A 72,089-nucleotide genomic window follows, 5' to 3' on the forward strand; every position below is an offset into this window, starting at 1 on the left:
CACTTATGCAAAACATTCTACATTTTTTTAGGAAATTTTGAATTTCTTTTATTTTGATTTACATTTGTTTGTGAACACTTTGTTACTCTTTTTTTCTTTTGTTTAATTTTTTGTTTCATAATTTTTTTTGTGTATGTTTTCTTCCTTACATTTTTTTCGACATCCCTGTCAAGTTTATTAGCAAACAAAAAAAAAAATGTAAGTCATCCTCAATATACTCCATTTTCTTTTAATTCACATTAGAGGTTTATTTTTAGAATTGAATTTAAAGTCAGAGCTTTATTTTGATGGAGAAAACATATTCTCTATTTTGAGAATAACGTGATGTGATAATAGTGAGGAAAATGGAAGGGAAACTAAATTGAGAAAAATAGGGAATAAGGAGATATGGAGGAAAGGTTGAAAATATTCTAAAAAATATAATACTCTTTTAGCCTACATTATTTTTCTAAACCCATATGAGAGGATTTTATTTTCTGATTGTTGATGAAATTGGGGAAATGAGTTAAATTTGAGAAAATTAGAAGAGGGAGATATGAGGAGAATACTAATGAGATATTATGTAAAAGTTGACTTCCTCATTTTAATTTCAACTCAATTTTAAAAGTCATATCTTCAAATCACATTGTGATTCATATTTTATATTTATTTTTATTATTAGTTTTATTTATTTTTTTTTTGTATTTTTTTTTATCACATCATAAAGTTGTGACTATAACTAATATAAGATAAGTTAAATCTCTCTCTTGAATTAATAAATAAGATAGAATAAACTATTATGTCTTGAAAATAAGAAAATTCATTTAAAAATAATAACAATAAAAAAAAATAGGTTTTTTCATGACATATTGAAATTGAAAATTTTGAGATTTGAGGCGCAAAAAGTGTTTATAAATGAAGTGTCTATTTTACTATTTTAAATGTAACACGAAATTGTAATGGTTGGTAAATATATATATATATAATAACAAGATTTTGTTCTTTTTAAAAAAACAATTATTATTCTTTTTATAATTTTATAGAACAAACAAAATTTGAAATTAAAAAAAAAAAAAAAAAAAAAAAAAAAAAAAACCTCAGTCATTCTTAAATTTAATAAAATCAATAAATAAACCATTTTTTCAAAATATAAAATATTTACATAAATATTAAAATTAAAATTTTGAGATTTGTGTTGAAGAAAGGCTTAATATTTTACTTTAAAATTATAAATGATGTATCTATTTTAATATTTTAAATATAAAAATTTGTTATATTTTATTAATAATAACAAGATCGTGTTCTTAAAAACGATTTTTTTCATAATTTATAAAACCGACAAAATCTTTGAAACCTACGAGAATTAACTGCCTCAACTATTCTTATATTTAATAATATAGATAAATAAAACTATTTTTTTCCCAAAAAAAAGAGATTTTAGTGAACATTTTGAAAAGGTTTAAAGAAACAAAACTTATACGAAAATAACGAGGACAAACTTCTTTATTTTAAATAAAAAAAATATAAATGTAGGATTTCATAATCTTTGAGAAAAAAAAAAGTTTTGAATCATTTTTTTTAATAATTTAAATGTAACCTATAATATATTTTATGAAAACAAGGTTTAAATATATGCTTTAGGACATAAATATTGTTAAAACAAAAACTAACCCTCTTTAATTACTTTGAATTAAAACTATAAGATTTCACACACATATATATATATAACATTACATATTCTTTTGGTGCATGAGAGTGACTATAATGACAAACATGTGATAACTTGAAATAAAAATTACTGCATTATATTAAAATATATGTTGAAGTATGAATACAATTTTTATTTTAATACAACCAAGAAGAATTTTTTGAAATTAATGATAATATCAAAACATTAAAATAAAAATTCTTACATTATTATTGTTGTTGTTGACAAAAACAAACAAGAAACAACAAATTAGGAAAAACAATGACCAACTTTTAGAAGGAAATCCACCCGTGATGAATGATCTTCTAGACAAATTGATATTAGTCGATGTTTGCGGGTATATGTTAGCAAGTTCGTGCATAATGGAATTGCAATTGTGCTTAAAAGAAAAACTTTGAATTGTCCCTATACGATGTAAATCACACAAATAATCCGCGAAATACTAAATCTACAACTCATAAGTAATTAAAATTGCTATATTATTTAACTTTTAAATATTATAGTAATTAAAATTTAAAACAAATATATGTATTATTTATAAAAAAATTATTTTAATTGACAAAATTACTAAAAATATTTACAAATAATAACAAAATATTACTGTCAATATGTGATAGACCGCGATAAATGATAAACTAATCTATAAATATTTTTATTTGTTTTTTTTTATATTTAAAAACAGTAGATTATTTATTTATTACATGCTAAAAAAAACTAATATATTTTCAAAATTCTAATTAAATATTAAAAGGCAGAGCACATTTCCTTTTTCTATCACCAGCTCCCTGAGTACATCCCCTTGATTTATTTTTCTTGCAGACTCTTAGTGAAGATTCTTCTCCAGTCTCCACTGTATACAGACGCATGCATATGCTAATGATAGAATCCAGAAAAACATACCACTTTTTTAACTCCCTCCTTCCCCATTTCTGATTTCTCCACAGAAAAAACGATGCCGGAAAATGGTGGGTTGGCTAATGGCCTCGTCAATTTCTCAGTCGAATGCGTTTCAAAATTTTCCATTTCATTTCTATTTTATCGTCCCTAACTTCCCATCTAATCATTTCTATAAAAAATTCCCCTGATTTTAGATTCCCTTCAGGACTTCCTTGCCGCTGCTGTTGATGCCGCCAAGAAAGCCGGTCAGGTCTGATCTTTGTTCTTGTTTACGATCCTCTACTCATTTCGCTTTCAAATCCATTCCACCAGGTTTCTTTTTCTAAATACTGATTTGGGTTTTTCTCTGATTTTAATTTTGGGTTCCTTTCTTGTAGTTGATCCGTGAGAAATTTTACCAGACCAAACATGTTGAACACAAAGGAGAGGTACCCTTTATTATATCCATTATCTCAGGGTCAAATTTCAATGCCCTTTGTTTTGTTTTTGGATTATACTGAGTTTTGTATTGGAATGGAGGTGGATTTGGTCACTGAAACTGACAAAGCTTGTGAAGATCTTGTGTTTAGTCATCTCAAGCAGCATTTCTCATCGCATAAGGTTAGTTTTAGTCAGTTTCTTCATGGGAAAATCTGTTATTTGGATTGGTCTGTGATCTTTTTTGGTTCAATCGTTCATCGTTTTAGTTCATTGGAGAAGAAACTACTGCTGCTTATGGTGCTGTGGAGCTGACTGATGAGCCCACATGGATAGTTGATCCCATTGATGGAACTACTAACTTTGTTCATGGGTGCTAGTTTATCTATATGCTCTGTGGTTATCCAATCTCATTTATTGTTTATAAAATCTCAATAACTTTTCAAATTTTTGTCAGATTTCCCTTTGTTTGTGTCTCAATTGGTTTAACTATTGGCAAAGTTCCAACAGTTGGTGTTGTATTCAATCCAATCATTGATGAGGTGAGGAAATCTTGGCTCCACCACTTCCAACTCTCACATATTAATTCTAACTATGACTGTTAGAACTATATAGCTTGGATTCTGCTTTATAATGTCTGAAATTTCACACTTAATTTGCCTTTGTACTTTTAATACTCACTAACATATCAGCTTTTTATGAGCGGAATTCATTTATAGTTTGATTCAGTCTTCTCCTTATCATGTGTAGCTTTTTACTGGTATTCGTGGACAAGGTGCTTATCTCAATGGAAAAGCCATTAAAGGTGAGTTTTTATGATCTTTCAAATTCAACCTTTCAAGTCAAGAACCAGGCATGGTTAGCTTGGTTACATCAATTATCTTAAAGTTTTGCATTTCCTTTTTCTTAAATGAATTTCTACATTCTGCAGTATCCTCCCAAGATGAACTAATCAAATCTCTTCTGGCTAGTGAGGTAAAATTCAGCACTCAAATCAAGATGTTATGCCACACTTCAAATTAAACAGGGTGAAAAAACCAATCTTAATTGTTGAATGCTGGATGAGCAGACTGGAACGTCACGCGACAAATTGACAATCGATGATATTACTGGCAGAATTAACAGGCTTCTCTTTAAGGTGCACTTAAAGTTGTTTTTTAAGCTCATTCAAAAGTTGACATCTTGATTCAAAATGGTTTTGGTTATTATCATCCATCTCTATCTATTATACCTGCAGGTGAGATCTCTTAGGATAAGTGGATCGTGTGCGTTAAATCTCTGTGACGTTGCGTGTGGAAGAGTCGATTTATTCTATATAAATTGCTATGGAGGTCCTTGGGACGCAGCTGCTGGCGCTGTAATCGTAACGGAAGCTGGAGGATTAGTCTATGACCCGTAAGTAATCACAGGGAGTTTCTTTTTATGCCATCTCTTGTATTCTTCAACATTAATCAAAGAGTAGAGAAACTTGTTTGTTTGTTTTGGGTTTTACTGACTGGTTTTTGCTTCAGATCTGGTAGAGAATTTGATATCACAGCTACGAGACTTGCTGCTTCTAATCCACTTCTCAAGGAGGCATTTGTTGAAGCTTTGGCACATCCTTGATGAGAAAGTGCCCGTATTGACAACAATAGGTTCGTATTACACTATTTCAAGACAATCAACATGTTAAACTTAATGTTATGATTGTTAGCTTATCTCCTAAATTGTTGTAGGATTAAAATTCAATCCTAGAGTTCAACTTGAAAGTGCTTTCAATAGTGATGGAGGAATTCAAACCGCAGATTAACATATCTATATTTCAATTGAGCTATGCTCTTTTTGCCGTGTTTTTGAAACTATTATTTTTTAATTTCACAGCCTTCATTCTGTTTCTTTTTTAGATTCTTGTTTGATTGACTTACAAACCATCTCTATCATAGTGTGTAGAAGAAACCGCCATGTTTGATTTTCCGAGTCTTACAAAACTGAGATTAATAATGTTTTTTCATAAGAGTAAGGATACCGATTGACATCAAAGATGCTTTATATTTCAATGTCAACAATGGCATATACTTGAATAAAATATCATCAAATGTTTAACCTTTTCATATTCTTAACATTATCGACAAACTATGAACTAATTTATTTTTTATTGAACTTCCTATTATGAATAATATTACTATTATTATTTGTATGCATTTAGGGAGAATTACATGTTTGTAAAGATTTTTGTACCATCAAGACGTAAAAGGTTGGAATCTTCTACTCTATGATAATAGTAAAATATTACTTATTTGTCCCTATTAATCATTTAACAAGCTGGACTCATAGAGCAAGGAACAAAAGCTATGATAAATGTAGTACTTTATTCAATCAAGCTCCCTTCCTAGCAATGATAATAATTTAAAAGTGATTACTGGTATATGATACAACATTAAATTTGTCTTCCTTCGTTAATTTGGGTAAAAACAAACAAAAACAAAATGCATACTCGGATAAAATGCTATGAACTTTTTTGAATGATGAATAAATAAGGTTCTGTTTAGTAATCATTTTGTTTTTTGTTTTTGGTTTTTGAAGATCAAGTCTATTTATTCTCCATTTTTACAATGGATATATCTTTCTTAAGTATCATGGTTCAATTTTTAACTGAATTTCAAAAACAAAAAAAGTTTTTAAAGTCCTGTTTGGTAATCATTTTGATTAAAATTCCATCTAGTTACCAAACGGGCCCTAAAAGTTACTTTTTTGTTAGTTTTTAAAATTTGGCTTGTCTTTTAAACCCTTGGTAAAATGTAGATAATAAAGAAAGAATTTGGTGGTGGAAGTAGTATGTATAGACTTAGTTTTAAAAAAAAAAACTAAAAATCAAAAATTAAAAATCAAATGATTACCAAACAGGCATAAATATTATTATAGTTTTTCATAAAAATTACATGATTGTAAAGATGAGAGTTTACATAAGAAGCCTATCTTTGGCCATATATTTTTATAAATGTCTTTAAATTTATTTTTTTTTTTCAAAAAGGTCTTTTAGTAATATTTTTTGGACAATTTTATCCTTTTTATATATTTATATTCCTTTTATATGTATTTTTTTTCCTATTTTGGAAACTACCTTAATGATGGAAAGAGAAAATACATTTATTATAAAGAGAAAATGTATCTAATATAGTTTTTCTCATTTATCAATTGGTGAGATAAAATGCATTTATTTTAATTTATTTTCTATTTTTCAATTTGAAAAAAATGCATTTAACGAAATTTTATTTTCTATTTACGTCGATTTTCACATATCAATTGATTGGTTTTTTTTTTATGAATTAATGGTTATTTTAAATACAATATATGAAATATATACCGTTTATAAATTAGAGATTGACTCAAGGTTGGACATAAATTACAATATAAATCAATATATGATACTATAGTATATAAATCTTCATAAATTTCATTTACACCACAATATATATATCATAATACAATCAGTCTAAAAAAACACTTGTTTATATCAAATTAATGAATATATATACAATAGTATGTCAAATTTCCTACAAAAGCTAAAAAAAATACATATATATCGCAGTTTATATAAAAAATAGGAAAAAAAAATAAAATTCATATGGGGGTTAATACATAACATTTCATTTTCATTCTTCTTCAGCCATGACTGCCATGGATCTCTCTCTCTGTCGTCGTCTACCGGATTTGTTCGTCTCGCTGTGCCAAGGAGAAAAAAGAGGGTGGGTGAAGGAGAAAAAAGAGGGAAGAGGAAGAAATGAGCGTGAACTATGGGGAGAGAATATATGAAATATACTATTGGGGAGAGAGTGTGTATGAGAAGAGAGAAATTAAAATATATATATATAACGCAGATGAGGGCTAAATTGTAAATAATCATTGATGTTAATGAAATAAGGGAGTCCAATAGATTTTTTTTTTTTTTTTTTGTGTAAAAAATGGAATATTTAAGATATTAACGAATTCTTTAGGCATTTGACGTAGAAATCCCCGTAAAGATTAGTATGGAATGAGTCTGCAAAGGGGAAATGGGCTTGGAGAATACAAGAGCCCATTGGGCTTGGTTAAATGGGCTGAGGTTAATCCAAGTCTACCGGAACGGAAGAAAGGTAAGTAGCTACCGCCCAAGGTTACTGCCACCCGCTTTTCAAATTTTTAATCAATTTGAAAACCAATATTTGCATTAAAATTAATTCAATGCTAAATTTTTCAAAGCTACGACTAATTCACTTTGTCTCCCTCCCTAGAAATTGGAGGTCGATCTCCCACACTAGAGTTGTTGTATTAAAAAAAAAATTACAAAATAAATTATAAATCATGCATTAAAAGAAATGGACCCTTTGATTATCAATCTAACATTACTTGGTTAAGCCACTTGTATTTTTTTTAGGCTAAACCATATTAAATATAATTTAACATTAAAATGAGTTAAAAAAATATCCATAAATTTTTATTTTTACTTTTGAACTTTAACTTTGTAATAATATAACACTTTGGTTGTGGGAACCCATCCTAAAGTTATAGGTGTTTTGTATAACTTAGCCTACTTTTTAAGAATTTTTTTTAAAAGAAGAGTTTAATTTTTTTTTAAAAAAATAACCATAAGAAACTATGTTAAAATATTTATAGAGAAACTTAAAATTACATTCCTTGACATACATGGGTGATGGATGTGATAAATTTTGGTAAATGTAGGGGGCTAGGAAGAGGTAGGTGAGTTGGAGGTGGACCCAAATGTCACACCTAAAAGAATTATTGTGGGTTCTTTCATAAAGAGTATGAGGATACACCATTTATTATCAAAGAAAAATATGTAGCAACTCCTTAGCACATTCATTGATCAATGGCTTTAAATTAAAATACCTCAGCCTTCTTTTTTCTTTACAATATAAAAGATAATCATATCATTGAACACAGTTCAAGAAAAATTATTTTAAATAAAAAAAAACTATTGGAAATATTTTCAAATATAACAAAATGTCACAATCTATCCGTAATAGATATTGATAGACATCTATCAATATCGATACATGAGAGTAGTCTATCACTGATATAAAGTGATATTTTTCTATATTTTTAAATATTTTAGTTATTTTTTTATATTTAAGAAGAGTTAGATTACTAAAATTAAGCTAAAAATTAAAATGAAAATGAAGTATAAATATGTGGGTGGGCAATTAAAATGGATGGGAATACTGAAAATTAATGTTGAAGGGGAAATGTAAAATATATATATATATATATATATATAATGAAGAAAAAAAAGAGAGAAAGAAAGTGAGGTTGACTTTTTTGGAAAATAATTAAATGGTGGTAGAAAGGAGGGGTTCAACAACTAAATATTAAATGAGAAAGTGAAAGTTTATAATTTTATGGGAATAAAAATAATTAGGTTAAAGAAGAAGAGGAAAAAGCAGAGCCAAACATCACTTACCCACCGACTCATTTACCATTAAAACAAAAGAAAATAAAATGTGATTATTTTATAATTTGTGGTTGTGGTTAGTGAACTCCCTTAATCTTAGTATTGATTTTAAGTGCCATTAGATTTTTTTTCAACGCAAAAAATAAAAAGAAAAAACAAAGTTCTTTTTCATATCTTGTCTTTTGTTTATTTTATTTTTAAAAGAGAATCGCTTTTTCTTTTCGAAATTGCCTTTTTCTTTTCGAAATTGTCACTTATCTTCTTTCAGTCAAAAAGGAACCAAAATGTTTTGTTAATGATCGTTTTTCTTACGACATTTGATCAAGAAAAGGAAAATTATTAATTTATACGTCATATCAATTAAAACAATAAACTAATAATTGTATAAATTTAAACCATCAACTTTTTTTGGTATATCGTTTTGTATGGTCCTTTTTTTCACTTTTTCGTTTAAAAAACAATCGTGCAAAATTTATAATTTATATCAGTTAATTTTTCAGTTTTTATAAGTGAATCAATTTAAATTTTTAAGGAGGATAACATTAAAAATCATACACATATTAATACTCACACATGTGTAGATTTCTATAAATATGATCGTAGAAAATAAATTATTAGAATTGATGCATGAACAAATTTTAAAAAAAAAATTGTAATTGAACATCTAAATCGATTTACATGATATAATTACAAGTCACATACAATCTTTTTTTTTTTTTTTGTAAACAAAACATAATAAAATGAGTAAATCGATGCACTTCTATGAAAGTTAATAATTAAATTTAAATTTTTAATTTTTTAACAACAAACTGTACTTTTATTTTTTTTAATATATATATATATATATATGGCTTTTCGTTGCTTAATGTTGTTATTATTATTATTAATTTGAATAATGCTTAATGTTATTGGAGATCCAATTGCATGGTTCTTAATGCGGGTAATGTAAAAATTAGAGAATACTCTTTTTTTAGTTTTAAGTTTGGACAATATAAGTTTTTTTTTCCTATTTCCCTTTTTCCAGTCTAGATTAAAAAATGATTCAAATGTTGTTGAATCTTTATGTTTATATTCATGCTGATTTTTTAATGCATAAGAATCTTATTAAAACGAATTAAAAGAAAACATAATTGTATTTCATATTTTTAGTAACAGATTTAGAAATTAGATTATAATTTAAACAATTAATTTAAATATGTTTGATAATATATTTATAAACCATTAAATTGGTTATAGTTAGCCACTAAATAATGGATGGGTATAAACTATTATTAATTGATTTATGAGCATGATTTGTGTCAACTTTTCTATATAATTATTATTTTATAATATTATATAATTATAATACATTACGTGATACATATTTTTATTAAAAAAAAAAAGTTAATTGAGTTTATAACTTGACATGTCATATTTCTAAACAGTTTAACATTATTCAATATAATTCTACATTTTAAAATTCAAAATTCAAAATCTAGATAGCTGAAAATATAAAATGTTACTTTTAGCATTAACATTATTTGGATCACATAATTTGAAAATAGTTTTTAGAAACAGAATCTAAATCCTCTATGTCATTAGATGTGAAAGGATAAAATATAATTCGGTTGCGAATCAAAAGATGTCCTAATTTTGTATTAAAAAAAAAGTATCTATATTATATTTCATATGTCTTGTGACATAGGGAAAAAAAAGAAGAAGAATGTATTGATATGGTAGAAGATACAAAATTGATAATTAAGTTGATGATGGGAGGGGCAGGGTTTTTGTTGGATTTTGAGAGCTAGAGGGGGGCATTAGGCTGGGAGGGGAACAACAACCAACCAATTGCCCTTTTTTCTAATTACAAGTAAGGGAGGCTGAAATCCCAAATACAGAGTGCTAGTGGGTTTGGCTGATTAGGGATAGGGAAATTTCTTTTGACAAAATCAAACTTTTGGACTTTACTTCCAACTCCATCTCATTATTTATTATTATTATTATTTTAATTGAACACTATGATGATTTGAGCTATGTTAATTAAAAGTTTTTCATTTGGATCATTGTAGTGGTTTGATATCGAAAAAAATACATTTGAGTCTTTATGTGATAACAACAATAAATTTGTAATTCATAAAAGAACATGATCTACTAGATAGAAAGATTTGCACACTGATATTATGCTTGCCATATAGCCTTCCAATGACTACGTCAGAAAGTATCACCGTGTAGCAAGTAGAGTGTTTGGGTTTTAGAATAGATTTACCTCTTTTAAAGTCACGATGATGTATTTATAGTGAATTAAGAATTCCGAGTCATCTCGAGTCAAACCTAAATTAATCTCGAACCAAATCGGTCCAAGTATGCATTTAACATATCCCGTTCATCAATTTTGAAGACTCGACCTCGGCCTCATCCTTGGTTGAAACCAAAATCAATGAGGTTGGTTTGGGTTTCTAACCCAAATTATCCTCTTCTTGAGGCCCAAGTAGGTCGTAATATGCTTTAAGGACTTGGTCCAAATTCTACTCTACTCACGCCTTAATTAGGTCTTAAAGAGTGGTTTTTTGGTTCGAATTTCGTCTTTTTTTTATTGGATAATTTGCAAACTTCATAAAGTCGTTTAATGTCATTTAGTCCAAAAACATCCATAACAATAATTTTATCAAATTTTATCGATGTAATTGGATATAAATTACTTATATATCATTACAAAATATTGTCATATTTTAATATCCTATCATTCTATCGCTATATCCGAAGCCAATCTATACTACATAGTTTGATAAATTTTTTTTAAAAAGAATGAGTAGTCATGCATACTTAATTTCGTTAAGATATTTTAATTTAGTTAACTTATACCCTTATCATTTAGCCTATATGTATTGTCAAAAGTATTTAAAAGAAATTAAAAATGTCAATTACAAATAAAATAAAATATAATATAATACTAACTAATTAAAATCGATGTTCTGGTTTGTTCTTAGTGAAAAGATGAATGAGTCTAAGCGGCAAAACATTAGGTTAGAAAAAATGTGAATGGACTTTAAATGGATTCAATTTTTATTTCAAGTGTCTAAGATTTAAGAATGATTCTTTTAATAAATATTCACATTAATTTTTATTGTTAACATTAAACAAAGATCAAAACGAGCATAATTCAATTGATATATAAATATATTAATAACTCAAAGTCTATGGTTCGAAATTCGAATCCCCTATCCACATTGTAAAAAAAATATTAAATCAAATTTTACTAATTATTTATCACTATTAAGATTATCTTCAAAAATAATAAAGTAAGCATTAGCAAAAATAGACTAACTTGAAATTCAACTCAAAAGTAAAAAGTAAAAATGTAATATTATGAAACTTAGAGATGATCCAAATGAAATATAAATTTGAAATTCATTAATAAAATAAAATGTTAAATAAAATAATATTTAATATTTAGAGATGGGATATTTTTTTAATAAGAAAATAGATTAATAAAATGAGGTTATAATTTTAAGAACTACTTCACCAGGACCATCAAAGATATGTAGAAAAAAAGAAGTTTCAAAGTGACATTAAACAAACCTAAGACTTTTGGAAGCATCCATTTGATTCGAATATATTTATGTTTTGCCTAACCAACCATATGGTCAATTGAAATGTTAAAAAGTAAGCAAACAAAATAATTGAACACTTTAACCAACATTGAAATGTCTTGGAATTTCCCAAACCCATAAAATATTTACACCTTAGTATTGTCACGTATGCACATGCTTGATTATTTAAATATTATACATATTTTATATTTGCCCAAATTCGTGTCTAATCATTGTGGGTAGTGGACTACAAAACTTAGTATTCTAGATTTTACACTCAACTTTATATTCAAACCAAAAAAAATAAAATGTCTTTTTAGAAATGAAATCACCAACCTATATGGGCGTCATAATTGAATCCGTGTGGTGTAAATTCAAATTTGATAATTAAGACTTTTACCTAAACTCCCACACTACTTTATAGTTCCTAATAAGCATTTTTTTAAATATCAAGAGTGTTCATATTAACCTTTTTAGCAATTATTATAGTCTAGAAGCATTGTCGAAAAATTCTAGAGTGTTTGGCAGTAAAATGAAATAATTAGATTGGTTAATAATCATTTTTTCAATAATCAGTCAAGAGAAAAAAAATAATCTGAAATGATTCAATTTTCCAACTCTTTTACCTTAAAGCTAATTTGGCTGACATAAAGTATAAATCGTCGACCAAGAGGATCAAAAGTGAATATGATAGACTGAAAAATCAAGCCGATCAACTGAATCGAAGTCGGTCGGTTGATATCAGTTTGGAAAAATTTCAAAAAAAAAAAGTTAAAAGAGATCAATAGACTTTATTCCTCGACGGTCTAGGTCAGTTTGAATATTTACTAAATCGATCATAGTTGGTTCGACGACGATTTGATAAAAAACTAACTCCAATCGACCGATGCTCATCTCTAAAGAAGACACAGGTTCAAATCTCTTGCGTATATATGTTGAGCTAAAAAATAAACAAATAAATAAATAACTATTCTAAAACCTTAATCATGCTATAATTACAAATTTGCCCTCAAAGTTAAAGCTTACAATCTCTTATTGTTCCTTTCTTTTTATGATAATCTGGCATTTGTAAATTAATTTACACAACCAAACAAAATTGTGATAAAAATCAATTTTAGAAGAATATGTAACCATTGATGATTTTTTTTAAAAAAAAAAAAAAATTGTATATTTTTAAAAATTATTTAAACTAATAGGTATGTCAAATTCATCGTAAAATAAAAAAAGCATTAAATTAATATTATACTATTTAAGTTAGATGCGGATTTTGATTTTTTGTACTATTTAATATTATACTATTTGAGTTAGATGCTCTAAATTAACCCTTGTCTAGGATTGTGTTTGTAACTATATATTATAATTTATACAAGTTAGATGTGGATTTTGTGTTTAAGTTGAGATTCTCTTGTAAGATTAGGACTTGTCTTATTTTTCTAGTGATGATATAACAATCTTTATTTTCTTACAAGGGTACAAGTAAATGTTTAGGAAATGAATTTTTTTGTCCCTAATTGTAATTTCACATTTTTTTTCTGATAAAAACAACACAATTGCCCAAGAGATTTATTATTACATTATTTTTTTTGCTTTTCTTTCTTTCTCAACATTAATGTGCCCAACAACCAATGATTGAAAAGCCACAACCCAAATGTTGTATATTGGCCATGTTTCAAGATTTATATGGAAAAAAACAAAATATATTTTTCAACTTTTAGTACATAATATTTATCATTATTACACTATAATTCGAATTTGCATCTACATTTTATTTAATAGAAGCAATTTAGAAAGAGGAGCCATAAATAAAGTACTAAATTAAGAGGAGCACTCAAAAAATTGTCACTTTCTAATCAAATTTTCCTTTTCTAAATTAATATATATACATTTAAATACATCTACCCATTTTCTATGCAAGGTCTAACAATAAATTTGTCACATATAACCAAAAAAATTTTTTGAAATACGCTACATTCAAGTATTACTCTTCTAAATTTTTCAACTCAAAATATTCTTCTCAAAATATATATATATATATATTAATGTGCATTAAATTGTATGATTGTATGGCTCTACCGTTATTTTAGAGTTGGAGAGATGGGCATTTAATTCAAGAACCCTACACGACTATTCACATACACTTTGATTGACTGAGTGAAAAACATTTTTTCTCACTTTGAAAAATACAAATAGAGTTGAACAAACTATTTTTTAAAATAGAAAACAGTTATCATTTATATTGAAGAGAAAATTACATTTTTAGTCCTCGAATTTTCAGAAATAATGTATATTTGGTCTCTGTAGTTTCAATTTGGTTATTTTAGTCTCTCATTCTTAAGAAAATAGATTTAAAATTAGATGACTCTTTATGTTTTCTACCAATTAAGTAATTTTTAAAAATTATTTTAAACACATATTTAAGTTTTTGGAACTCTTACATTCGAGGCAATAAATCTTTTATCTATTGATACGTTGTATCCACTAAACTATTTAGAATTAGTTTATATTTTATTTTTTAAAAATATTTTCTTTTATGAAATATTGATCAAATCATTACCATTACAATATAAAATATGAATGTTCAAATTAAATTTAAAACTGTGGTTTTTAAAAAGGTTTTGAATTAATAGCACAATTATTTGTAGTTTTGATGTTTATTATTTTAAATATTTAAGTTTTTTTCATATATATTATGTTTTAGGTCGATCATTGATAATTAATTTAAATAATATATTTTAAAATAACTCATAATAAAAGTGATAAAACGATTACATTCTTAAGATAACTTGATTGGTCAAAAGATTATATATTTCTTTTTAAATTTTAGTCTCGTAGAATTCAATAAAGTAAAATAATATTTTGCTTAGTCTTAAACTAAGCTTTCATATATAGAATAAGTAAGTTAATATTTTTAAAAGATGAAAAACGGATAACTAAAAATTAAAGATCAAGTCATAATAGATTTAGAATATAATATAATAACAATAATGTTGGTTTATTATGATATTTACTAAATACTATCTAATTTTTTTTATGGTCCACAAAGTTATTTCAATTATATTAACTTTCAAGCTCTAAAAAATTATAAAGTCCTTCAATTAACTTTTCTTTCTCTTTAGTAGACATTTGACCTAATTAATTATTCACAAGTAGAATGCTCAAAATTTTCTCCTTTGCAAGATTTTAATATAAAAATATATTTGAAACCATACATATATCATCCAATCCATTTCATATTGTCTAAAATTCAAAATTTTATGGAAGTGAGTTTTTATATTTAAATTCAATGCAATGATAATTGTTGGAGATTATGTATCTTGTGAAATCAAATGAATTTTATTAAAGTGAGTTATTATATTCAAATACAATGCGATAAAATAAAACAAATGAATTTTATTTGATTGTGTTATTATAATATACAATTCAATAAGATAAAACAAAATTTAAAATAGTGAAAGTTAAGGTAAAAGAAATATTGTGAATATCGTGTAACTTATGAAATCAAATTAATTTTGTTGAGGTGGGTATTCAAATCTAAATACATTGCAATAAAATTTTAAAAAAGAAAAGAAAAGAAAAGAAAAGAAAAGAAAAAAAAGAAAAAATTGAGTAAAAAACAAGTCAATGGATCCCACAATCTATGAAATCAAGGGAGAGAAGTAATGGTACCTTATTTGATTATTTAGCAGTTTTATTTGTTTCATTCCCTCCCTCTCCCCACATGGTGGTTTTTCTTTTCAATTTTCATGCAAAATAAGAAAGGCAAGAAAAATTGAATGAGTCACTAAAATTTAGAATAAATAAATTTAAATAAATCGTATACACTTAACCCAATTATAATCGAAATATATACAATAAATAAATTGCCCCCAATTTGAATCAATCATTCCAATGGAGTCAATATAGGCAGACACCAATCATCAAACACCTTTGAAATTAAAATCTCATCCCTCCATGTAAATAAACTCCTAGCTAAATCAAATTCCTCAATAACTCAAAATCAAGAGACAAACAAACACATTTCAATACAACATTCAAATAAAATTACATCTTGTGAATATCCATTATCTATATGTATTGAGGAGATATTTCTATTATTCCGCATTTGGATTTTTCCATATAAATAAACTTCTAAATCAAATCCCTCGAAAATCTAAAAACAAATAAATAAATTTTACACCTGTTACGAAAATCCATTATCCACATAGATAATTGAGAAGATTTTTTTCGTCGTTTCACATTTGAGTTTTTTTTTTATATAAATAAATTTCTAAATCAAAACTTTTCAAAATCTAAAAACAAACGAATAAATTTTAATATAATATCCAAAAGAGCAAAATAATATAATAATGGTTTGGAATCACTCTACCAAATATTTATTATTCACGTGCAAAATGCTCACGCTAAGAAGATTTCTTCTATTATTCATCATTTAAGCGTTTGGATTGACAATCTATATTTATTCAACTTTTTCAAAGTGGTCTATTGACCTTATTCCTCTTGGATTTCTTCAATTTATTAATGAAGTAAAGATGGTCGAAGAGAGAGTTGAATGCCCGTGACCAAAGCTTGGACGCCAAATGGAAGAAGTTATAGATTTGTGCCTATTTGTATCTCTTGGATAAAAGGTTTCGTTTGAGTTGTGCTGTTTTGTAAATGAGGTGTCTTTCTATAGAAGATTTAATTGGAAAAGTCACTTCTACTATTTTTCAAACGGACACCTACACTAAAAAAGTCACAACCATTCGACAATATAGAAATTTATGAAAAATATAAGGATAAAAGGGATAGGTAAAGATTCTCCCTACATAGTCATTTTTAATATATATATATATATATATACACACACGTTAATGAAAACATATTTTTTAATTATAAAATTTTTAGTATATTTTGTTTGTAAGGGACAAGTTTCAAAATATTCTTTTTAATCCCAAATATTTACTACAAAATGTTTTATTTTGTGCCATCTAGAATTTACCAACTCAATTTCTGAAAAAAGAAAAAAAGTTCCACAAATTCAATGCTTACCTTATTTTGCTATGTTCTTATGCGAGCACTAATGACTAATACATATATCTTGTCGTTTGAGAAATTTATACACAAGAATTAGAGTACAGAAAGAAATATTACAGAAAGGAAAGAACTAAAGTTAAGCCGTAATATTGACCAAATTACATAGTTGAGGCTTAAATTAAGGTAACATATCTAAAATCATATTGTTCATTTGTTAAACAATTTGACACAAATTCAAGATAAAAGAAATAAAATATGTCGGTTTTTAGTATAAAAAAAATTAAAATAAATATTTTAAAATTTCAAGGAAAAAAACATTTTTTTTAAAAAAAAAGAAATTGAAAGTAAAAAATAATAATAATAATTATAATAATAAGGTTTAAATTAGATTTTGACCTTAAACTTTGGATCTTATTTTATTTTAGTATCTAAACTTTTAAAAATGACCGTTCTAGTCCTTAAACTTTTAAAAGTTGTTTAATTTGGTCCCTATTATTAAGATTTTTTAAAACTATTTGATGAAATTGCATACATCTAGCATGTGGTGAACAAAATGAAAGTGAAGTAAAATGCTTACAACCAACTCGTAAAAATACCAAACAATCAAAATCTCGAATATAAAATTACTTTTGAGTTCTTCTATAAAAAATCATTTTGCCATCTAATTCAAAATCAAAATCCTATATTTTTAGTGTGACTAACTTATTTGGTAGCCTAGTCATATAAAAATTCAAGTCATCTCATCATTTTGTTTGAAAGTTAATAGAATTTTAATAGTAAAGATTAAAGTAAGTATATTCTAAAAGTTAGGATTTGACACTTAACATTTTTAAAAGTTTAGAAACCAAAACAGAATTGAACCAAAATAAGATTTAAACTTAATAATTAATGATGATGATGGTTGCTATTGAGAGGTTGAAAATCTGATATGGAAATCTGTTGGATGTATACGATCCGATAATAGGAGCAAACAAAATCTCAATCCAGTGAATTAAATGTTGATTAATTAGAATAAAGTGTCTTTTAATCACAGTGCAATTAGGGTGATTGACAGCTAAGCATGTTTGGCCGATACCATACGAAACCATATAAATTAAACCACTTAATTTCAATAATTAATTCCACAATGTTGTGTGGTTGGTGCTTCTATCTTTTTTTTTTCTTTTTTAATTTTTAATGAGTACTTTCTATTTTTCTTTTGCTAATATGAAACGGAAACAATTTATATTTAATGTCCCCATTGATTATATCATCATCGTGGAAGCGTCTTTATTAAGAAATCGACATTACCAACCAATTTTTTTTTAAGTTGTTTTTATTTATATCTTCTTTTCTTAACGTCATGAAAATTAATATATTAATTTCTTTTGTTTGTGCATTTTCTTAGGCAAACAATCCTCCACCTAATCTCTACTTTCCAATGATGGTGGTGAGATCTTTGTTGATTATTGGTACGATGATATTGAATCATAGTATAATCGACATAAAATAAGAACATAAATAATAAGATAAAACAATAAAAATATTTAGTAAAAAAATAACGGTCTAAGTATGAATGTAGAAGAGAGAGTTGGTCCAAGTCAAAACCTAAATCGATGTGTTTAATCGAAATCGGACTCAACCAAATAACTAATGGGACATATCTTGTGTATGTCCCACCCCAAAGCATCACCCTAAGACTAAAATAGATCGACCTTGACCATATACGAAATAGGCTACACCCCTCAATCCAATGAGATGAAAATTATCCCAAAGCAACTCTGAAACTCTATTGAGACAATTTAAGTCAATCACTCCTATAAAATACATCATTAAAGTTTTAGGTAAAGTAAACTTCTATAAAATACATCATTATTGACTTAGGTAAAATAAGATTATTTTTCACTCACAAATTCTTAGCTTGTTGCACTTATTCACTTTTTGACTTAAGCATTAGAACTTGTGTGAAAAACATCATATCGATGTGCATGTATTTCTATTTTGTAGAATATTTTAGTTCTCTTTCTTGTCAAATAAATTTATCGTTTATCATCACGTGAAGGTTATATACATTTTATTCCGTTCAAATTTTGGCATGAATGATAATTACTATTTAAATAATTTTTTGTGTTGTTTGTGGTAAGTTGAAATTAATTTAATCGAGGATGGTGCCTTTTGTTGGGAAACCGGACCGGCCTTCCCTCATTTCACCTTTCTATCTTATTTTATCGATATTTAATATTTATAATATTTTATTTAATTTTAATTTTATAAATAACTTTGTCAACGAGATAAAAAGTATGTTATGAAATATATGATGTGACACAAAATGTGCATTTATTATATCGTATAGAGCGGATATACCTATTTAATAATTTAATATCTCCACCATATGTAATAAATTAATAACTCGTTCTAACATGCCACGTGTATGACTTGAAATTCTCATATTTTATCAAATCATTATTTGAACAAGATAAATTAAATTAAAAATAGAGAAATGAGAGGCAGAGCTAAAACAAACGTATTAAAAATAGGAGATTTCATAAATAGTAGCATAATATTGTGCATTTTCAAATACGTGTTTAATAATATATCTATTAAGAAAAGAAAATTGTATCATTCACAGATTTTAATAAAAGTTTTCAAATTATTATTTTACAATATTATATAATATATGACGTGTTATGTTGTGTATATTTACACTCAAATTAATGAAATTAGTCTATGGCATGATATAATATGTATTTGTATCAAATGTTTTTTTCCCTCTCTTTTTTGTGTAATTTTATATTTCAGTTTTCAAATTTAAACTATGAATACACTAAAAAAAATATCTTCATAGCTTCAACTATAGAAATTACATATTTTTTTTAAAAAAATCCACCAAGTTCACATTGATTGGTTCCTTTTGATTCAGCATAAATAGCATCAATTAAAAAAAAAAAAAAAAAAAAAAAAAGGAAATTGCCCACTTAGGCCCTTAAACTTAAAAAATATATATATATATATATATATATATATATAAATTTTTGTTCGTGGATATGGAAAATGAAATTATATTCCATATTATCTAAGATTTTTCAATTGAATAATTTGGTTGACATTGAACCGGATTGATACATTAAACAAAATTTTATAAAGTTTAATTGAATGAAACAAATCTAGATAATGTAGTATATGATTATTTTATACCAGTGGCCTTAAATTAATCGATTGAATTAAATACGTTTGATATAACATTACTGATTTATTTGGCCAATATGCATGCATGTTGTTTAATTCAAGAGACTCGTGTTTATTTATTATTTTTATTGTCTGACAGTTTTGTTTATTTTGTAAATATCCACGTGTGTCCCTAAAACTTGAGTTGTATTAAACTAATACTTATATCTATTTAAATTAGATAAAAATTTTAATTTGAATCAACTAAACTGAACCTTCACTATGTCTATCTTTGATAATCATACATGCATTAATTCTTAAATATGTTCAAACTTATCTTAATGTTGATTTTGTAAAATAGATTGTTAAAATAAAAATATAAATGATTCGAAATTCTAAATATGATTATAAATTAATTAATTTATAAAAAAAAATAGAAGTTTAATTAATAAATTTATAAAAATTTTCATATGATTATTGATTCAAACTTTATGTCGTCACACTAATTTTTTTTTTTAAAAGAAATCATAAAGCATAAAAAAGGATTGGAACTCAGAAGCTTCGTGAAAATCAAGACATAGCTTTAATTTTTAATGCTTATAAGAGTGTCTTTACTCTTTAAATCCAAATAAAGAAAAAGATGTTTTTTAATATACAAAATGTGTACGAATAATTTGTTTTTTTTACTTGCAAGTTCTTAAAATTATCTTTGGATTTCGGGAATCTTTGTAAATATTGTTTTTTTTTAAATACATAAAAAGAAAAATCACACGAATAATGAATATAGTGTGGACTGTGGAGAGCGTACACCTCGAGAACAGTATTTATTTTTAAAGCATAGTTGTATTAAATAGTTATAACTAATAATTATAAAGAAAAATACACCTCAGCAACACGCTATTTGATTAAAGTACAACTTTATTAGTTCCCCTCAAAAGAAAAAAAAAAACTTTAATAATTTCATATTTGTTTCTCTACATGTACACGTACGACTTCATTAATTTCATGCTTTGATTTACATTTCTTTTTTTTTTTTTTCCCTTTTAAATTCTGTTTATAATTTCTATTACCTTGACCAGTTAATCTAGGTTGAAATTTACCCTAATTTTTATATATACGTAACGAAAATATATATAAATCTTTTTAAAGATGATCACATGTTAATTTTAATTAGACTAGTGGATGTATACTTGATTTGAATTCCAATATTAAGTCAATATAATGTAGAAACTCCGATATGCTGACAAAAAATGGATATCATATATATAAAACCATTTGAATTTTGACGTTTCTCTCACGTATGATTTTAATTGTTACTCAACTCTCATCATTTTGTTATGATATTAATTTCATCTCCTCTACTTTATTCACATGCGCAAGATCTTCGTATACATTCAATTCCAACATTTATTCATAGAAAAAGATTAATAAGATAGATTAATAAGATATTGTAACTTTAGAGATGGAGATTACACAAATGGTTCATCTATAAAATTATTTATAATACGAAAGCAAGTGAATTTGAAGTTACTCAACCTCCACCTGCCCACAAAACTAGTCGAATTGATATGCTTCCCGGATGTTGAATCCTAATAGGGGAGAGAAAGTCGAAATAGTCTAGTAAGACCATAAATACATTGAAAATTAAATTTATTATTCACTAGAAAAACAAACCTAAGCCTCACATATCAACTTTCTAACTTAAATTTCAGGCGTGCATTACTAAAATCACACAGTGTGCATAACTTTCTACTTAATGGGTTATATTGTTTTTTTTTAATACAAATCTATCGTTGTTGGACATACGTCATAATTCAACTTTTAGCATCAATATATATATATATAAACATATTAGTCACTCTTTTATTAAATTTTATAAATCTATTCTAATATCTCTCCGGTCACATCTATACAACTTTTTACCTTAAGTTTATTTATCTCCATTTAGAAACTAAAAGTCGAAAATGAGATATTTTCTAAGCCCTTTTCTGGTCCACTCACACGTAGATTTATTATTGCTAGTAGCCTTGCAATTTGGAAACAATTTACAGCAATTTCTCTTTTTTAACCCAAGCGGATGGTAAAAAATTTCACTTTTTTTTTTTGGAAATTTCTATTTGTACCCATACTTTTGTCCATATTCACATAATTTACCCCACTCGATGCCGGTGGTAAACGAGCTATTTGAGGACTACGGCTACCCCTTATCCAGTGGAAAATTCATTCCGCCGTCAGGCACGTGTGCATTGCTACTCATGGCACGTGCGCAGGCCTCTCACCTTAAAAAAAAATGTTAAAATTAGAAAACTGAAGAGTAGTACATAAACGAAAGGAGGGCTGGGATCGGGTACGGCGTATCCATAAACTAACACGTGTTAGTTTCACCGCTAAAGTTACAGCTGTATGCTGACTATTGTCGTAAACTCCCAGACGCGATCCTGCCACGTAAGGCCCATACACAAACTGTGTGAACCTTCACACTTATCGTAGTCCCTCGTAGGGTCTTGGTCTAAATTAGAAAAAATAAAAAATAAAAATAAAACTGCGCCACTAGAAAAAATAAAATTATAATTAAAGGAAACCAAAAGGGAAAAATACATTGTTGTCCTTAGAATTTAAGCGTACTTTATTGGTTTAAATACTATTTTTTAAGTCTTTATACCTTGGTTTTGGCAATTTATTTTGGTCTTTGTATTTCTTCTTCAAAGAACGAAAATAATCACTTTTTTGAAGGTTCAAAGACCATAATTAACTAAAGTCAAAAGTATAAGTATGAAAATAAATATTTTAAAAGTATATAAACTAAAATAAATCAAATATGAAAATATAGGGACTAAAATGCATATTTTGAAACTATAGGAACCAAGATGAACTAAAATCAAAAGTATAAGAAACAAAATAGTATTTAAACCTACTTTATGTTAATCTATAAGTTTTAAAATGTTATATTTTATTTGTGAATTTTGAGTTTAATTTCAAACTCTATTTGATATCTATTTTGTTTTATGTTTTCGATTTTTAAAATTTATGTATATTCTCTCTCATTTCTTACAATTATTTGCATATTTTGAATATATAGTTAAATTATTAGTCAAATTCGAAAAACAAAACCAAGTTTTCGAAAAACTACTTTTTTGAATTTTCAAATTTTGGCTTAGTTTTACACCATAGGTAAAAAAATAGATAACAAATAAATAAATTTAGAGGTAAAGTGAGTGTTTATAGGTTTACTTTTAAAAAACAATGAAAAAAAAACAAATAATTATCAAATGAGATCTGTCTTTGAATTTCATAATGTAACATTTTTATTAATAGCTATTGAGCTTTGTTTCAATTTAGTTTTTAAAAAATATAATTTACACTTTTATAATCCTTTTTCCCCTTAATAAATATTTACTTTTTGATTTTTAAATCTTAATGTTAATATCTATCGATTAATTTAAAATAATTATAATTAATTATTCTTTACCATCTTTTAATACTATCAAATTTAATTTTAAAACCTCATTTCACGATTATTTTAAATTAATTAACTGATATTCAACACCAAACATCAAAGTGACCATTAGCGAAACCTCAAGTATAATAGAGCAAAAACGACACTTAGGGACTAGATAAAACCAAAACTTAGAATTTAAGAAAAAAAATGTCACATTTTATAACGAGGGATTAAATGGAAATCAAACTCAAACCTTAAAGATAAAAATATAACATTAGAAATACCTATACATCAAATGAAAATGTCAAAATCTTAATCTAACAACAATGTCATTAAAATGCCCATGCAGATGAATAGTTCTAAACAAAATTTATAAAAAACAAAAAACATAAAAAATTTAAATTAATAAATAAAAATTTGATGTTTTTTAAATAAATTAAGATGTTTATTAAGTATACTATACTTACATTAGTAATATGCTATGACTTAATTTTATGTCACATAAATAATTTTTCTGTCAAAACTCTATAAAACTATACAAATATTGAAATGTCGAACTTGGTTGACAATCTAAAAATTAAAATGAAAGGAGATTATTGTAATTTGGAACAAAACGACGCCGGTTTGGTGACTTGCCGACGGTCCCAGCACGGAATTGGTACCCCACCAGAGAGCTGTCTTAAGGCAAAAGATGAAACCAGGGGAGGGAGCTGTGACGGTTGTCACATCCGACTCTCCTGTTTGCACAAATGGATGGCTAAGATGAGTCGGATGAGATAAGAGGTGGCCCAACTTTCCGTTATTAAAATGGCCTGTGACCATTACAACCATACAAACCCTCGTAGTTCTATCGAAACCCATATTCCCAAAAAAGGTGTAGTAAATGTAAAACCACACTCATACACAAACCCAAAAATACCATTTCTCTTCCGCCGTTAGATTCCTTTCTTTCTCTCTCTGTTTTCTCTTTTCCGGCCATGAAATTTTCCCGACAAACAGACTGAAATTGGAATTTTGGGGGTTTTGAACTGAGATTTTGATTTCCAGTTTTGGAAATGGTGTCGCTTGAGGATTCTCATTCCACTTCTAATCGGTTTCCTTTAAGCAGAAATTGTTACAGTCCGTCGTCTACCACTTCCAGTAAAATTAGCCGGAACATTGGCCGTTCTATGCGTACTATTCGCTCTAATTTCTTTCAAGATGATAATAGTTGCACCTTTAATGGCTCTGTTGCAGCGAAATCCAGCTGTATATCTGAGAATCTCACCGATTCTGTCATCGACCTTAGGCTTGGCGAGTTGGCATCACGTAGCCCTAAATGGCCCAAGCAATCTTCTGAACAGGAACAGGATTTTCTTGAACTTTCCCATGCTTTCAGTGATTTCTCTGCTTGTAGCAGTGATATTTCCGGGGAGTTGCAGAGACTTGCAAGTTTGCCCTCCATGGCGGTTGTTCCTAAACGAGAAGGTGAAGATGCTGACCCCGAGCCTGAACCTTGTTTAGGGTTTTTGCAGAGGGAGAATTTCTCCACTGAGATTATTGAGAGTATTTCGCCCGAAGATCTACAGCCGACTGTCAAGATCTGCATCGATGGGCTTCAGGCATCGTCAATTGCAGTGAAGCGATCTGCGGCGGCTAAACTGAGGCTTCTGGCGAAGAATCGGTCTGATAATCGGGTACTCATTGGGGAGTCCGGGGCTGTTCCTGCTTTAATTCCTTTGCTTCGATCTACCGATCCATGGACACAAGAGCACGCTGTAACTGCCTTGCTGAATCTCTCACTCCACGAGTCTAATAAAGTTATTATTACGAATGCTGGAGCCATAAAGTCGCTGGTTTATGCGCTCAAAACTGGCACCGAAACTTCGAAACAGAATGCAGCTTGTGCTCTGATGAGCCTCGCTTTGTTGGAGGAAAACAAAACTTCGATTGGGGTTTGCGGGGCTATTCCACCACTGGTATCTTTACTACTGAATGGATCGAATAGAGGGAAAAAGGACGCGCTCACTACACTCTACAAGCTTTGCTCGATCAAACCGAACAAGGAGCGGGCCGTCACGGCCGGAGCTGTGAAACCATTGGTGGCGCTAGTAGCGGAGCAAGGCACGGGTTTAGCAGAGAAAGCGATGGTGGTTCTTAATAGCTTGGCTGGGATTCAAGAGGGAAAGGATGCGATTGTGGAAGAGGGTGGAATTGCTGCGCTAGTGGAAGCAATTGAAGATGGGTCGGTGAAAGGGAAGGAATTTGCGGTGTTGACACTCTTGCAACTGTGTGTTGAGAGTATGAGAAATAGAGGATTGCTTGTAAGGGAAGGTGGAATTCCACCTCTGGTTGCTCTTTCGCAGACTGGAAGCGTTCGAGCAAAGCATAAGGTGATTACCAAAAACTGATTAGCCACCAATTATTACACGATTCTCGTTAACTGATTCTATGAAATGAACATCTTATTGATGACAATTTGCTAAACTTTTGCAGGCGGAAACGCTTCTGGGGTATTTAAGAGAACCAAGACAAGAAGCATCTTCATCAAGTCCTTAACACAAGGCGTGAGATGGGTTTTTTTAGAAGGTAATTGTATTATTAAGTAGTGGTATCGTGGTTGTTGTATATAGGGAGTGGTTTTTTTGATGGTTTGTACAGCGTGGTTGAGGAGGTTGGAAGAATGAAGATTGTAGAATGGAGTAAGTAGTGCAGTTAGTAAAGTAAAAAACTGACGATTAGAGAACAAGATGTATGATTTTTAACTAGGTTATGGGATATCCTTTTTTAATGACATTCCGTTTTACTAAATAGTGGAATATCTTGGTTTGCTTTTCTGGGTTTGGGGATTTGATGAAAATTCTGATTGGTTGTGTGTTTTGTATGGGTGAACCCAAATTCTGTGGAACTGATCGTCTTGTTTTACATATTAAAGCTGCGAATTGCACAAAATTTTGTAATACTCAGTGTGTTGGATTCTCAGCACAAGTTAATCTCTCTCCCTTCTTTAATTGTGATTGAAACTTACTGAGTTCAGTGGTCTGAGAAGCTTAACGTTCTATTCATACATTCATACAAAAGAAGAAATATCTTGTTAAGCCTACTTGCAATTGCATGAACATGAAGATGAACATCATCATCTCAGGCGAAGGCCACAGGCTGGGTGGTGTGGATGCCCCACCATAGATTTAGAAATATTTTGTAGGGTTTTAGTCTCTTACTCCGTCTTGTCGTTTAGGGGTGAATTATTAGTTGGCAGAGCAGGTATGTTTTGTCCTGCCGCTGCTTGCTGTGCTGTTCATCATTTCCTATTTCTATTCAAAATCTCCCCTCTTTAAACCAATTTTTTACACGACCCGATTGTCGGTGTCCTTCAGCTGAAGGGAGCCCCTACAATTACAAACTCTTCCCATCTCTCTCTCTCTTGGCTTGTTATTAGTTTTTTATTTCATTGACGTTAGTTGAGCTGTATTAGAATGCCCTTTCCTTTCCTTTCATCTAAAGCAAACAAAATGTTCCACGGTTAATCTTTCAATTCTGTCCTTTTCATTTCTATTGAGTTCATTTAATACTCTCTCCATTTCACTATATGGATGTAAAAAAAAAAAAAAAAAAAAACTAGTAAGAAGAAAAGACAATAAAACAAGAGTTGCAAGTGGATAAAGTTAATAATAAATAATAACCAATCATGCATTGTTGTCGTCCACAATTTATTCCAACTTACCAAAAGTTTCTCACAGTGAAACACTGAGAAACATCAAGTGTAGTTAAATAAAAGTTACGTCAATTTTGCTGAAGATTATTAAATTTAAAAGACATTCAAAAGTAAGAATCATTGTGCAGAAACTTCCTTCTGGCCTTTACTACTCTTATGCCTCTTCCCTTGCTTAAGCAGCTCTTCAACCTCTTCAAATTGCAATCCTTTAGTTTCAGGTACTAAGAAATATATACCAACCAATCCAAGTAATGAGAATCCTGCAAACAGCAGGAATGTTCCAGCTGCCCCAAGATTGTCCACCAATGTTAAAAATGTCTGACTAACTATCAAATTTGATACCCAATTTGCAACTGCAGCAATTCCTCCTCCAGTTCCTCTGTATCTGAGTGGGTAAATCTCTGAGTTCAACACCCATGGTACTGTTCCCATTCCAGGTGCATATGAAATTATGTAAAGCCCCATTACCACCACTGCCAAGAAGCCAATCTTGCTCGGGCAACCTTCTGTGAACCATACTCGTCGGTTCGACCGACATGTGCCCCTCACGACCTTTGTCAAATCCAAGCATGCTCCAGGGAGATACTGATATTTCATTCAACATACAACTTGTGAGTTTCTGTTGGGAGTGAGATTTAAAGCAATAAGAAAAAGAAAGGAAGTTGATGTTTTATATACCTCATCATCTCTATGGGCACAGAAACCACATTTTTGTTTTAAACATGACATGCAGTTCCATGAAGATGCATCTGGAGCTGAGACATAGGCCGGACAGGTAGAGTTACTTCCAAAGTGAGAAGATTCCAGGGCATCAATGGATGGAGCATGGCTAGCAGATTGGAAGAACACTCCGGCCAACACCACAAGGCAAGCGATAATTCCAATCATCGAGATGATCATAATTCGTCGTCTACCGTATCTGTCAACTGTAAGCATGCTGACAACAGTGCCAGCGGCATTGAGAAAAGATGTAACGAGAGAAAGCGCCATGGCTGTTGTATTAGAAGCATATCCCGCAAACTGCATTATGGTTGGACTGTAGTACATGACAGTGTTGATACCACAGAACTGCTGAGCTACTTGGGCAATGATCCCGGCCTGGAGCCCTCTTCGGACGACTTTGCTGCTCAGAGCCCCTTTAACTTTGGCTATTATACTACCATCTCCAATGGCACCTTCTTCTGCCTTTTCTTTTTCCACAGACTCATGCAACAATCTCATCTCTTCATCAACTTGATTAGCAGGATATATCCTCTCCAGTATGGCTCTTGCGTCGTCTACTTTGTCCTGATCATCAGGAAAATGAGTATCAGTAAGTTTGATAAATCACCTCTAATCCAGTCCATGAGAAAGACTACTAATGCAAAGAGTTAAGAAACATTAGAGGGAGGGAGTGAGAGATGGAAAAATAGAGTTTATTGATAAATGTGTAAATTTCAGTAGTGCAGACTGTTAAAATTGGCAGACTTCAGTTATTTAACATTGACTTATGAAGTCGGTGGACCAAACACCTTAAAACATGTTACCACTATTGTTATAGAAGCTCAAAGGAACAAAGTTGTAGCATTTTTCAAACATTACCTGTCTGTAAAGCCACCTAGGAGACTCAGGCAGTGATAACATTAAAACAAACTGAACCACAGCTGGAAGTCCTGCTACTCCAAGCATTAGACGCCATGTTAACTTGGTCTGCAACACAAATAAATTCAAACCTAAAAGTTCAAAATAAGAAAATAAAATTCACAGTTCATAACTTTAACCATCAGAAAGGAAGATCCATTTTACCTTAGTGAGGGCCAGGTTGATTAGATAGGAAAGAAATTGTCCTCCAGTAATTAGCAATCCATTAGTACTAACAAGAGCACCCCTTATTCTAGCAGGGGAAGCTTCTGATATGTAAAGAGGAGAAGTCATGGATGCCATTCCAACTCCGAAACCAACTATAAGTCTCCCAACGATAATGAATCCAGGAAAGGGAGCAATAGCCATGACAATGGCACCGACAAAGAACACAACATCGGCAACTAGAATAGACATTTTTCGACCGAATTTATCGTTCATCCAACCACCAATTGCAGCACCCACAATAGCACCTGCTACAGCCATACTTACGATGGTTTCCTGTATAATATAATCAATGAACCAAATGGTGAAAATAAGCACTATTTAAAAGAGACCAACCACCAAAAACTTAGGCCTAAAAGTAACTTGCCTGCAGCCATGTTTTCCGGTCAACTTCTTCAAAGTCCTCTCTAATGTAGAGCATAGCCCCAGAGATAACACCTGCAATGCAAAGCAACCAAAATGTAAAAATAACATCGTTGTACTCGTTATCGTCTTCGTCATAAAAATTTGAACAATAAGGCAATCGGGGTCGGGAATTACCAGTGTCGTATCCGAAAAGGAGACCGCCGATTCCAGCAGACAGAGCAAGGCGCATAATGTAAGGTGTCTTCCATGTTGTTTGCCAACATTCTGAGAACTCTGCCTTGTCTGCCTTTGCAGCACCTCCTTCCACCATTTTGAATGATTCTGATCTTCAAATGGTTTTTGAGTTTTTAACTTACTCCAAAGGTTTGTGAAGATGGAGGAACCTTAATATTCTTAACAAACAACCTACAGGGAAAACTGGAAACAACCGAAAGAAACAAAAAAAGAACAAAAAAAATCAAATCTTTAATAACGGTAAATTGCTAGAATCTCTAAGCAGATCGATCTTCGAGGACTGGGCCCATGTTTGAATTTTGAATTAAAATAAATTGCGTTCTTTGCATCCGTTACAAAAAACCAACCAACCAAACAAACGAAAATCGTCATATAAAATTTTCAAATTGATCGTTTATCGATGATTGAGATTTTGTTTTGAATTCAAAACAAATACAGAGTCTTCAACCAACAGTAAAAAATAATCAAATCAATCAAATGTGAATAAAAGGAAAAGAAAATCGAAAGAACGGAAATTTAAACAGCCAAAAATTTCTGCAATTACCCACTTATGGGTAGGAAAAGATAATGGAAAAGGCATCACCTTTTCAATATGAATGCAGAAGCTTCACTGCATGTGGACTTTCTGATTTACTCTGTCCCAAGGTTTATCGATTCACTAAAAAAATGGTGGCTAATGGAGGTTTATATAACAATAGATGGGAGTAAATATGTAATTTCCCAATTGGGTTAGGATTCCTATGAAGTTTTGGACGGTTAAAAGAAAGAAAAAAAAAGCATCAAATGCGAGAGAATTGAAAATTCCTCATATTCCAAAATTGGAAAATACGATAATAGTTATCCAAATGGTATTAGATGTTATCTAATACGTGTAACAAAAATTCAAAAAATGAAGGGCACGAAACAATTTAGATAGTACTGAATTGAAAAGTGCCAGAAAAAGAACAAGAACAAGAAGAGGGGAAAGTAATATGGATCTTACCAAAATTTGGCTGTGAGTTGCGGTGACAGACATGCAGAAGCAGAACACAGAGTGTGGAAAAGCAGAGACAGTTGAAGTGGGTCTTCTTGAAAGCAAAAAGTGAATATATAGAAAAGCTAATAATAGAGATGAAGGTTATTTGAGGCCAATCATTTTCCTCTCTGATTTGTTATCTATTTTTAATTACGATATGGCCTTTAAATTCTCCGAAAAAAGGACCAATTATTAAATGCATGGCGATAAGTTTGTTTTTAAATTCTTGCAATTGAAACGCGCTTCTACAACGGAGAGGATTATCATCTTCCGTTTCTTTAAACTTGGCATTTTCCGGTTATACAAATTGATATTTACCAATATTCATCTAGTTTACGTTATTATTATTATTATTATATTTCTTTTGAAAAAAATATATCTTTTCCTAATTTTTTTTTTATAATTTATATTTTGAGTATCTATAAAATGTGAGTGAAACCTAAAAATTGTCCAAATTCTGGCCGGTCCGGCCGTTCTCGAGGGCGACACGAATTCTCCAAAATCGTGACTATACTCAAAATATTTGTTTGTTTGTTTTTTTTTTTAAATATCTCAATATTTAGTTCAATAAATTTCCGATTCATCTTCAATTCCCCCTTTCTTTTTTACTAATTGCTTTAAAATTACATTTTTATCTAACTTTTACAGAAGAAAAATCAAAACAGGGTCATACAAACGTGATCTTCATCATAATTGATCATTTGTCCTCAACATTTAAGATATCTTAGAACCCTCTTTCTTAGACTTTATAAATTTCAGTTTAGAATGATACACTATCATTCTTTCTGAAATTCTGCATTGAATATTTGACAACAATTTTATAAATGTAAGATAATTGTCGTGATTTAGCTATAGAAGTTAAAGTAGACATAATAGTTTTGTGTAGTTCACAATGTAACTAGGTAATTTTAAGTAACAGCCTAACGAAACCTTACATATTTCCTGCAGAGGGGTGTTTGTTTCAAAAGTTGGGATTAGATAGGTTAGGAATTAGATAGGTTAGGCATCCTAAGCTCAACCATTGTTTGGTATGGATTTAGATCATTTTCTCATGAGATTGAATAGTGTTTACTATTCAAACCTATGAGTTACCTTTCCTTTTTTTTTTTCCTCCTAATTTAATCTAGAAAGTACGTCGGCCAACCTCCGGACACCACCTTTGGTGACCACTACAGCCAACTTCGGCGGCCTCCTTTCAATAATTGTCGCCGGTCAACTCCGGCTACCACCCTCTGGCGACCACCGCAGGCTAACTACGGCGAACACCGCCGGCCAACTTCGGCGACCATCGACGACCAACTTCGGCCGCCACCTCCGGTGACCATCAACGACCAACTCTGGTCACCACCTTTTGCGATCGCCATTGGCCAACTTCAGCGACCACCTCAGCGACTACCACTGGCCAATTCTGGCTGCCACCATGGTGATCGTCGTCAGCCAACCTCCAATCGCCACTGGCCAACTCCGACCACCATTAATCAACCTCTAGCAACCCCCTTCCCCTATACTGGCAAAATTCCGACCACCAACCAACCTTGAAAAACATTAATAAAAATACTGTTAGTATATAACAAACTAAAAAAATTTGTATATAAAAACACTTTTAAGAAAGAATTCCAATACATGTATGTTTTTTTTTTATTTTAATGAGTTTTTATCAAAAGTACTTAATTAAAAATGAATTTTTGAAAGATTTTTTTTTCTAAGTCATTCCAAATACGACAATAGACTACAATTGTATAGTTATATTTATTTAGGTCATATGTGTAGAATTATATATGTTTGAAAGCTCTAATTTAATTTGATAACATTTTAATTTTTTTATTGATCAATTTAACTCGCTCAAAGACTTAGAATCATTTTCTAAACGTAAAGATTTAAAATGTTTAAAAAAACTTAGTGACCAAATAAAAACTAAAAGTTAAAATTTATGATTTTTTATTCCTCAAATGTAATTTGATAAGAAAAAAAATATAGTTTTTCAATCATTGAATTTAATATTAAGATACTAGTTTATTTCAATTTTAAGTCAACGTATTATGGTAAAAAAAAAATGATCATTTTCAAATTAGTTAAAGTGACAAAAGTCTACGAAATTTTATTTTAAAATCTAGCAAGAAAAAAAATATCAAATTGTTAAAACAATAAATTAAATAAAATTATAATTTTAGTCAAAATCTCTATTTCAATTTTTTTTTAAAAATATTATTCTAAATTTTTTTAGTTTATTCTAAACTTAGCTATATTAAAATAATTGACGAAAAATTTAAACTAATCTAAAATATAGCTAGTGATTAAATACAAAAAAATATTTCATAAACTAAATATTTATAAATCTACATTTCATTTTTAAACTACTTAACCCTGCACTCCAAATACAGGTTTCTTAAACCCAGACTTCCAAAACTTGCACTCCAAATACATTTTTCTTAAACCCAGGCTACCTAGTCCTCCCCGCCTAATCCCTAGGCTTAACATTCCCAGGTTTAAGATTACAGACCTGCCCGCAAAAGACCCTTTACATGTGTGAGAACATTGGGTTTCTTTTCTTACAAAAATTTGAAAGAGTTATCTTCAAGAGAGATCATACTATGTGTGGAGAGTATAATTAAACTTAGTTAATTAAGTTAAAGTCAAGATTCGAGCAAAGATAATCAAGTTGGGAAATGACCTTTGTTAGCTCGACCCATTTAAGCTAAGAAAGTAAGTTTAGTCAAGAGACTAAGCTAAGAGAGTAGGTCAAGATGGAAGACCGAACTAAGAGAGCAGGTCAGGCTGGAAGGCTAAGTTAAGAAAGTAGGCCGAGTTCAGAGAATAGCATGAGCTAGGAGGCCAAGCCAATAAGCTTCTAAATGGCTTTTAGTTATTTGGGAGCAATGTTGTGGTGTATGCATTTTAGCCATGCAAAATGGTAAATATATACATACATATACATACACACATATATATAATAATAATAATAATAATAATAATAATAATAATAATAATAATAATAATAATAATAATAATAATGAGGAGAGAGGTCGATGATCTGCCGGCCCCCCATTTCGAAAGGCCAACTCGCAGCCTGACTGCCTGTTTGGCTTACATCAAAGGAGGTCAGCTCAACTTTATATAATTAAAGAAAAAAAGAGGGGGTCGACAACTTGTTGACCTCACCTATGAAGATGCCTTGTAGCAAAGTTGCATGGCCTTTTTGGCCATGCATAGTATGTTGAAAGAGTTATATATATTATAAACGTTTCTTAGTAGAATTTTGCATGGTTTGGTCATGAAAGGACCATGTTCGGTGTTATGAAAGGATTCTTAGTATGGCCTATATATGCATGAACCATGCGTTTGCTTTAAAAAGAAGTATCAAAATAATTATGTTTGGAGACTAATAGGTTTCCCATTTTTGTTTTTTTGTAACTCAATTATTTCCTAGAAAATCAATTTATTAAAGAGGTATAATTGTGTCGCAAGTAATGATTGGTCAATCAAGCGTTAGAGTTCTACCCAAGAGTCGGACATATTGAATGCATAAGTGTATAATAGCTCAGGAAATGACGATTTAGATGAATTAAAGATCGATGATGGCCTGGCAGCTAAAAGATCGGGTTAGCTTCAGTTGCCAAAGGATCGACCAATATAATCTTTGAGTCATGAATAAAGAAGGATACGCTTTCAAACTGCTAATTTTTTACCAATAAAACTACATTCAAACCTGATTCTAACTTGAGTGTCGAAGTGAATTTGGCTCAACACCACACCGGTATTTAACATTGCTCATTTGCAGGATATCAAGCTACTCCCTCGAAAAACAAAAATTAACCGTTGGTGCGATTTTCGACATCAACAATTGACGTCGTCTATGGGGGAGAGAAATAGTAAAATCTTTTAGCCATACTACTACATATTGTGTTTGAACCATGAGTAACGACGTGAGAATCTCCCAACTGATGGGGATGATTCAAACCGTGAACGTCATCCAAGGTGACAACCCATACGTGTTTCAAAAACTCATGTGGGTGAGACCCAACTTGAAAAAGAGCCAACTCATGAGTATGCATCTCTAGCCACTAAAGTTGATGGCTTACGTAACATCCTGATTTTTTATTTTATAATTATGTTTTTTTTATTATTGTTGACTACTTGGATAAATTATATGAGATTTATGTTTTTTTTTCCAAGCTAAAATATGATTTAATTATTTGGAATTAATTGAGTTTTATTTTGGCTTATATTTTGAGAGATTTGGTTATCTATGGAGATAATTAAATGTGTATATTAGATTCTTTTTTTTTTAGGAAAAGAAAAAAAAATATAAGTATATATATATTTTGGGAGATAATTAAGGAATTTATTTTTTTAAGGGAAAAGGAAGAGTTTAATTTGGTTATATATATATTTGTGGAAAGGTTAAAGAAAAGAGAAAAGGAAAAAAGAAAAAAAAAGTAATTTTCTTTTTCTCTCTCTCTCCACGCGCAAGCAACCCCCTTTTCTCTCCTTCTTCTTTTTTTTTTCCTTTTCCTTCCTGCCCTAGCCGCCAACACCTTCCAGCCGTCCACCGTCCGTCGTCTGCCTTCCAGCCGCCGTGACCTCTTCCCCAGCATCGTTGCAAATAGCCTCACCTTGTTGTTCTGTCGACGCTGCGAGCAGCGCCGCCAGCCTCGTCGTTCCGTCGCCGCCGCAAGCACCGCTGTCTCGCTGCTGCGCCAGTCGACCGCCGTTCGCCTCGCCGACGTTAGCCTCGCCGTTCAGTTTTGCTTCTGCCACCGTTCGCCCGCCACTACTTTTTTTTGAGATTGGGTAAGTTTGGATTGTTTTGGGCAAGGTTTGGTGTTGAGTCTTTTTTTTTTAAGTGCCTCTTGGTGTTGGAAACGATTTTACCCATTGTGTCGACTTTCAGGATTTGGATTTCGAGGCTTTGCTAACAAAGAAAGGACCATTCTCTTCATCGAAGAGTTTCAGTTTTGGTAAGTTTTGTGTAGTTGGTTATTCTTTTGGATTGAGAGTAATTGTGAAAAAAAATAAGTTTTTGGAATTAATTCTTGATCAAATTGGCTACTTGAATCAAGTTTTGGAATTTGTCTTGGATCAAGCCACAACTTTGGGTTGATTCAAGTTTTCCAAAGGTTTTAAGGAATTATTTGCGTGGACTTTTGTGACCAAGTTGAGGTAAGTGATACTATTACTGCTGCCTTCGTGCCAGGCGATCTAGATTAGACCTATGAAGTTACTTGGTTGACTTTGGAGCATGATTTTTGTTTGATATTATGTTTTGCTAGTTGCATGGTGGTTACAAGTATTATGAGCATGTTAAAATTATAATCAGTATTGATATTATGTATGTGATGCATGAATAGACCAGTAGAGCGGTTTATTGTCTTGCCTTGACGCGTGTTATTACTATGTTTGACGGTGTGCCTACGGGCCGCTAGACATGCGTGAACTGACAGGTTAACGTTCATGTTATTATTATGTTTGACGGTGTGCCTACGGGCCGCTAGACATGCGTGAACCGACAGGTTAACATTCATGTTATTATTATGTTTGACGGTGTGCCTACGGGTCACTAGACATGCGTTTCAAGGCAAGATAGTACGTCTTTTGGTTTTCCTTTCGTCATAAAAAACCGATGTAACTGTATGAGCCACGGGCTAATTTTATTTTTTTTCTTTGCTCATGGATGCATAGTCTGATCCCGGTAATGGGATCACTTACTGAGTATTTTATACTCAACCTTTATCCTTACTTTTTTTTTTTTCAGGTAAGGGCAAGAACACTCGGGCGACTGACAAGAAGAATCTGTGACAGTGCCAAAGGAACCAGAATTCGCTTTCGCATTTGACTGTTTATATTTTCGCATGTTTTGTTTTTATCCATTCATGGATTTATCATAATTTAGTTAATTAATTTATCCATTTATTTATTCATTTTTTTTATAAATTGTTTCTTGTTAAAAAGGATGCTCGGGTTGAATAATTCAAGATTTTGAGATATGTTAGAACATTTTTTTTAATATACTTAATGCAGATTAAGATTATGATTATTTTCTTTAATGTACTTTATTTTCTTCAATGAGAATATTTATACATGCATGCAGTAGCGATTCCCTTTTTAGTAGTCCTAAAAAGTGGGGTTGTTACAGCTTAGGTCAAAACCGGAACCAGATCATGGAGATGCTCAGACGAAAAAACCCAGTGAACGAGGCCATCAGGTAGAATGCGATATACCCAAATGAGGAAAATAAGCGTGACGGGAAGCAAAAGTACAATTCATTGGCTTAGAGCACCACCTCAGTTGTCCGAGACCCAACCAAGGGTAAAGGTCCAACGATTGAAGGGGTGGGGGAATATGAGGTTCTTGGACCAAAGGCATCGGAGAAGCTGATATTGGGAAGGAATAATAGGCGAGTGAACAATCTGGACTCGAAGAAGCATGCATCTGTTGATCACCATTCTCGAACTCCTACTATTCAAAATTATGGTCCAGCCAAGAGTCAGCCCAAAAGATCTTACACATATTAGGGGCGATCGACAGTTGGAAGAGGTGACCAAATAGAAGCTCACAGGATGGTGAAGGAACTAGTGAAGGTCATTGAGCGGAAGCATGTGATCGGACCAAATACCCAAAATTTACAAATCATAAATTTTACAACAAGAACATATAGATTATACATTTAAAAGAAAATTGCAATATATTTTAAAACATAGATTACAGAATAGAAAATAGGTTTAAAAATCTTACCCTTGAAGGACTCTTCTTCACGAGATTCCTTCTCCAAAATTTTGTCACGAACAATCTCGAACCCTCTAACTGTTTATGAGGACACCATCACGAAAGATTCCTCTATATTCTCTGGACGAGAATCCAGAAGTTTTTTGAGCTCTGACTATTTTGGAAAAGAGGGATTTTAAGAGTTTTGAGAGGAAGATATGATATTCCAATTTTCACAGAACTTTTTTGTGTCTCTATCTCTTGTGAAAAACACACCAAAAAGAAGAAGAATAACTTCTCTCTTTTTCTTCCCACTACCACATTTGTAGAGATAAAAGATGGGGAAAGAGTTACAACTCCCTCCTAAAATAATTTTTAAAATAAAATAAAATAAAATAAATTATTTTTATAAATCAATTTAATATATATTTATATGATAACTACCTTATCATATAATATATATTAAACTACATGTTATATCAAATATTACACATAATCTATAGATTCTATATTGTATCAAATACAATATAATCTATAGTTTCTATTTTCTCACCAGTGGCATTGAATATAAATCTCATTTATATTAAATTCAATTATATGAATCAAATTCATATAATTAATATTTGAATCATATTCAAAATTTATTTCCTCTCAAATAAACTTTCTATTACAATGTATCATATACATTATAGTAATTATTTCATATATAAATAGATGAAATTAATTATATCACATATAATTAATTTTCTCAATTAAATTGAATAATATTAATCCAAAAATTGATTCTCATTAATTCCCGTTGAGCTATAGAGGGGATCTCATGGACCTGTAGCTTGAAGCTCCAACGGTACATGAATAATTAACTAAACTCCTTTAATTAAATTATTCACCATTAGTTAATTGTCGGGTACTCCACTAAAGACTGACAGCTGCACTATTTGTAGTACAGATATATTTCTATGTCCATTGAATATAACCAATCAACAGTACGATGACCCTTCAAAAATTTCTCGTAAGTACAGTTGGGCCAAAATTACCGTTTTGCCCCTATAGTTACATCTACCTCCTTAAGTACCAGCGATCCCTCTAATGAACAATAAATCATAGTCCAACTATGACTAAACCCTTTTTGAGCCAGGAGAGGATATAACGCCAAATTGTTCAAGCCCCGGAATCAACTTTTAAGGGGGAAATTTATCTACTTGCGCTAACATTGGGGAATGAGTGAATTCGTTCTTATGTAGCTGTGTTCCCAGCTCCTCAATCAGACGAATCCCTAAAATGGTAGGCTTGTTGAGTCGACGATCTGGCCACTCTCATTCATACAAATCAAAGAACCGACTTCATAGGCAGGAGTTCACAACTCATTCAGGATTTAGATCATGTTACCTATGGTCATCCTGGTGAAATGAAAGTATCTATTATAAATGACATTATATAATGACACTAAACATTTCGTGGTCCAGTCTTATACAAACTCCTTGATATAGAATATCCCCGCTCACATGTCTCCATATGAATGATCAGGATCAGATCATTTATAGCACTTTACAATAATTGTAACATCTACAAAACGGGTCATACTCGTAGTGTCACCAGTATAAGGTATCCAACCTTATCTATCTACTATAGATCATTTAGGTTATCACTCAAACATGATCCACCTATATATCTCTACATACATGTTTAAGCTACAAAGATAACCTTGGATATTAGTTTATTGGTTTGTGGTTAATGCAACTAATTTTGAAATAAAACATCACATATTTTATTACATAAATAAAATGTTTGTATATTACAATTACAAACTATGAGACCCTACGAGATTTAGGGTATCAACCCTAATAGATGGAACAGACAGACAAATCTGACCTGGGTATAGATTTACGAGATCTCATTAACAAAAGGCGAATGAAGCAAGCCGAGGATGACAAAGAAGTGGATAGTTGACCGTGGGCAGTTGAGTTATGACACATCCAGAACCAACTAGGAAACATCAAGAAGGCACAAGATCGCGACAGGTTGGACTTTGATAATTTGTTGGATCAGGTAAACCCACCTTTCACGGATGAGATCATGTAGGAACCGATACCCCCTAAATTCAAGTTACCGACTATAAAGCCCTATGATGGATTGAAAGATCTAGTAGAGCATCTAGATACGTTTCGATCATGGATGGAATTCTATAAAGTTTGAGACGTTATCAAGTGTTGGTCATTTTCGTTTACTCTTACAGAACCTGCCCGAAACTGATTCAGAAAATTGAAGAGAAGAGTAATAACCTCATTCTAAGAGCTGGCGAGAGCATTCATTACCCAGTTCCTAGGGGGTCGAGATCAAAGAAAACCTCCCACTCATTTGCTCACCATAAAGCAGGGAAGGAATGAAACACTAAGAGAATATGTTGCAAGATTCAACAGTGAAGCTTTGCCGATTAAAGGTTATACTGATGGTGCTACCCTAACAGTTGATAACTTGTAGAAAAGCTGATAACTTATAGAAATACAAGTTATTTTATCTCTCTCATCTAAAAAAATAAGAAAAAGTTATGAAATGACGACAACTTTGTTAAAGAATTCATATAAGTAATCAAAATATGCGATCATACATCTTCAACGCCTGATCTATTTGAATTTTGAGCTAATGTTGTTGTTTTAATGTAGAATGCCCACTGATGCGGTCAAACAAGAACTATCAAAGACAAATACATGATCAAATCACCAGTTAAGTTGGTAATTTTAGGCGATGAAGCATGATATGACATGGGCGATGGAAGTCAAATCACAGATTGAGTTGGTAGCTGACAAGAGAACCTCATTGAAGATTCAATGAACTTTTGACGCGTTGCAGGCGACGTGTCAGGGTATGGAATTTAATGCACCTTATCAACACAATCGTGAGTGAGAGAAGAGAAGTCATCCTCAAATGCCTATAAATACCCATGCAATCACCATGTAAGAATATATACTTGAGACACCAATTTTCTGAGAAGAGAACTCTGTAAACAAATCCTTCTCGTTCAGCCATAAAACACCCTAGTGAGAGCTTGGGTCTCTTGTGGAAGAAGAGGAGGTTCATTTTTTAATATTTGCAGAGAAGCAGTCATCATTAGAGCCGGAGGAAGCAAGACATTGCACACCACAACTTGATTCTCTGTCCCTTTCTTTATCTTAAAGTGTATCTGTGTTGTATTGTTAACGTTGAAAAGTTCAAAGTCTGCAATATGAATACATATTTATTCCATCATTTGTTCATTTTCTCCATCATTATCATGAGTAGCTAAATTACTTTATGGGTTGAGAAGCATGTAGCCAGCATAAACTAAGCAACAAAAGAATCATGCGATTAACTTGTTTTATGTATGCCTTCATGCATCACTTGGATGAATCGAAAGATTACTTTAAGTAAATTGAATCTGAGTTTGAAAGAACTCAGATTTAGAACTCATAAAACAAGAAGAAATGCTCCTTAGAAATAAGTACATCTTTTACATATTGCACTCATCGCATGCATCCTAGAGATAGGATAGTGTGGCTAGATACACTGAGAAGTATTGGTCGTAATATCAAGTGCATTGCTTGAACGCATGTTTCATATCATCGCATAGCAGTATCCAACGACCACTGTTCACACTGTTTCACTTAAAGTACAACCCTCATCGCATAAAGTTTAGAGTTATAATAACACAAAAAATTGACCATTTGATTGAACATTTCATTTGCATTAAGATCGGAGTATTAGTTTCATCGAACACTTGTAAGCAATCCCTGAGTTCAACCTGGACTTACGAAGACCCTGGTTGAACTTGTACTTGGGTTCTACTAGGTAAAACAAGGTGTTATAACCTCATAATCATTATTCATCTCATCGCATGGAATGAACGCATCAACAACTATCGTAGTCGGGCTTAGGGACCAGAAGTTCCTCTGGTCCTTAGGCAAGAAAGCCGCTATGAGCTATGTCGAACTTCTTTCTAGAACACAAAAGTACATGAGTGTCGATGAGCTCCTTCGCTTGAGAGGTGGCAAGAAGAGAAAACCACTCGTCCGAACCACTAGAGTTCAAGAGTTTGAGAAGATGAAGATCATCGCAACAAGAAGAGAAGGACAGAAGAACGGTATGTGGCACCAAAGAAGTCAACTCGAAAAGGCTTGCCACCTAGCAAGTTTGAACGTTACACTCTCATGGTGGTCCCTGTGGAGAATATTTTTATGGAGATCCAAGACAAGGAAATGGTGAAGTGGCCAGCCAAACTGAAAGGTGGTTCACAACAAATAAACGGAGACAAGTATTGTCTTTTCTGTTGGGGTTGTTGCTCTAAATCTTGTATGGTCCTGTAGTTTGTAAACACCTGTATGAATAAAAATTTGTGATGTAATAATATGAGATATTTTCTTCACTGTTATCTATGAAATATGAGATATTTTAGTTGCATTAACCATAAACCAATAAACTAAAATTCCTGGTTATCGTTGTAACTTAAGCATGTATGTGGAGACATACAAGTGGATCATGCCTTAAATGATAACCTAAATGGTCTGTAGCATATGGATAAAGGAGGGAAACCTTATCTTGATGACACTACGGATACAACCCGTATTGTAGATATTATAAGTGTTGTAAAGTGCTACAAATGGTCTGATTTTGATCATTCATGCGGAGATATGCTAGCAGGGGTATCCTATACAAAGGAGTTTGTATAAGACCGGACCACAAAATTTTTAGTCTCGTTATATAACGTCGTTCATGTCAGAGACTTTCATTTCACTAGGATGACTATAGGTAACATGACTTAATCCTGAGTGAGTTGGGAACTCCTGTCTATGAGGGCGGTCCTTTGATTTGCATGGGTGCGAGTGGCCAGATTACCGACTCAAAACCTACCCTTTGGGGATTCGTCTGATTGGGGAGCTGGGAACTCAGCTACACAAGATGGAATTCACTCATTCCCCAAAGCAGGGGTAAGTAGATAGATTGCTCCCATTAGGGCTGATTCCGGGGCTTGAACAATGTGGCGCCACACACTTCTCATGGCTCGAGAAGTGTTTACTCATAGTAGGATTATGATGTATTGTTTATTAGAGAAATCAGTGGTACTTAAGGAGTTAGATGTAACTAACGGGGCAAAATGGTAAATTGGTCCAACTGTATTTACGAACGATCTATAAAGGGTTATCGTACTGTTGATTGGTTATATCCAATGGACACGAAAATATATCTGTAATGCGAAGAGTGCAGCTGTCGGTCTTTAGTGAAGTGCCCGACAGTTAACAGATGGTGGATATCGTGATTAAAGAGTTTAATAAGTTATTCGTGTATCATTGGAACTTCAAGCTACAAGTCCATAAGGTCCCCTTGGTAGCTCAATGGATTTAAGTTGAGAATCGATTTTTGGGTTATCCTGAAGTGTTCAAATTAACAAGAGGGAATTTGATTATATATGATATAATTAAATTTGTTCAATTATATGTGATATAATTGATTTGATATATTAGATACATTGATTGGAAGAATTGATATAACTATGATTTATATTAAATAAAGGAGAAAAGAACTATGGTTTAAATATTATATATGATGTGATATTAAAACTATAGGTTATAAATATAATATGATAAGTTAGTTATTATATTTATTTATAATAAAAACAATTATGAGATAATTGTTTGTTGGTTATTTATTTTCTCCATTAATAGTGCAAGTGAGAGGTTAATTTCAGATCTAATAACTGAAGAATAAAATGAAAAGAGCTTTTATTTTATGAACGATCGCTTCATTATTGATTTACTAATCGATCACTCACGAGAGACTATACGATAGCCCTCACGAGAGACTAAACGATCGAGCAAGAGATTGCTAGACGATTGCTTACGAGAGCGAGACATTGCTAGACGATTGGCTAGACGATTGCTCATGAGAGTGAGACATTGCTAGACGATTGCTCACAAGAGCGAGAGATTTCTAAATAATTGCTCACGAGAGCGAGAGATACTAAACGATCAAGTACCCACTGTCTATACGATAGACAAAACTTTTCTCCCAGTTACTTGATCATGTAGTTCGATCGTATACTTCCTTCTTCCTTCTACCAAATTCACATAGAGCACACACCTCCTGGATTCTCACTCCGAGAATACCAAGGTTGTCGAGTGGTAGTGTTGAGAGGTTGCTGCTCGAGGATCAGACAGTTTGTGATTGCAGCGAAAGTGAGATTTTGCTAAACGATTGAGGCAAGAGCGAGATTTTGCTAGACGATTGCTCACGAAAGCGAGAGATTCCCAGAATAAGAGTTCTTCAATGATCTTGCTTTCGCTCATTGGTTCTCTTGAATAAGAGTTCCTTCATTTTCCATCGGGACCATGACCATACCACTGCAGAATGTTTTAACCTTAAGGAGGCCAAAGAAAATCTAATTCAACGAGGTCAACTAAAGGAATACGTGGGAGAAGGTGGTGTCTAGAATGGTAACCAAAGAAAAACAACTCGAAGTAGGAGAGATCGCACGTTGACTCTGCCTAGAGAAATTAAGAAAATCATGGATGATTCGATTGGAGGTGATTCTGGAAGAAAGCGAAAAAATAAAGCACGTGAGGCCTGATTCTCTCCAAGATTCTTGGAGGTATGTTCTACTGCTATAGTAGATCAAGTTATCAGTTTCTCTGAGGAAGATGCAATAAATCTGCATCAGCCTCACAATGATGCTTTAGTTGTGTCTTTGACCATAGTGAATATCAAGGTGCATCAAATTTTAGTGGATGGAGGCAGCTCAACGGACATTTTATCTCTTCGCGCCTTTTACGCTATGAAATTGGGGTACAAACATTTAAAAAGAAACGTGACCCCATTGTCAGGGTTCAACGGGCAGTTGGTATATCTAGAAGGTAACATAGAGCTTCCAGTCACCTTTGGCTGGGGCATAGTCTGTGTGACAACCTGATGACGGAAAATTAGATGTCAATTACTTAACAACTAAAATTACGTGAATGCAATATGTGATGGATGTTTTTAATGTATGTGATGATTATCATGCGTCGGTGGTCATGTGTTGGAATAAACTATGCGTTAACGAATGTATGCGATGACCATGCGTTCCTGTCACAAATTTTCTTGCGCTGACGCCAAGTATAACGCGAACGCAAGTTTCTCGGGTGATTCGAGGTCGAACTCAGGGACTTGTCGCTAGATGTATGTGGTAATGTGCATGCGACAGTTGAATAAAAGAATGATGGAGGGGTTGCTAAGCTAACACTACTTCTACTTCTAACTAACAAACAACGCAATGAGAATATGACTGAGAGGTAGAGACACAATAACTATTGGCAGGAAGTAAATGGATGGAAAAATAGATAAAATGTGGAGATGTCTTCACTGCAACACTGAGCTTGACCGCAAGGGAACCTCAGCCAATGCAAGCTATGCGATCATGCCACACACACTTGAGCTTAATCCTAGGACGTATGCGATGTATATGCGATAGTGCCAGGAAGCCTATGCCTGCTTAAACCTCCATAACCTGCTCACGTGCTCTCACCGCATACCACCATATCCTATTTCCTGGACGCATGCGATATCTTCTCTGTAGGGTGCATACGCTGTGTGATAGCAAACGAAGCTTATCTATAAGTTCCCCATTCTTGCTTATGCATTCCAATCCACTTTCTCGAGTCTTAGATTTGGATTTTAGACTACTCTCTCAAGTATGCCTAAATGATGAATGAGGTGCTCATAAGACAAGGTAACCACATAAACTTGGCTGACGTAAGATTATTTCTATCTCTAGTGAATAATAGCTTACATTGCTTAATGCAACCAACCGCTTACCCTCCCAGGCAATTAATTGTTGCCGACTTTACTCATAGACAAGCGTTGCGTTCGCCTATAGACAGGCGTTGCTATAGCTTCATACTAAGCAAATAAGGTTTTCTCACACACTCATGCAACGCACACCTCCCGGTGGTTTGCTACATGCTTCATATCTCTAATCCACATGACTAAGTATGCGATACTCAATCTCACTAAGTGATGCAATGAAAGTTAAGGATGCTAAGTAAAGAAGACGGAGATGGAATTGAAGGAAACACAGAAATGCATTGAACACATAATGTATTAATTCCTTAATCACAAAATGTAATACAATACAATATAAGAAAAGAAAGGAAAATGACATGACCAGTTGGAAGCAATGACTTGCTTCCTGCGGATGTGCGTCAAGGTTGCCGGTGGTACCATGGAAGGGCGGTGGAGCTGACTCTCTCGAGATCTAACTCCGATTGAAGGCGCCGGTCGTCACCCAGAATGGAGGAAGGAGATGAAAAACTCTCAAGCTTTCTTCTCACGCATTTGTCTGGATCACAAGGATCCGCCCTAGGGCGAACCTCAGGTGAAAACCTTGGATGATTTGAAATTTTGCTTATCGGCTTCTTTATATAGAGCTTTGATTGCCGACAGCATTAATGGACTGCTCTGATTCTGACATTCGCGGTGTGTTAGTCCTTTTCTGAATCTCTGTTGCTAACAGCGTGGTAGGTGAAATGTCAACATCATCTTTTTGATTTTCCCGAGAGATGCGTTGATGCGTTCATTCCACCAACCTTGCGTTGATCCCTCTATTATGCGTTATCGTATACCTGCAATCATGTAGTGACCGCATTCGCTTAATACCACAACTTCTACACGATGACCGCAATCGCAACTCCTATGCGACGGGCGCATGCGGCTGATTACTGCAATACCCATGCGTTGATTGAATGCGTATGCCTTTGCGATGGAGAGTTTCTCCGCATGCAGTCATCTTATGTGGTAGTCCGACTTCGCGTTTTCGTCCACTTCCTGCATTAGCTACAAAAATAGACAATTGAAAGCATAATAACACATAATAATGGGTTAGTCGAGATTCTCAATGCTGAACGCCGCAAGCTCATTTTTCTCATGAATTCCTAACATAATTGTCGAATATTTTGCTTAACAGCCCTCATAATTCTAAATAAAAGGCCTAAGATGACATGCATTTCTGCATGTCATCACAACCACGGTGGAGTTCTTGGTGGTGGATGATAGATCAATCTACAATGACATCTTAAGAAGGTCATCCCTGAAGAAACCTTGTGAAGGGACCATAAGTGGAAGCGGATCGTCCTAATTCCTAAAATTTCACAGAATACTAATTTCAGAAAGAATAAAACAAAAAGTATGCATTTAACAAATAATACAACATGCTTTTAACAATTACTGAAAAAAATAAAATGAGATCGAAACCCTTACCTTTGAAGAACGATTCTTCAATTGAATTCCCTTGATTTCTAATCAGGCACTACCACAATGGCTACCATGGTATTATTAGAGATGAGAATCCAAGAGGAGTGGGCTCTGACTATTTTGGTTGAGAGGGAAATTGATTTTCTTGGCAGAGAGGAGGAGAAGGAAGGATAATTTTTTCACAAAAAGTTTTTGTGCTTTTTCTTTCAGAAAGAAAAAAACTAGAGCCATTCACCCACTCCTGGCGCAACGATATATATATATATATATATGCTAAGGTTTATTATTAAAATTAATTTTATTAATTTTTTATTTTTGAAAAAACAGTTATAGGGAGGAAGTTGTAACTCCCTCCCCTTTTTTTGTCCACAACGTGTAGGAGTGAGTGAATGGCTCCAGTTTTCTTCTTTCTGAAAGAAAAAATATAACATATAACCAATAGTTTAATATTGTATCCTATACAATATAACCTATAGTTTAATTCTTTCAACAACGATATTTAATATAAATCCCATTTATATTAAATCTAATTATATGAATCCAATTCACATAATTAATATTTAAATCAGAATCAAATATTTAATTTCTCTCAAATAAATACTTAATATTATAATGTATCAAAAACATTATAGTAATTATATCATATATAATTAAAATTTAATTAATTATATCATATATAATTAATCTCCTCAATTAATTTGAACAGTACAAATTAATCCAAAATCTGATTCTCATAAAATTCTGTTGAGATACTGAGGTGACCTCATGGATCTGTAGTTTGAAGCTCCAACAGTATGTGAATAATTAATTAAACTCTTTAATTAAATTATTTACCATCCGTTTGTTGGGTTTTATGTCCTAAAACTCGTGGTTTGTAAACATTAGAACTTATTCTGAGAATTCAATAAAGTTGTTGTTGAATATATTGTTTTTAGAAATCCAATAAACCTAAGTCCCTTGACTATTATATGAGTACTTGAACTTTATGTGGAGACATACAAGTGGATCAAGTTCGAGTAAATAGTCAAAATGATTTATAGTATATGAATAAGATTGGGTACCTTATTCTGGTAACACTATTGGATGCGGCCTACTATGTAGTTGTTACAAAGTGTTGTAAAGTATTACTTATGAAGTGATCCTAATTCGTGCATGTTGAGACATGAGGAGTGAGGGTGTCATGTGAAAATGAGTTTTGTGCAAGATCGGACCACGAAACCTGTCACTCTTACTTTATAACGCTGTTTACTGTTTAAGACTAAAAATTTCAAAGCGATGACCTAGGTAACTTAACCTTAATCCCGAGCTAACTATGAACTCCTGTTTTTTCGGGATTATTCTTTGATCTACAAACGATGAGAGTAGACCAATTGCCTCTGCTTAATAAGCTTACCATTTTGGGGATAAGACCGGATGAATAGCTGGGAACATAGGGTGCAAGAGAGAATTCATTCCTAACCGATTAGGGTTAGTAGAGAGGTTGTTCCCTTCAAGTGCTGATTCTGGGTCTTGAACATGAGGCCTCACCCTCTCATTGGCCTGAGAGGGATTCGATTTGTTGATTAGATCACAAATCAATTGTTCATTAGAGGATCAGTGGAACTTAAGGAACAAGAGGTAATTTCGGGGGTAAAACAGAGATTCAACCCAACCGTTATTATGAGCAACCTGTGAAGGGTTAACTTACTAATCATGGTTATATCGAGTGGACATAATATATCTACAGTGAGGGGAGTTCAGCTATGGGCTTTAGTGGAATAACCCATTAGTTAACGAATGGAGGTTAGATCAGTCTAATGAGTTTAGCCGATTAATCTAGGATCGTTGGAGCCCATTATCTATAGGTCCGCCAGGTCCCCCTACTAGCTCGTAAATGGGTATGCTTTAGGGTAGCTTGAGAAATTAATTTGAAACATTCAAATTGAATGGAACAAGAGAAAAAATATTTAAATATGATTTAAATATATAAAGATGATTATTGGGCAAAAATTAATTTAAGAAAATCAAAAATTTAAATTAAAATGATTTAAAAGTCATTTGGTGTTTTAAAAATAAAATGGAAAAATCGTTTTTGCATGGCACATAATGGAAAAAGAGTTTTTTCCATTATCATCATCTTTTATGCTCACACACAAACCATGAACTTTTTTACCTTGATTCTCTAAGCATGAGCCGTAAGCCATGCACTCCATCTCTTTGCATGTTCATCTTGATATATAAAGAAGCTTGGAGTTGTTGGAGAAAAAAGAGGAATACAGATTTTTGAGAGAAAAATCGTGGTGAGAAGAAGCTATCTTCTTCAACCCGCTACTGTGAGCTTCCCTTGTTTCTCCACATCTACAAGCTGTTCTTGAGTCACACAACTCTTCTTAAAGCTCCAAGAGCATAGTAGGGAAGGCTTTGAGGTGGTTCACATTGATATCAAGTGAAGACAACAGCTGTACAAACGATTTTCTTGAAGAGTTCTTCAAAGGTATGTTCTGAAAACTCATTCTTATGAACATCATGCTTTAGTTTTTTTTGTCAAAATTAGTGAATTAGAATACTTATGGATCCTTGATACTTCCGCTGCATGTTGTTTAACTCTAACACCTTAACTGTTAACTGTCGAGTATTGTACTAAAGACCAACAGCTGCACTCTTCGCATTACAGATATATTTTTGTGTCCATTGGATATAACCAATCAACGGAACAATGACCCTTCATAAATTGCTCGTAAGTACAGTTGGGAAAAATTACTATTTCGCCCTTATAGTTACATTTAACTCCTTAAATACCACTGATTCCTCTAATGAACAATAAATCATAGTCTAAATATGACCAACCCCTTCTCGAGCCAAGAGAGGGTGTGGCGTCACATTGTTCAAGCCACAGAATCAACCTTTAGAGGACCAATTTTCTACTTGTCCGAACACTGGGGAATGAGTAAATTCTTTCTTTTGTAGTTGTGTTCCCAGCTCCCCAATTAGACGAATCCGCAAAATGGTAGGCTTGTTGAGTCGACGATCTAGTCACTTTCACCTATACAAATCAAAGAACCGCCTTCATAGGCAGGAGTTCACAACTCACTCAGGATTCAGAACATGTTACCTATGGTCATCTTGGTGAAATGAAAGTCTTTATTATGAACGATGTTATATAATGAGACTAAACATTTCGTAGTCTGGTCTTATACAAACTCCTTTGTATAGAATATCCCAGCTCACATGTCTCCACATGAATGATATTCTATACAAAGGAGTTTGTATAAGACCGGACTACGAAATGCTTAGTCTCATTATATAACATTGTTCATAATAGAGACTTTCATTTTACCAAGATGGCCATAGGTAACATGACCTGAATCTTGAGTAAGTTGTGAACTCCTGCCTATGAAGGCGGTCCTTTGATTTGAATGGGTGAGAATGGCCAGATCGCCGACTCAATGAGCCTCCCATTTTAGGGATTCTTCTGATTGGGGAGTTGGGAACACAACTATACAAGAAAGAATTCACTCATTCCCCAACGTCGGAGTAAGTAGATAAATTGCTTCCTCAAGGGCTGATTCCGGGGCTTGAACAATGTGAAGCCACACCATCTCTTGGCTCCAGAGGGGTTCAATCATAGTTGAACTATGATTTATTGTTCATTAGAGGGGTCAGTGGTACTTGAGGAGGTAGATGTAACTACAGGGGCAAAATGCTAACTTAGGCTCAACTGTACTTACGAGCAATTTGTGAAGGATTATTGTACTGCTTACTTTTTGTATCCAATGGACACATATATCTGTAGTGCGAAGAGTGCAACTGTCGATTTTTAGTGGAGTGTTTGACAGTTAATAGATGGTGAATAATTTAATTAAAGGAGATTAATTATTCACGTATAGTTGGAGCTTCGAGCTACAGGTCCATGAGGTCCCCTTTGTAGCTCAATGGGAATTAATGAGAATCAATTTTGGATTAATTTAAAATTTTCAAATTAATTGAGGGAATTAATTATATGTGATATAATTAACTTAATCTAATTATATATGATGTAATTACTATTATGTATTTTGATATATTATAATATAAACTTTATTTGAGAGGAAATAAATATTTGAATATGATTCAAATATTAATTATATGAATATTGATTCATATAATTAAATTTAATATAAATGAGATTTATATTAAATACCACTGGTGAGAGAATAGAAACTATAAATTATGTGTTATATTTGATATAACATATAGTTGAATATATATATATAGACAAAAAGAGAAGAAACTTGGACAAAAAAACAAGTAACTTGGACAAAAAGAAACGAAGTGACTTAGACAAATCTTTTTTATCGATAACCTCAGACCAATCAATCGAATATTGATTAATACGTAATCGATCGAACACTACTTGAAAATGAAAATGGCTCTTCTACTCAGAAATGAAATGTTCCTGGAAATTCTTGCTCCCATTGGACCATTTGTATCTATATGCATTAGGTATTATATGATAAGGTAGTTATCATATAAATATATACTAAATTCATTTATGAAAATAAATAAATAAATTTTATTTTATTTTAAAAAAATCATTTTGGGAGGGAGTTGTAACTTCTTCCCCCTCTTTCTCCCTAAAACGTGCTAGTGGGCAGAAGAAAGAAGTTCTTCTTCCTGGTGTGATTTCACAAGGTGTGAGATACATCCACAAAAAAGTGTTATGAGATTTTGATTCCCATCTCTTCCTTTCATCATTCTCAAAATCCCTTTTTTTCAAAATAGCAAAAGCCCACAAAACTCCTAGATTCTCACCTAAAGAATACAAAGTTCATGATGGTGTCCTGATTCACGATTAGAGGGTTCGAGATTGTATTTGACAAGATTCGGAGAAGGAATTCCATGAATAAGGATTCTTCAAGGGTAAGGTTTCTTAATCCCATTTTCTATTCTGTGATCTCTGTTTTAAAGCATGCTAATTATCTATTAAATGCATAATCTGTATGCTTTTGCTGTAAAATTTATATTTTGTAAATTTTGGATTTGGGTCCGATCTCATACTTCTGCTCAAGGACCTTCAGCGGTTCCTTCAATTGGTATCAAAGACAGGTTTTTGGCCCAAAGTTTTTTTTTCCAAAAATTTTGGTTTAATTTTATAGTGTTCTGGTTGGATTTTGTATTCTGTAATTCACATGATGAATGTTTTGTGGAATGTATTGTTTTGCGATTATTGGATGTTTTCGAGATTGGATTGTTTAGATTTATCGCTTTCAATTTACAAATTAGTTTGTAAGGGCCCATGTTTTGGGGCGTTTAAATGTGATCGAGTCTGTATTTAAATTTTTGAGTCGCTCGTGCTATTTCCAGTGTGTTTTTTGGAGAAAACAAAGTCCAATTTGGAAGAACAAGAAAGTTCATTCGATCGATGCTTGGCGATGCCTACTATGCAATGAAACTTGGCACGAGTTGCTATGGGATAGCACTGTGTAATCGTTGCTATACGATAGTTTTGTGCTATCGTTGCTGTGCGATAGCACTATGCGATCGTTGCCATGCGACAACACTCTATGATCTTTGCTAGGCATGGTGTTAGATGATAATTGCCATGCGTTGGATGTGGGCAATCATTGATGGGCGGTTCGGGTCGAATGGTTCAAGACCCGATTCACTTATTTCAAATCGGCTGACTCTTATTTTGTATTAGTTTGTTTTTATTTTTTTAAGTGTCCAATCCCGATCCATTAATTGCCTAATCTCGATCATTGTTGGAGGGTTCGGGTCGAGTGGTTCAACATCTCATGCATATATTTTAAAAGCAACCCACCACTCTATTGTGATTTTGTTTCTGAAAGATCAAAAATAAAAAATTGCATAAATTGGGTTTTGATACCAATTGAAGGGATTGAATCCCAAGTGGAAGCGTGGGATCACCTTCCAATTTTATTTTCGATTTTACATACATAAAATAAGGTATAAAAATAATAACATAATAGATAAACAATCAAGATTAGCATGCATTTAAGAGAAGAAAGGGAAGAGCTAAACCTTACCTTTGTAGATTTCCAAATTCTTCACGATTCCCTCTGCGTCTTCTCCGGAACGTCTTTTCACCTTGTTATTCTCTAGGATCCCAAGAATTGGATGTATGGTCTCCAAAACTTGGAAGAGGAAGAAGAAGTAGTAGAGAAAAAAAAAGAGAGATTTTGAGAGAATTAATAGGAGACTAGGATTCAGAATTCCCAATTCAACTGTAACACAAACATGAGCGATGAAGACCTATTTATAGTGAGGAGGGGTGATCCCCTTCTCCTAATCTTTGTTATTTCTACTCTAGTTCTAATTTAATTAAATAATTTTTATTTAATTAATTAGTCCAATAATTAAATAACCATATATATTAAATCCAATTTAATATAATAATAAATAAATAAATAAATAAATAAATAAACATCACGTTTATTTATCTCTACTTCTCAAAAATTAATTAACCATTAATTACTCAATTAAATGACTACACTAAATCATATTTAATATAGAATTAATCAACATATAATTATCACATATTTATATGGATACATCTCTTTAATATTTGAATCTTATTCAAATATTTTTCTCTCCTAATTATAGATCACATCTATAATTAACTATTTTATATTAATCTCATTAATATGCAATTGATTTGAACAATCAAACCATTCCTCTTATATATCCTTTAGTGAGCTAACAAAGGGACCTTATTGACCTAAAATTTAGAAGCTTCAGTGATAAAAGGTTAATTAATCAAACTCTTTAGTTATGTTAATCAATTTTCATTAACTACCGATCACTCCATTAAAAACTGATAGCTGTACTCTTCCGACTATAGATTTATTTTTGTGTCCACGGATGTAACCAATCAACAGCGAGTCGACCCTTCACAAATTGCTCATAACTATAGTTGGGTCATAATACCGTTTTACCCCTATAGTTACATCTAACTCCTTAAATTCCACTGATGTCTCTAATGAACAAACAGTTTATAGCGTAACTATAAACTAACACCTCTCGGGGCAGTGAGAGGTTGAGGCCTCAATGTTCAAGACCCGATATTAGCTATTAAGGGAGCAATTTATCTACTTTCTCTAAGGTTGGAAAATGAGTGAATTCCATGAGTCAGCTAACAAGGCCAATCTCACCCATACAAATCAAAGGACTGCCCTCATAGACAAGAGTTCACAACTCACTCAAGATTAAGGTCAAGTCATCTATGGTCATCCTAGTGAAATGTAAGTCTCTTCTAGCAATGGTGTTATACAGAGAGACTATTCATTACGCAGTCTGGTCTTATACAAACTCTTTGTATAGAATACCTCCACTCGTATGTATCCACATGATCGATCTGGATCAGACCATTTGTAGTAGTTTACAATAATTGTAACATCTACAAAGTAGGTCGTATTCATAGTGTCACTAGGATACGGTACCCAGCCTTATCCATCTACTATAACCCGTTTAGGTTATTACTTAAACATGATCCACTTGTATGTCTCCACATACATGTTTAAGTTTCATAAAACAACCTTGGATCTTAATTTATTGGATTGATTTAATGTAGTCTAAACATTAATAAAATACCTTTTATTTTATCAGATATGTTTGTTTGTACAAACTACAAGATACACTCGATTTAGGACATTAACTCCAACACATAATAAACTTAAGGTTAAGACTAAGTTGCCTAGGTCATCTAATTGAAATAGGAACCAAATTAGTTAATGACGTTACATCAAGTGGTTACTATTTTGCGGTCCGGTCTTATGCAAACTCATTTCATAGGATACCCCCACTTGCGTGTCACCTACACGAACACATTGGATCATTGTGTTTCTATCAAATACAAAGTGGGTCGTATATATAGTGTCACAAGGATAAGATACCCAGCCTTATCCATATACAATAAACCCTTTAGGCTATTTATTGAACATTGATCCTATATGTCTCCACGTACAGTTCAAGACCCATAAGACAACCTTGAATGTTAGTTTATTAGACTTAAGGTTATTAAGACAAAATAGAATACAAGACAATCAACAACATTTATTGAATTAACATCGATAATTCTTTATTGATAGATTCAATTGATAACATTTACTATCTAGGAATTCTAGGGCATACAACAAACTCCCACTTGAACTAAAACTCTAGTCAGTAGATTGTACATAATATCTGAATCCAAAACAGTGGGAATATGGTAAATAAATACAATAAACTAGGGCATCCATATACCCATTACACATCTCCTACTTGCCCTAGATTATACAATATACATATTTTATAGACCTAGATTCTCTAGATGACCCTTGAAAAATTTAGCCCCGAGAGCCTTCGTAAATGGATTAACAATGATGTGCTCCAAGGCGATCTTTGTGATGATCACATTTGCTCATTGCACAATCTCTCGTATCAGGTGATACTTCCTCTCAATATGTTTTCCTCATTTATGACCGTGAGGTTCTTTAGAGTTAGCTACTGCCCCACTATTGTCATAGTATAAGGTGATGGGCAAGTCTATATTTGGAACCACTTCTAAATCGTTTAGGAACTTTTTGAGCCAAACCAATTCCTTTGTTGCTTCACAATCAACTACATATTCAGCCTCCATAGTAGAATTTGCAATGCATCCTTACTTGATACTTTGCCATACTACATCTCCCTCGTTCAGTGTAAACACTGACCCTGACGTGGATTTCCTAGAATCCTTATCAGTTTGGAAATCAGAATCAGTGTATCCCATAAGGATTAAATCCTTAGCTTTATACACCGGCTTATAGTCCCTCGTTCTCCTAAGATACTTGAGGATGTTTTTAACCGCATTCTAGTGGTCTAACCCTGAATTGGATTGGTACCTACTGACTATTCCCACTGTATAACAAATGTTTGGCCTAGTGTAGAGCATATCATACATTAAGCTGCCCACAACTGAGGAATAGGGAATACGTCTCATATCCTCAACTTCTTGAGGTGTCCTAAGACATTGTTCCTTAGACAAGTGAACCCCGTGCCTGAAAGGTAATAAACCCTTCTTAGAGTTCTGCATCGAATATTGAGTCAACATTTTGCCAATATAAGTTGCTTGAGACAGAGCCAACATTTTGTTCTTGTGATCACTAATGATTTGGATCCCGAATACATATTGCGCTACTCCCAAATCTTTTATTTGCAATTGGGCTACCAACCATTCTTTAAGTCAGTAAGGTACCCTATATCATTCCCAATGAGTGGGATATCGTCCACATAAAGTACTAAGAAAGTTACTTTATCGTTGATGATTTTATTGTAGATACAAGGTTCCTCAACCTTTTGATCAAAACCAAAAGATTTGATCACTGTATCAAATCTAATGTTCCATAATCTAGACGTTGCTTCAACTTATAAATGGATCGATTTAGCTTGCAAAATTTTCGCTCTTGACCTTGGGCTATGAACCCCTCGGGCTGAGACATAAAGATCTTTTCTTCAAGATTTCCATTCAGAAAAGCAGTCTTGACATCCATTTTCCATATCTCATAGTTATCATATGTGGTTGTGGACAAGAGAATTCTTATAGAATTAAGCATAGCAATAGGGGAAAAAGTTTCCTCATAGTCAACCTCTTCCCTCTAGGTACAACCCTTTTCTACAAGTCTAGCTTTGAAGATTTGTACCTTTCTAGCTACATCTCTCTTTCTTTTATAGATCCATTTACACCCTATGGGTTTAACCCCTTCAGGAAGATCTACAAGCTCTCATACTGAATTGGATTACATAGACTCCATTTCAAGGTCCATGGCTTTGACCCATTGGTCCTTGTCTACATCATTCATTGTGTGTTTATAGGAAAATGGATCCTTAAACCATCATCTAGTATGACAACCTGAGTTTCAGTTAAACCTATGTAACGGTCAGGTTGTGTCGCAATCTTCCCACTGCATCAAGGCACTCTCAACGATTGAGAAGGACGAGACTGACCTAAAGTGTCTTTTGGGTATATGCCCTAGTTTATTGTATTCATATGTTTATTGTACTCATATGTTTTTCACTTAAATTCAACATTGTGATACTCCACTCGGAGTTTTAGTCCAAGTGGGAGTTTGTTGGATTTTATGTCTTAAAACTCGTAGTTTGTAAATTAATAAACATATTCTATTTTGTTTTTCGATAAAGTTGTTATTGAAATTGTAATCTTGAATCCAATAAACTAAGGTCCTGAGGCTATGTAATGTAGTTTGAACTTTATGTAGTGACATAAATGTGGATCAAGTTCAAATATATAACAAAAATGGTCTATAGTATATGAATAAGGTTGGGCGCCTTATTCTGGGGACACTATGGATGTGGCCCATTTTGTAGTTAGTATAAACGATGTGATCCTAAATCATTCATGTGGAGACATGAAAGTGGGGGCATCCTATACAATGAGTTTGCATAAGACTGAACCATGAAATAGTCACTTTTTATGTTCTAAACGCCATTTTATGTATAAAACTGACTATTTCATTAATTGATGACCTAAGTAACTTAATCTTAATCCTGAGCTAACTATGAACTCCTGTTCACTTGGAATTATCCTTAGATCTGCATAGGTGAGGGCAGCTCAATATCATTGGCCAATAAGCCTCCCATTTTAGGGGTAAGATCAGGTGGATAGCTGAGAACATAGGGTGCAAGATGAAATTCACTCATAGGGAACATAGGGTGCAAGATGGAATTCACTCCTATATATTATAGGAATAGTAGATAGGTTGTTCCCTTTAGTACTGAATCCAGGTCTTGAACAAGGGGCCCCACCCTCTGCTTGGCCTGAGAAGGGTTCGGTTATAGGTTGGACCTTAAACCAATTGTTCATTAGAGGATCAGTGGAACTTAAGGAACAAGATGTAGTCTTGGGGGTAAAACGGTTTTTATGTAACCTGTGAAGGATTAGCATACTAATCATGGTTATATCAAATGGACACAAATATATCTATAGTGAGGGGAGTGCAACTGGGGACTATAATGGAATGATCAGTTAGTTAAGAATGTTGATTAGCTCCGTCTAAAAGAATTTTAGCCAGCTAATCTCTGATCGTTGGAGCCCATGATCTATAGGTCCATTAGGTTCCCCTACTAGCTCATATGGATTAAACTTAGAACAGTATTATAGAATGATTCAAATTGTTCGAATTAGGTGAAGAGAGAGAAACCGACAAGTATATGTGATATAGTGGTCGGGTTTTTCAGTTTAAAGATACAGTTGAATATTTAAATGTGATTTAAATATCAAGAATATGAATACGTTCATATTCAGAAGCTCGGAAATAATGGAAATGGTCAAAGATGTAAAAAGTTAAAGAGTTGACTTTTGACTTTGAAAAGTCAAACTTTGACCGACCTTATATTCAAATGTGATTTGAATTTCGAGAAAATGAATGCGGATTCATGTTCGGGAGGTCAAAATTAGTCAACACGGAAAGATCATAAAAAGTCAAAATGTTGACTTTTTGGTCAAAGTTTGACTTTGACAAAATGACTATTTTGCCCTTTGACTAAAGTTAGTGGGAAAATTCAAACTTTTATTGGATAATTCCATTAACAAAATAATGGGCTAGGTGTTGGCTTATAGTGGAGACATTAAGCCCACTTAGATAGTGGATTCTAGGTGCATGGCTTTTTTCTATAAATTGGGCTTTCAATTTGAATGAAAAAACTTTTGCTATTTTTGAAAAAATTAGTTTTCAAAATTGGGCTGAAAAAAATTAAAAACCCAACCCAAAAAATCTCCATCTTTTTTCCATCTCTTTCTCTCTCTCGAGTTCTTCATCCATCGGGTCCCACAACTCGATTCTGAGTCCAGAGGATAGTAGGTCAACTCTAGTGGTGGTCCGGAAGAGTTCCGGTCGAGATTCAGCGAGGATAAGTGGTTTTCAGGAGCTTCAAAGGTAATTTTTAATTTACTATTTTTCCTTCAATTGCATTTTTTTCCCTTTAAATTAAAAGCAATTAGAGTGTAATTAGATCCTTTTTTCGTATGTCTCATGTTCCATTAATGTCGGCTTTTTCATTAACTCTTGATAAAGGACGAGTTGCATCAACAACCATTGTTGATTCTTCAGTAGCTTAACATAATACTATTTTGCTACATGGTTTATGATCTCTCATATGGTCTTCCTCTAAAAATGTAGCATTTGTTGATACAAACACCTTATTTTCCTAAGGGTCATAGAACATACCACCTATTGTTTCTTTAGGGTAACCAACAAATTGGCATAACCTTGAACGAGTTTCCAACTTCTTAGGATTTGTCACTAACACATGTGTAGAACAAACCCAGATTCTGAAGTAACGTAAACTCGATTAATGCCCCTTCTATAACTCAAAATGTGTTTCAGAAATACTCTTCGAGGGAACATTGTTCAAAATGTGAACTTCAGTCTTTACTGCATACCCCCATCGAAATAAGTTAGGCAATTGAGCATAGTTCATTATAGCACGAACCATATCTAATAAGATTCTATTTCTTCTCTCTGATACACTGTTCTGTTGAGGTGTACCAGGTGCTAAAAGTTAGGATTGAATTCCATGTTTTATCATATATTCCTAAAATTCTAAGTCCATGTACTCTTCATCCCGATCAGACCGAAGTGTTTTAATTGTTTTACCTAATAGGTATGCAACTTTAACCTTATACTCTTTAAACTTTTCAAAGGCCTTAGATTTATGTTCCATTAGGTATAAGTAACCATGCCTCGAATAATCATCTATGAAAGAAATGAAGTATTCGTACCCTCCTCTAGCATTTACATTCATTAGACCACAAAGATCCGAACGTATGAGCTTTAAGGGCTCTTTGGCTCTCTAACCTTTTCCACTAAAAGGGCAAACAAGTACCGCGAGGGAAAGATGAAAAGGACTTTGAAAAGAGAGTCAAATAGTGCTTGAAATTGTCGGGAGGGAAGCGGATGAGGGCCAGCGATATGCCCCAGTCGGATGTAGAACGGTGACAAGCCGGTCCGCCGATCGACTTGGGGCATGGACCGAGGTCTTTTAGTCATTTTTCCTTCAAGACAAGATTCACACGGAGGTAATAAATTATCTTATAAGTTTCTTAGAAGTCCATTCTTTACCAATCTCCCAATCCTATCGAGACTTATATGACCTAATCTCAAATGCCAAAGATACATATCATTGTTACTTGGAGAAATTCTTTGCCTTTTTGTCGAGTATTCGTAGTTTTAAACATTTCATGATTTAAAAATGCTTTTGATTCAGTTGGTCTTAACACATATAAGTTGTCTTCTACTTTAGTCTAACAGATAGTGATAACTTGTAGAAATATAAGTTATTTTACCTCTTTTATCTAAAAATAATTATATCATGCGATCACACACACTCAAAGTCTCTATCTAGAAAGTGGTTCCTCTTCCTCCACTGCGTCGACATAGACTACCTCATGCTTTTGGGCCTCTGGGAAATCCAAAGTATGGTCTAGCAACGGCTCATCTGGCCTCCCAACAGAAGTTGCAAATTGAGCAACAAGATCACTCAGACTTTGCAAGTTAGTTCTAGCCTCTGCCTCGGGGCAACAACTCTTCTTCTGGAAGCGCTTGAACTCTTGTGGCCTATGGAGATTGTCCTGCTGATAACGGGCAGAAAGTCAGGTTATTACAGTACTAAGTTATTAAACAATGAAGGTTTGCGTTGATAAAATATCTAAAATTGCGTCCAAAAAGCATTAAGTATGCAATATTTCGGTCGCATGCGTCCATCACATGAAAATAGTTAACTTGTGTATTTTTGTGCAGAATATGCGTTGACGCAAGGCGGAAAATGCAATCACAAGAAATCAATGGTCGAACGCAGCGTTATCACAAGGCTTTGCGATGATTTGTGCTCGCAAGTATCTGCTCAAGAAGGATTGCCGCATGGAGCCGACGCAACTTGGTGGGCGTATCTGGGTGAAAAGCATACTAAATCACGATGGGATAGAATGCTGATGACGGTCGAGTCCGAATTAAGTTGACAAGCCGCTAACAAACTACTGTAGCAAGTACACTCAGCTTTTCTGTGACAAATATTCGGCGCATCAGACAGAGAATTAATGCCATTCTATCAGTGCAATCATAAGAGAGAAGACGCCTTTCACCTTAAATCTCTATAAATACTGATAGCAACCTTCAGTAAAGGAGTTCAGATAGTTAGAGAATTTTCCCTTAGATAGAATAGCCTTGTTCATAGTTTTCCTTTTTACTTAGAAGGCAGAGTGAAAGAAGGGAAGAGATGCCGGAAGATCGCTCTAGTTAGCTCGAGAGAGAACCCAGAGGCGTTGAAAAGCGGAGAGAGGGTCGACTCTCGTGAGAGCGAGACTATCTTTTGAAAGAGTAGAAAAGACAGTGTAAAAGCCTTGGGAAGCAAGAGATTGCTCCAGGCTCTTTATTCTCATCTTGCATTGTTATTTTGTATTTCAACTTTATATCTATAAAATGAACTTGCCTATCTACATCTGTTCACTCTCTTAAAAGCACGCATGTGTAGCTAAATTTATCGAATGGGTTGAGAAGAACTAAGCTAACATGACCTAGGATCTTCATTGCTTGCAATTATCTTGTTTTATGCTGTGCCCAACATCCCTGTAGAGCTACTCGAGAGAGAGTCTAAAGAAAGAACCTAAGACTTGAGAGAGTTAGGTTAGAATCTAGACTCGAGAGAGCGAGATTAGATCTGCATAAGCGAGAGATAAGGACTTAGAGATAAGCTCTGTTTGCCAACATGCATTGCATGCACCCTAGAGATAGGTTATGATATTATGTGGTCGCCTTATTTGTGTGTGTGTCATGTTGTCATCCCATAAATAAGAATAGAGGCTTATGTGTAGGTCCTATAGACTCATCACATATATCACATGCATTCTAGTACTAAAAGCTGTAGCATTTGTGTTGAGAGATGATTTGCTATTGTATGTGTGTTGCATGATCGCATAACATGAACGTACCTAGGAAGTGTTAGCTGAACCCCCTCTCAACCCGTTCCCCGCATATTCATTGCATCTTCCGTATTATTAACTTTTTTCGTAACTCCATCGCATTGCATCTTCCGTATTATCAACTTTTTTCGTAACTCCATCGCATACATTTATTTTACACCGCAAATAACAACCCAAAACAACTATTTGATTTTTTAGTTACCGCAAAGTATTCTTGAAAATTATCACCGCATACCGTTTTCCTTAGTCCTTGAGTTCGACCCTGAACTTGCCAGGAAACTTAGTAGGGTTTACATTTCGATTCTGCTGAGAAAACTTGTTGCTCAACGCATTTCCCATCACCGCATTTCATTCCATTATTTCATCACATAAAATAACACATCACCTACTGAAGCTCAAAAGTGCAGCAGCAAGCTCCATAACCAAAGCCTCTAAAGACTTACCTGACCCTGAAGACTGAGCATGAGTCATTGATGCAGTGCTGAGAAATCTTGGTTGTCTAAGCTCTACTGCCATCGTGAGTATCCATGGTCAAAAGACTCCTCCCATATAGGATGATGAGACTTATAGTCCAAATGATCATAATACACCTCCTCGGTGAATCCACATGGTGCTGGCATCCACTGCAACTTCGGGCATGCTTGCTAGGATGCCCCTCGAGTAGGCAACTCCCACACACCTCTATTTGCTGTGAACTCTTTTCCATTAAATGGCCAGTTAAGGAAATCAACTTGGCAATGTGGCGGTCAAGGCCACTTAACTCATCGTCAAGACTTGTAACTCGACTTTCGTACATCCAAGATTGATTTGGAAACCATGTCATGCTTAACTGACACAAAAAGAAAACAAATCAAAGCAAAAGAAACTTTAACTAAAAACTAACTAAGAAGAACTAATTGACTTCCCCGGCAGCGATGCCAATATGCTAAAAATTTATCGTTGCTTATAAATCCTTATTAGTCAAATAATATTTATAATTCATCGAACAACCTACTTATACTAACTGATAGTACAAGTGGAAAGTCCTGGGTCGGACCATAGAGAAGCATAGAAGATTAGTTCCTCGAAGTGCATTTTTAGTTAGAATGGTAAAATGGGGTGGTTTGGTGTGGATTGGATAAGTCGAATTGCAAGAAAATAAACGATAGAAATGCAATTAACAAATATGCTCTAGCTTAGAGGACAAATATCGGAATGACTCAATGTAATCTTGTTTATCGAGCTATTCAAATGCAATCTTGTGGTTTTTAATTATGCCTAGCTCAATTGATTGGACATCCAACCAATGGTCTCAAATACCTAATTAGTTAAACATGATAGATGAATCCATACTAAACACATATACCTAACCGCATTACCCTTTAGGGCTTATGCTTGGATGAATATTTAGTTTCTATCGTCTAACCAAACATTCAATACAATTTCCAATAGGTCAATAGGAACAATACTATTTGTTATAGACAACAAATTGCAAGCCTATCTAACCTTTCATTTATTAGAAACCAACTTATAATCTTATGTCACATACTGCAAGCCAAACTCGCAAGCATTCAATCAGAAAATCCCAAGTAGTTTGTCAGACAATCAAGAGAAAATATAATTACAAAGCGAAAATCAAGAGAAAATATGATTACAAAGCAATTTAATCAGAAAGGAAACTCACAATCAAAATATATAAAATTGCATTCAAATAAACCTCCCAAAATTACAAAGAATTCAATCCAAAACCCTCTAAACTAGAGAAAACCTAGAACTTACTGAAGGATCTCATACCGAGAGTTCCATGAGCGCATTCAGATTGCTCCGAACTCACCGTGACAGAAATATAATGAAATACATTCAACACATACAGTTATGCAATCAAATCTAATTATCGGCATGCTCAGAACAAGATAAACATAAGGGAAAGAATTTCGTACCAGTTTAAGACTATCTTCACACTTTGGAACTCCAATGCAGCGGAAACCTCCAATAGATCTACCAACACCCGGCGGGAACGTCGACTGTAACAGCACGATCAACGCGAACATGAACGCCGCAGCGGGGATGACACCACCACTAATGAGCCCCGGGTATTCTCGGAGTGAAAACCCAAAGAGTGGGCTTTGGTGAATTTGGTAGAGGACGGAGGACAACGAGTCGTGTAGACGATAAGCAAGTGGGAGATAAAATAGTGCTATCGTATAGCAAAAGTACTTGTCGCATAGAGGAGCTACACGATTGAGTATGAAAAGCTGAACGATCGTTTAGGAAAAACATATACGATCATTTAGATAAATCGTGAGGCACACGATCGTTCAGATGGAGAAGTGCCTATAACATAGGCTCTCGGGTGATCGTCTCACGAATTCTTTTGGGCGCTCAAAAATATTGAATACGATCCACAAACTGAAAAACTCTTTTCATTTTTAACCCGTCAGTTACCATAACCAACGCTGCCCACTACCCACGTCCGAACGTGGAAAAAATGGATTAATTATCATATAATTAATCAATTAATTAATTAATAAATATAATCATATTATATTTATATCTTATAGTTTGATATCACATATCTATTATAGTATTTTCTCCTCTACTTGATATAAATCATATTTATATCTAATTTCCTCCAAAATAATGTATCTCATACGTTTAGCCAATTATATCATATATAATTAACCAGTCCAATTATATCATATATAATCGAACTTCCTCTTGTCAATTTGAATATTTCAAATTAACCCAAACACTGGTTCTCGTCTTTATCCAAGCTACCCAGGGGACCTAATGGACCTGTGGCTCGAAGCTCCAATGGTACGTGAATAGCTGGCTAAAAACTTTAGCCACGAGATCCACCATCCGTTAAATGTCAGTGATTCCACTGAAGACCAACAGCTGAACTCTTCTTTCCACAGATATATTTCTGTGTCCATTGAATATAACCAATCATGAGTACGATGACCCTTCACAGATGCTCGTAACTACAACTGGACTAATTTACCGTTTTGCCCCTGTAATTACATCTCACTCCTTAAGTACCACTGATTCCTTTAATGAACAATACAACATAGTCCAACTATGTGTGAATACCTCTCGGGCCAAAAGAAGGTATGTGGCGTCACATCGTTCAAGCTCCGGAATCAGCCCTTAAGGGAGCTATCTATCTACTTATCCCTGCCTTAGGGAATGAGTGAATTCCATCTTGTGTAGCTGAGTTCCCAGCTCCCAAATTAGACGAATCCCCAAAATGGTAGATTTGAATCGGCGACCTGGTCACTCGCACCCATACAAATCAAAGGACCACCCTCAATGGCAGGAGTTCCCAACTCACACAGGATTGAGGTAATGTTACCTATGGTCATCCTAGTGAAGTGAAGTCTCTATCATAAACGGTGTTATATAATGAGACGTTAACACTTCGTGGTCAGGTGTTACACAAACTCTTTGTATAGGACGCCCTCGCTCGCATGTCCCAAACACGAATGATCCGTATCAGACCATCTGTGGCAAGTCACAACACTTGTGACCATTCCACAAAGTGGGCCGTGTCCGTAGCGTTACCAGGATAAGGTTTCCCTCCTTTATCCATTTACTACAGACCATTTTGGTTATCACTCAAGACATGATCCACTTGTATGTCACCACATACATGCTTGAGTCACATACAGATAACCAGGGATTTTATGTTTATTGGTTTGTGGTAAAGTAAATAAAACAATTAACCGAGCAAAATACAAGATGTGAAGTAAATATCATATATTAACATCACAAGTGTTCGTACATACTGTTTACAAACTACAGAACACGAGACTTTAGGACATCAACCCCAACAATCTCCCACTTGTCCTAAAGCGAAGTGGGGCGTACAATAAACTAGTACAAAACAATAAACTAGGGCATAAAAGCCCAGTACAAGAAAATCTCCCACTTGCCCTAGTCCAGCCGCAGGCTATCCTGTAGACCCATTCTCTGTAGGAGACCTTCAAACACTGTAGCCGTGAGAGCCTTCGTAAACGAGTTAACAACATTATGCTCCGAAGCGATTTGCGCGACGATCACATCCTCTCGATCACTATCTTGCGGATCAGATGATACTTCCGCTCTATGTGTTTACTGCACCGGTGACTCCTTAGCTCCTTGGAGTTCGCGACTACTCCACTATTATCACAATAGAGGGTAATGGGCCTAGACATATCTGGAATAACTTCGAGGTCTGTCAAGAACTTTCTGAGCCAGACGGCCTCCTTAGCAGCTTCGCAAGCCGCTACGTACTTCGCCTTCATAGTGGAGTCAGCGATGAACCTTTGCTTAGTGCTTCGCCACACTACAGCTCCTCCGTTAAGAGTAAAGACTGACCCTGACGTGGACTTGCGAGAGTCCTTATCAATCTGAAAGTCGGAATCTGTGTATTCTGTAAGGATCAAATCCCTTGAACCATACACGAGCATCTAGTCCCTCGTTTTACGAAGATACTTGAGGAAGTTCTTCACTGCGGTCCAGTGACCCTGGCCTGGGTTAGACTAATACCTACTAACTATGCCCACAGCGTAGCAGATGTCTGGATGAGTACAGAGCATCGCGTACATCAAACTGCCAACGACAGACGCATATGGGACCCATCTCATCTCCTCAACCTCCTAAGGCGTCTTAGGACACATTTCCTTAGACAAAGATACTCCATGTCTGAATGGTAGTAGGCCCCTCTTGGAGTCCTGCATCGAGTACTTGAGCAATATATTATCAATGTACAATGCCTGAGACAGTGTTAGCATTTAGTTCTTACGATCCCGAAAGATCTGTATACCTAGAACAAAATGAGCCTCTCCCAAATCTTTCATTTGGAATTAGGTCGCTAGCCAGTTCTTAACTGCAGTCAGTAGGCCTATATCTTTCAAAATGAATAGGATATCGTCTACATACAACACTAAGAAGATTATTGAAGCGTTAATGATCTTCTTGTAGACACAAGGTTCATCAACGTTTTGGTCAAAGCTATACGACTTGATCACAGTATCAAACCATATGTTCCAAGGTCGAAACGCCTGTTTCAGTCTATAAATGGACTGATTCAGTTTGCAAATCTTTTGCTCTTGACCTTGGGCTATGAATCCCTCGGGTTTCATCATATAAATGGTCTCCTCAAGATTTCCATTCAGAAAGGCCGTCTTGACGTCCATTTGCCAGATCTCATAATTATAATAAGTTGCAATGGAAAGGAGGATGCGGATCGACTTTAACATGGCAACAGGCGAGAAAGTCTCCTCATAGTCGACTCTCTCTACCTGGGTATAACTCTTTTCCACAAGTCGAGCCTTAAAGGTTTGTACCTTCCCTTCAGCACCCCGTTTGCGCTTGTAGATCCATTTACAACCTATAGGGCGACCCCATCAGGTTGATCTACAAGATCCCATACTGAGGTAAAGTACATCGACTCCATCTCGAGATCCATGGTCTTGAACCATTCATCCCGGTTAACATCCTCCATTGCTTTCTTATAGACAACGGATCCTCAACGTCGCCATCTACTCCCATAGCAAGGATTTTCGTGAAACCCAGATAGAGAACGGGTGGGTTCGCAACCCTCCCACTACGTCAAGGTTCCCTCAACTCTTGAGGTGGAACTGACCTACTGGATGAACTCCCATCAACAACTCTGGTTGATGTAGCAGGCTCTTCAACAACTCTTGTTGAAGTTTCAGTTTCATTGGAAAGTTCACGTAACACGACTTTGTTTCATGGACTGTGCTCCCTTATATGATCCTCCTCTAGGAAAGTAGCGTTTGTTGAAACAAACACCCTATTTTCCGTTGGATCATAAAAATAACCCCTTCGTGTACCTTTCTTGGGATTAGCCTACAAAGATGTAACAGCTTTACGCCCGTGATTCCAACAAAGAGGCACAATCTCGACCGTGATTCCAGCTTCTTGGGATTAGCCTCAAGCACATGTGCAGGGCAACCCTAAATGCGGAAGTGACGTAAACTAGCTTTACGCCCGTTCCACAACTCCAGAGGTGTTCTTACAACACTCTTGGAGGGAACACAGTTGAGTATGTACACTGCAGTCTTCACTGCGAAACCCCAAAACGAGTCTGGTAAGGAAGCGTAACTCATCATCGAGCGAACCATGTCTAACAAGGTCCTATTTCTCCTCTCCGTTACACCATTCTACTGAGGTGTACTCGACGGTGAGAGTTGGGAAACGAATCCATGTTCTATCAAATAGTCCTGGAATGCCGAGTCCACAAACTCTTGACCTCGATCCGAATGTACTAACTCAAGAGGCTTCTTGGCTCTATAACCTTTTCCAGTAAAAGGTCATTTAGTCATCTTACCCTCAAGGCAAGTTTTGCACACTGACAAAGAATTTTCTTCTAACTCACTTAGAAGTCCATTCTTCAACAATCTCTCAATCCTATTGAGATATATGTGCCTTAAACGTAGATGCCAAAGTTGGGCATTTTCTTTTGGAGAAATTCGTCGACGTTTTGATTGAGTTACGAAAGTTCTAAAACTTTTAGTATTATGGAGGGAATTAATGGCTAATGACCTTAGCACATATAAATTCGATTCCAGATTTGTTGTGCAAATAAAAACACCATCTTTATGAATAGACACTTTATTCACATCAAAAGAGACAGTATATTTACATTGCAATAAACACTTTACAGAAATAAGGTTCTTTTTTAGTTCAGGAACAATATATACATCATTTAAAATATGAAACCTATTATGTAAAGTTAACTGGAGTCCTCCCACTGCCACAATTGAGACGACGTGCCCAGTGTCTACTCGCATCGTCATCTCACCAGCCTCCAACTGTCGCCAAGATCTAATCCTCTGAAAAGAAGAACAAACCTAATTAGTGGTGCCTGAATTAATTATCCAGGTAGAATCATCATTCTCCACTAAATAAGTTTCAAGCACAAGTAAATCACAATTACCTTTATCGGCCTTGGCCTTAGCCTTGGCTGCTTTCTTCTCTTTCAGATACTGAGGACAGTTCCTCTTCCAGTGTCCGTCTTGGTTGCAATGGATACACTTTTCCTTAGGAACTTGCGGACGCCTCCTTGGGGAAACAGGCGGTGGGTTAGCCGGTGCCTTCCCTTTTCCCTTGCCACCCTTCTTTTTCTTCCCCTTTGCAGAGTTAGAAGTAGAAGGTGCAGACTTTGTTCCTGAGATCGAACCTCTATGGATTGTCCTAGAGGATGAAGCAACATTTACCTCACCCCTCTACCTCAACTTAATTTTCAGTAAAGATTGGTATGTCTGCAACTCGTTGAGGAGAGTTGTAAGGTTATATTTCAATTTGTTAAGAATCACATTGCTAACAAAGTGCAAAAAGCTCTCCGACAAAGAATGCAGGATTATGCTAACCTGGCTGCCCTCATCGATGGTAGACCTATTCAACTCCGCCACATTAAAGTGAACCATCATGTTTAGCACATGTTCACGAACATAGGTGCCTTCTTGCATTTTGGAGTTGAATATGTATTTAAGAGCCTCATGCATAAGCTGTTCAGATGGTTGTCCAAACATCCCCCACAGAGACTCCATGATCTCATGCACCGAGACCATAGGCTCATGTTTCTTGGCTAAGACTTCAGAAAGACTTGCCAAGATGTAGGCTTGCATCTTCTCATTCGCCCTTTTCCAACGCTCGTATGCCTCCTGAACATTTCGAGCGACATTTCGAGCTGGAATAGGAGGACAAGCCTCCGTGAGAGCGAACATGAGATCCTTGATGATTAGGATCGTCGTGATCATGTGTTTTTATGTTGAAAAATTATCAACAGTTAGTTTTTCGGCGCTTAACAACGATAACGTGGCTGTTGCCATTTGAAAATGTTGCTGAAAATACGAACAAATCTTTATTAGATTTTACTAAACCACTTTTAAACCAATCAGTTTTGCAAAACAGTTTCAAGTACCCTAAGTTATAGACTTCTATTTTGCAATGATGCCCTAATGAGGCAGGACAAATGCCACCGATAGGGTGATCAGTTGCCTCTTCGCTGAGATGAGACATTCTCAACCATTAGGCAGAATCAACTCTTGGAACTGAACCTAACATCCACCATTTTTTGGTCCAGAATCGTTAACCTTTAACTATTCCGTGTAAGTGTAACCCCTCGCTTTCGGTACCAAAGTCCCGCCCTAATGAGCTTACAATAGGGAAAAGATAAATTAGGACAAAAGACTAAGTTACCTTATCCTCTTACAGGAGATTAAATAAAGAAACGCGCAAAACTGCCATCCTTTAGGGGGACACTCCCAGGGTGCCTCGAGGCAATGCACAGTAACTTTATTCAACCTAACGAGGGAGATCGAGGGATATGCTGTCGCACTTCCCGCTCCCACTTACTATGAACATTCTTTCCATCCACCTTGATATTCACCTACCCAAACACCATCCGTTGGGGGGACATGCCAAAAGTGCCGCAAGGCCGAGGATAGATCTCACGGTGTGGACTATTTAGGAGAAAAGTGAAAGGTTTAAGTGAAGCATCTCATGCCCAAGGACCTCCCACTGAATGTTCTACTTAGGGATTCATTAACCTAGACAATCCTGCTACTGATTTTATTCTAAGTCATCTTTTTAAAATTTGCTCATAAACAATATTTGTTTATGAAATATAAACAAGTTTAAGTAGTCACATTTAAACACTTTAATGGACTGTCCTTAACTTGCATGCATGTATCAAATCTATCTAATTCACCTTTCCAGGTAAGTTCCCAGGTAGGGGTGTTACGTTTCCGTCAACCTAAATACCCCAGCCTAGACAGAACCCGCCTTAGACAAAAGGTCCCTTATAGATAGATTTGCTACACTTTAACCTTTTATTAGCCAATTTAATCCTATTAAACCGATTAAAAGATTAAAGCCTTAGGGTTGCTAATCGTATCAGAACCGTGATCTTAGGCCTATGTGATCCAAGTTTTAAACATTTTAAAACCATGAATTAAACCTAAGTGAGCATGAATGTCTTTCTTATTTCTTTTAGTTCTAATTTCTCTTTAACTTTTAGAAAGAAACAACTAAAACCATTGTGCCCAACGAGGCGTTTATAACGTTTATAAAAATAACCTATGTGTCATGCTTCATGCAATGTCCGGTCATTACTATATATAACTTTTATATAACGCGTAACAACCAAGCAAACATGCTATCTTTCACCCTTATACTATAACAATTATAATATAAAGGTGATGCATGTCAATGCTTTTTATGCATGCATAAATATAACTCTTATATTATATGATGCATGAGCATGCTCTTACATAATTAAATCATGCTTCTCTAAATTATTACAATTACAATAAAGAGATTATGCATGACCATTGCATAACCTAAGGTGGGATTTACTATATGTGTATACCATATGATATATAAAACATACATCACATGTAATAAATAAAAGGATTAATGGACCGAGATGAGCCTTTACACAAACAAAAAACCGGAATGAAAAACCCTATCTATTACATTTTTCATTGAGCAAACCGGTTCACAAGCGAACTGAGTCTTGAACCGCCAGGAGGTCTTCATCTTGTAGCAAATTCCAGCAGGTAGACGATCGTTTAGCGTGCACTAGACGATAGGAGCATAAGAAAACGATCGCGTAGACGATGACGAGGTTGCGAAGCCTGACCGTCTATGCGATCGTGTAATGCAACGACAGGTAAACGATTTACCTTGAGTTACTAAGTGATCGTTTAGTCAGTTACTAAGCGATGAAACTTGCTGACCTAAACGATCGTCTAGCACGCACGCTTTAAACGATACGCTAGCGTCTCATCGCCTAACCGATGCGTGCAACTTGGTAAACGATTTACGTTGCGATACAAAACGATCGTTTAGTCAGTTACTAAGCGATGAAGCTTGCTGAACTAAACGATCGTCTAGCGCACTGCACATTAAACGATACTTAGCGATCGTGTACTCGATCGTTAATCCGATGCGACCAATTCTTGATCGTATTCCCCATCGTTTAACCGATGCGTTCAACTGCGATTGCATACTCCTTCATCTTTACGATGCGATGGACAGCGATCGCATAGAACTTCTTCTGCATGATGCAATCAACCCTAGATTGTCTCCTTCCTTGAAGAGCCGTAATGGTTGCCCAGAACTTCGACGAACGACTCAAAACTTCAAATAAACTCTGAATATAGACTCGATAACGATTATTAATGCCAAAAAACGCGGGGGCCTTTACAAATAACCGCAAATGTAAAAGGATCTTAAACAAACTGAGGCTATTCATCCCAAAAACATCTATTAATACGGCACATCCATAGCAGATTTAACAATTAAAACAGCGTATAAATGCACGCACCATGATGTAAATGTTTCATTTCATTGCAACAATGAAATTGGAGTATCAGAACCTGGCTCTGATACTAATTGAAGGATCTCATACCGAGAGTTCCATGAGTGCGTTCAGATCGCTCCGATCTCACCATGACT

At 33.8% G+C, this 72,089-nt stretch overlaps 3 protein-coding genes and 1 long non-coding RNA gene across 9 annotated transcripts; 3 read left to right on the plus strand and 1 right to left on the minus strand.

Annotated features, from left to right (window-relative positions):
• The first annotated feature begins 2,437 nt into the window (after nt 1–2,437).
• On the plus strand, nt 2,438–6,943 carry LOC120073866 (inositol monophosphatase 1-like). Of its 5 annotated transcripts, none has more exons than XM_039026756.2 (12): nt 2,441–2,652; nt 2,779–2,834; nt 2,962–3,012; nt 3,104–3,184; nt 3,271–3,374; nt 3,459–3,543; nt 3,752–3,806; nt 3,933–3,976; nt 4,071–4,139; nt 4,239–4,396; nt 4,513–4,635; nt 6,648–6,943. In XM_039026756.2, exons 1-11 carry the CDS (start codon nt 2,640–2,642, stop codon nt 4,604–4,606), a joined length of 810 nt encoding a protein of 269 aa, XP_038882684.1. In that variant the 5' UTR covers nt 2,441–2,639; the 3' UTR covers nt 4,607–4,635; nt 6,648–6,943. The 5 variants fall into 5 exon arrangements, with proteins under 5 accessions (XP_038882685.1, XP_038882684.1, XP_038882683.1 ...); XM_039026755.2 differs by lacking the exon at nt 6,648–6,943 and adding an exon at nt 4,717–4,839; XM_090312130.1 differs by lacking the exon at nt 6,648–6,943 and adding an exon at nt 4,717–4,839 and having other exon boundaries at nt 2,467–2,652; nt 2,790–2,834.
• A 17,356-nt stretch (nt 6,944–24,299) lies between these two features.
• On the plus strand, nt 24,300–26,384 carry LOC120073138 (ARM repeat superfamily protein). Its single transcript, XM_039025782.2, has 2 exons — nt 24,300–25,966; nt 26,070–26,384. The coding sequence occupies exons 1-2, from the start codon at nt 24,650–24,652 to the stop codon at nt 26,130–26,132; spliced, it is 1,380 nt and encodes a 459-aa protein (XP_038881710.1). The 5' UTR covers nt 24,300–24,649; the 3' UTR covers nt 26,133–26,384.
• Nucleotides 26,385–27,229: 845 nt separating this feature from the next.
• INT4 (inositol transporter 4) lies at nt 27,230–30,855 on the minus strand. 2 transcript variants are annotated; one of them, XM_039025780.2, is made up of 7 exons: nt 30,716–30,855; nt 29,674–29,916; nt 29,501–29,571; nt 29,074–29,409; nt 28,870–28,977; nt 27,967–28,575; nt 27,230–27,873 (listed from the first exon to the last, which is right to left on the minus strand). In XM_039025780.2, the coding sequence occupies exons 2-7, from the start codon at nt 29,807–29,809 to the stop codon at nt 27,406–27,408; spliced, it is 1,728 nt and encodes a 575-aa protein (XP_038881708.1). In that variant the 5' UTR covers nt 29,810–29,916; nt 30,716–30,855; the 3' UTR covers nt 27,230–27,405. The 2 variants fall into 2 exon arrangements, with proteins under 2 accessions (XP_038881708.1, XP_090168346.1); XM_090312220.1 differs by lacking the exon at nt 30,716–30,855 and adding an exon at nt 30,317–30,568.
• A 4,298-nt stretch (nt 30,856–35,153) lies between these two features.
• Nucleotides 35,154–36,782, plus strand: LOC150037045 (uncharacterized). The gene is made up of 3 exons (XR_016528566.1): nt 35,154–35,539; nt 35,640–35,706; nt 36,501–36,782. It is a non-coding gene; the product is annotated as an uncharacterized LOC150037045 (long non-coding RNA).
• Nucleotides 36,783–72,089: the final 35,307 nt, after the last annotated feature.

The sequence above is a fragment of the Benincasa hispida genome, chromosome 3 (assembly GCF_027475165.1).
Source record: "Benincasa hispida cultivar pf3 chromosome 3, pf3_genome.v1.1, whole genome shotgun sequence".
Classification (NCBI taxonomy): Eukaryota; Viridiplantae; Streptophyta; class Magnoliopsida; order Cucurbitales; family Cucurbitaceae; genus Benincasa; species Benincasa hispida.

Coding starts and splice junctions, on each gene's coding strand:
- INT4 (XM_039025780.2), bottom strand. CDS start 29,809: ATGGTGGAAGGAGGTGCTGCAAAGGCAGACAAGGCAGAGTTCTCAGAA. Junction 29,572..29,673: donor CCTTTTCGGATACGACACTG/GTAATTCCCGAC, acceptor TTTGCATTGCAG/GTGTTATCTCTGGGGCTATG. Junction 29,410..29,500: donor ACCGGAAAACATGGCTGCAG/GCAAGTTACTTT, acceptor TATATTATACAG/GAAACCATCGTAAGTATGGC.
- LOC120073866 (XM_039026756.2), top strand. Junction 3,807..3,932: donor CAATGGAAAAGCCATTAAAG/GTGAGTTTTTAT, acceptor TACATTCTGCAG/TATCCTCCCAAGATGAACTA. Junction 4,397..4,512: donor GGAGGATTAGTCTATGACCC/GTAAGTAATCAC, acceptor TTTTTGCTTCAG/ATCTGGTAGAGAATTTGATA.
- LOC120073138 (XM_039025782.2), top strand. CDS start 24,650: ATGGTGTCGCTTGAGGATTCTCATTCCACTTCTAATCGGTTTCCTTTA. Junction 25,967..26,069: donor GCGTTCGAGCAAAGCATAAG/GTGATTACCAAA, acceptor AAACTTTTGCAG/GCGGAAACGCTTCTGGGGTA.